Source organism: Myodes glareolus, chromosome 24 (genome assembly GCF_982192425.1).
Source record: "Myodes glareolus chromosome 24, mMyoGla1.1, whole genome shotgun sequence".
NCBI lineage: Eukaryota > Metazoa > Chordata > Mammalia > Rodentia > Cricetidae > Myodes > Myodes glareolus.
Genome location: NC_142049.1, coordinates 10,323,807 through 10,395,348, shown reverse-complemented (window position 1 = coordinate 10,395,348; position 71,542 = coordinate 10,323,807). Strand labels below are relative to the sequence as shown.

General features: G+C 36.6%; 1 protein-coding gene across 1 annotated transcript; it reads left to right on the top strand.

Annotated features, from left to right (window-relative positions):
* The first annotated feature begins 17,494 nt into the window (after positions 1 to 17,494).
* Positions 17,495 to 66,624, top strand: Folh1 (folate hydrolase 1). Its single transcript, XM_048435223.3, has 19 exons — positions 17,495 to 17,699; positions 20,076 to 20,184; positions 21,533 to 21,719; positions 25,848 to 25,949; positions 31,680 to 31,805; positions 32,867 to 33,053; positions 35,727 to 35,820; positions 40,515 to 40,613; positions 41,250 to 41,335; positions 42,906 to 43,025; positions 44,580 to 44,662; positions 46,574 to 46,637; positions 49,496 to 49,563; positions 58,660 to 58,751; positions 59,650 to 59,740; positions 60,239 to 60,503; positions 60,877 to 60,958; positions 62,544 to 62,636; positions 66,354 to 66,624. The coding sequence occupies exons 1-19, from the start codon at positions 17,579 to 17,581 to the stop codon at positions 66,541 to 66,543; spliced, it is 2,259 nt and encodes a 752-aa protein (XP_048291180.3). The 5' UTR covers positions 17,495 to 17,578; the 3' UTR covers positions 66,544 to 66,624.
* The last annotated feature ends 4,918 nt before the right edge of the window (positions 66,625 to 71,542 follow it).

Here is a 71,542-nt window from a genome sequence, read left to right as displayed (position 1 = left end):
ACCCAAACTTTCTTTGATTGACACTGCAAGGATAAGGGTCACACAGGTTCTGGATCCATCAAGGTCCACAACTAACTGTAATGGCCTCTGTTTGTTGTGTAAATATGTTTACATTTTCTTTATGCTACACTCCTTGCTATCTGTGGTCTCAATATCAGCATGAGAGAATCACAGAACACTTAGTAAATTCTCACTCTATGCTTGAGGAACAAACTCATTGTATATAAATGTTTATGAAGTTGGTCTCTATAAACTTGGTATTGAGATAGTAAGGATTTCAGGTAACTTGAGTTATTGTGAACCATATTGGCCTTGCTGCTTTATCTTGAGTAAAATGATCACAAAGGAAATGGCTAGAGTGTGAGTACCTACACTGCAAAAGGAATTATACACTATATAAACAATGAGGTATGGCATAAATATGCAGAGAAAGACAAATGCGACATTCATGCAACAGTCTAAGTCTACTACAAGTAGGCTGTGATTGCAGGCCCCTGGGAGCAGCATGAATAAAAGATTAAGTCGTGGGTATTTTAGGTAGGTGGCTGGGTGGGAAGAATAGAGAATTGATTTTTAAAAAAGAATATTCAGATTAGGTACTCCTAAGTATCTAATATAAATAATTCATTTCCCACTGAGACTGAAACCCCCAGTGACAGCTGCTAAAATTATATTTGTATGAGACCTTAGAGAAGTTTTGCTCAATCTTCAAAACCCTTCAAACAGTATATAGAAACAGAGATAGTGAATAATTTTTAATTGACATAGTCTATAAACTGAAAACATTTTTTTAAACAATGTGTCTACCAATTTATGAAATCTATAGAGAAATGAAAAAGGGCATAAAGGTTTTCCAGTTTCAGGGTCAATGAGAACAAGGTGGGGGTGGGGGTCAGTGTTCACAATAAAACAGAGCCTGCAATAGGCCCTGAAAATTCTCTGAGCTAACACTATGGTCATCACTACTGACGGGCAGCAACTGCAATGCACAAAGCTGACTCCTAATGCATAGCATCTGTTAATGTGCAAAGCAACTATCGTGAGAAAGGGCCAGAGCCACCAGATGTGAAAGAAGGTGTTTGGGTTCTATGTGAAGATTGTCTCTTTTTGCCACCCCTATGATGTCACTTTCAGGAAACAGAGAGGTTGAGTGTCTTGCAGGAGACGCTAAGATAAATCCCCAGTACTGAAAAGACATAGTTCAGAAAGGTGAAGAAATAGAACAGAACTAGAAAATGGCAGAATTGGAGCTAAACCCCACAAGTCTCAACTCTCAGAGCAATGTTCTTTTTCCTATACTAGACTGCATCAGAATCCCCCCTAACAGAAGTACTACACCAATCAGTCTTAGCTTAAATTTACAAGGAAGCAGATTTTGCTCCTTGCTCTAATGTCAGTTCTGTTTCCTTGTTTAGAGAGAATACCACTGCCCACAGTCTCATAATGACATCTAGTGTCTAAATTAGGTAATACAAGATATAAGATGTAATAAATAAATATGCACTTTTATATATGAACATTTCTGCACCACAGTTAAAGAAAAACAGGAAGGGAATATGTGGAGGCCTGAAAATGTGAACCTGTTTCCACCCGGACTAAAGGTCAGAGGGTTGGAACTTACCCATTCCTTCAAGGTTATTGTGTTTCTTCCTCAAACAAAGGTCCCATCTAGAGATTTATTGCAGAGAGTTCTGCTCTCTCAAGGTTATTGTCAACAGGTGTGGTTAATAGCCAGACCTTGTACTTCAGGTTTATAGAATGTTTTTATTTCAAACAAAAGTCTAAGGATCCAACTAAGGGATTCCGCTCAGGGAGTGGTTTGCCTACAGAATGTTTTGCTCTAGAGTGTGAGCGTGACTTGCTTTGTTGTAGCATTAAAGTGTTTAACTGTGAATTAGCCTGTAACCTTCAACTGGTCTGTTCACCTCCTTGTGTCTTGTTAAGGCTGTCTCCTGTCTTACTCCTACCTTTTGGGGACAGAGGTATTTTAAGCAATTGGAAATTAAATGCTGGCGAATTTCAGTACTCACTGGAACTCCCTACCGATACTATCCTATATATTTCTCCATTTTATTATTTTCATTCACGTCTTCATGTTATTTACTATATTTCTAAATCCCCACGTCTCTACCCTGGTGAGAGGTATTTTTGTCGAGGCTGGTCCCTGACAGGAATTTAATGGAATTCTCATATACTAGCAAACAAGACAAGGCTTCACAATGATTTCCTTTGGTTTTCACAATGATTTCCTTTGGTTTAAAGGTCTTGGATTATTGCCACTCTGAGCTTTCATCACATTAGCACATTAAGAGTGATTTATGAGAATCTACCAAGAAACGGAAGATATAGTCATAGGAGTGACTTTATTCAGTTTTCACATTATACCTGGGGAAATACACATGTGATTAGGATCAAAATTAAAGTCTGCGCAAAATATACTGAAGAAAAGATGCTAAAGAAGGGGCTAGCTGCCTAAGAATATAACTTATTGCTGGGCAATGGTGGCACATGCTTTTAATCCCAGTACTTGGGAGGCAGAGGTAGTCAGATCTCTGTGAGTTCAAGGCCAGTCTGGTCTAGAAGAGCTAGTTCTAGAACAGTTAGGGCTGTCACACAGAGAAACCCTAAGTATAAATTCTTATATATACACTCCTAGGAAGCCATTGGGAATCCACCTGAATTAACAAAATCAAAACAAAAGATAATGATTCATTTTTTAAATGTAAAGAACATCTTCTAGTTAATTTTAATATCAAAATCTGGTCCATGGATGTGATTGCTATTGTCGTTTCTTTATTATTGAATTGCATCATCCTTGTAGAAAAAGATGCAGGATATGTAATGGCTTCTCCTCAGTGGTATAGTCTGTCCCTAATGTTCTATTCCTCCTGTTCCCTCTTGTAATTTGATCTGTGGGAATGAGCTTAGGCCTATGTTACGTTTGATATTTGAATGTTATCTACTTGCTGCATTTTGCATGTTTGATATTTTTAATAGTACTAGAATAAAACTGGACAAAATCAATGTCTTCATGTCGAGGGGAGGACAATCAATAAGTCAATCACATAAAACATAAAGAAAGCTTGAGAGGTAGAAAGGATGTGCTACATTGTCCTGGAGTGGACAATGTAATTTTAGACCTGGTAATGAGGAGAAACTACCCAGAGGAATGAGTATTTAAAAAAAGACCCAAAAAAGGCAATAGAGAGAGGTAAGTGCATATTTGAGAAGAATTCTCCCAAGAAAAAAAGCAATCAAGGGAAGGCTAGTGGTGAGATGTACTTGGTGTGTGAAGTTGGCCACCAAGCAGAACATCAAGAATTCTAGTCAGGGTGTATGAAATTTGAAATATTTGTTGCAGAATAGGGATACATATCTTCTACAATGAGAATAAAAACTGAAAGAAACACCCAGAAGACGAGTGAAGAAAGTGTTAGGAGTAGCAAGCGGTTGAATCAGTTATGGAAGAGTTTGTTAAGAAGGCTGTGCTGTGTAAATTAGGGGTAACCCCGAGGAAGGCTGAATGTGTGGTAACTCTTTGGTACTAGATTCAATAACACTGGGTAGAAAGAAATCATAGAAATTTCTTGTGGAATATTTTAAGGTGTGTTACATTAGTTTAACAATGTAAAGATGTGTGGTTTTCATTTACAGTACATTTGCATAACTCCATGAAGCTGTGATTCTTTGCCTGTCTAAAACACCTGATGGTCTATTTAATAAAAAGCTCAAAGGCCAATAGAGAGGCAGGAGAAAGAACAGGTGGGGTTGCTTTTGTTTATGCTGCATTTATCTAACTCTGTGGAGCACACCCTTCCTAGATAATTCTTCCATAAATGTGATTCAAACACTTGCTACTCCTCACAACACAATATTTGTAGGGGTGTTCAGAGAGTAATAGATAATGGAAGAGTCAATTAGGAGAAAGGACTACTTTCTTTCCCAAAGTCTGAGTCTACAAATTATTTTCCTCAAATCTGAGTCTAGTGACACAAATAGATTAGAAATAAATCCACAATTCCTTTCCTTCTGTTTCCTTTCTGCCATTTATATAAAAAAGCTACTCTAAAAATTCCATTGTATGGCATATACCAGTAAAAAACATACTTAAATTTTCTCAGGATGGAGAAATACAGCCAAATGATGTTTTATGCTGCCCCAAGCATGTTCCACTGTCTTCAAAATGTTTTATTCTTTGGAAGAAAAATACTCAACAGATGTGAAGTGGACTAACAATTCAACCACACACTTTACGTATCATTATTTAAGTTTAATTGACTAGAGATATTTTAATTTTACTATTGTGGTTATTTCATGATTCTTACACTTTTTTGATCTCTCTATGAGTAACAAATGTGTTTTGTTGAGTTTGAGCTCTTTCTTCTTTCAGCTCCTTGAGACAGGGTCTCTCTGTGTAACTTAGGCTGTCTTGGAGCCCTCTATGTAGACAAGGTTGGCCTTGAACTCAGAGAGATCATCTTGCCTCATCTTCCATATATGCTGAGATTAAAATTATTCACAACCATGCCCAGCCAAAGTTATTTATCTAAAGTTATATAAAATGTGTATATTGATGAGTATCCAGTTATGAACTGGCTAATGGAGATAGGTTTAGGACCTTTTTTTGATCAGTTATATATTTAAAAATACTTAGGTTGATTTTATTGCTGAGTAGTTTTCTGATACGTAAATATGCCACATTTTCTTTATCCATTCTTCAGTTGAGGGGCATCTAGGTTGTTTCCTGATTCTGGCTATTACAAATAATGCTACTATGAACGTAGTTGAACTAATAATGTCCTTGTAGTATGGTTGAGCATCTTTTAGGCAAATACTTAAGAGTGGTATTATTGGATCCTGAGGTAGGTTGATTCTCAATTTTCTGAGAAGCCACCATACTAATTTCCAAAGTGACTGTACAAGTTTTCATTCCCACCAGCAATGGAGGAATGTTCCCTTTACTCCACTTGCTCTCCAACATAAGCTATCATTGGTGTTTTGATCTTAGCCATTCTGACAGGTGTAAGGTGACATCTGAGAGTTGTTTTGATGCGCATTTTCCTTTCCCAGATGATTAAGGATGTTAAACATTTCCTTAAGTGTCTTTTGGCCATTTGAGATTCTTCTGTTGAGAATTCTGTTTAGTTATGTACCCCATTTTTTAAATTGGGTTATTTGGAATTTTGATGTCTGATTTCTTGAGTTCTTTATGAATTTTGGAGATAGGTCTTCTATGTGATGTGGGGTTGGTGAAGAGCTTTTCCCATTTAGTAGGCTGTCTTTTTGTCTTATTGACTGTGTCCTTTGCTTTCCAGAAGCTTCTCAGTTTCAGGAGGTCCCATTTATTTATTGTTGCTCTCAGTGTTTGTGCTACTGGGGTTATATTTAGGAAGTAGTCTCCTGTGCTCATGCATTGAGGGCTAATTCACACTTTCTCATCTGTTAAGTTTAGTGTAGTTCAATTTATACTGAGGTCTTCAATCCATTAGAGTTGAGTTTTGTACATGGGGATAGATACGGATCTATTTTCATTCTTCTACATGTTGACATTCAGTCATGCCAGCACCAAATGTTGAAGATGCTTTCTTTTTTCCATTGTATAATTTTAGCTTTTTTAAAAAAATTCAGGTGTTCATAGGTGTGTGGATTTATATCTGAATCTTTGATTCTATTCCATTTGTCAACCTCTCTGTTTTTATGCCAATACAGATCAATTTTCATTACTGTAGCTCTGTAATAGAGCTTGATGTCAGAAATGGTGATGCCTCCAGAAATTCCTTTATTGTACAGGATTGTTTTGACTATTCTGGGTTTTTTGTTTTTCCATGTGAAGCTGATTATCATTCTTTCAAGGTCTGTGAAGATTTGTGTTGATCCTCCCTGTCCAAGAACACGGGAGAACTTTCCATTTTCTTGTATCTTCTTTAATTTTATTCTTCAAAGACTTAAAGTTCTTGTCGAATGGTCTTTAACTTCTTTGGTTAGTGTTACTCCAAGATATTTTATGCTATTTGTGGCTGTTGTGAAATGTGATATTTCTCTAATTTCTTTCTCAACCCCTTTATCATTTGTATATAGGAGGACTACTGACTATTTTGAGTTGATCTTCTATCCTGCCACATTGCTGAAGGAATTAATCAACTGTTGGAGTTCTCTGGTAGAGTTTTTGGGGTCACTTATATACTATCATATCATCTGCTAATAACAAAAGTTTGACTTCTTCCTTTCCAACTTTAATCCTCTCAATAAATAAGTCAGGTGTAATTCTGATAGTTCTCCTTTAATATGTTACTTGGCCTTTTTCCTTTGGATTTCTTAGTATTTTTCTTATTCTGTATGTTTTGTGTTTTGATTATTATATGGCGAGGGGACTTTTTTGTTCTTTGATTCAGTCTATTTGGTGTTCTATAAGCTTCTTGTATCTTCCTAAGGATATCCTTTTTTAGGTTGGGAAAGTTTTCTTCTATGATTTTGTTTATTTATATATTTTCTGTGGCTTTGAGCTGGAGTTCTCCTTCTCTATCCCTATTATTCTTAGTTTTGGCCTTTTCATGGTGTCCCAGTTTCCTGTATGTTATATATTAAGAATTTGTTGGATTTAATGTTTTCTTTGACCAATGAATCGATTTCCTCTATAGTATCTTCAACATCTGAGATTCTCTCTTCCATCTTTTGTATTCAGTTGGTTATATTTGCTTCTGTAGTTTCTGTTTGTTTACCCAGAATTTCCATATCCAGAATTCCCTTGGTTTGTGTTTTCTTTATTGCCTCTATTTCAGTCTTCATGTCTTGAACTGTTTGCTTCACCTGTTTGTTTTTTCTTAGTTTTCTTTGGTCTCTTTGATGGATTTATTAATTTCTTCCAAATTTTGTTTGTCTTTTCCTCCATTTCTTTAAGGGAGTCTTTCATTTCCTCTTTAAAGGTCTCTATCATCTTCATAAAGTTACATTTAAAATCGTCTTCTGCTTCTTCTGGATTAAGATGATCCAGTCATCCTGTTGTGTAACTACTGGGTTCTGGTGTTACCATGTTGCTTTTTAGGTTGTTGGATAAATTCTTGCATTGGCACCTACCCATCTCATCCTTCAACTGATGCTGGCAGTGTCTTTATGTCTTGGTCCAATCTTTGCAGTCACTGTCTGAGTCTTTTGGAATTGTTCTTGATTTGCTCTGTACTATCAATGTCTGTGTCTCAGGGAGCCACTGAGGTCTCCCTTTGCCTGCTCTCTAGGTCTTCTCTCTGGTTTGTTCTTTTAGTCCATTCCGTGCAATCAGAGCTTGAGCTGTAGAATTGCTCTCTTGGTCCTCTTTCTTGTTCTCTCAGCAGGAAACTCTCCAGCTAGCTAGCTTGATAAACTGAGACAGGTGGGGGAAGGTCTTGGAGTTTTGCCCCTCTATGGAGCACCTAGAGGGTGGGGTGTCCTGCTAGGTGGCTGCTCACTCGCCTCCTGGCCTTCTCTGTAATGTAGCAACCTGTGTTTCAGAGTTTCACCAAGGTTGCAGGAGGATAGGCAAGTTTGGGAGCAGGATGGGGCAAACATTGGGGCAGTCTACCTGTAGGAAACTCTCATGCCTGCCGGCTTAATAAGCTGAGGCAGTTGGGGGAAGGGTCTGTGACTTTTACTTCACTATGGCTGTCCTAAAGGGTAGGGTGTCCTGCTGGGTGGCTGCTCACTCACCTCTTGGTCCTCTCTGTATTGTAACAAGCTGTGTTTCAGAGTTCCACCAAGGTTGTAAGAGTTTAGGCAAGTTTGGGGGCAGGATGGGGCCAGTAGCTGGCAGGGTCTGGTGGATGGGGGTGGGTTTAGCTCCAAATTATTTTTTGAGATGGTGTCTTTCTGAACCTGAAATCTATGAATTCACCTAGACTGGGTGGCGACCAATCTCCAGGGAGTCTCCTGTTTCTTCCACCCCTACTGGTAGGATTACAAGTAATTAATTGCCGGTAAATTATTAACATTTTAAAAATACTATGGTAGGACTGTGCTCAGGGCTTTGCAGTTTCTCAGAACATGCTTTCACAATTATATTATAACCTTAAACCCTCATGTTTTAAATCTAGATGTTTTTATTTGGGCTATGTATTGGTAACAGCTGTGGAGTGATACTTTAAGTTCATCTGACTTAATAAAAAGTAATGTTACAGATATAAATAAACAACAAATAAAAGAAAGAAAATAATATTGAGTGTAACAACTTTTAGAAAGTAATGATGCTTAGATATATCAGAAATTTCGAAAGTTTTTTTTAATGAATAATTATTTTTATTCAGTCGAAGTTTTAGAATCATGTGATGTGGATGCTTGAGAAATGACTAAGGGGTAAAGATTGCTTCAATATCTTCAGGGGACCTAAGTTCATTTCCCAGGAATATATGAGGAGGGTCCAAGAAGAACTGAATGCTCTGCTCTCTGCCTTTACCCACACAATTATGTGCATACCCATACACATAAAAATATAATTTTAAAATATAGATGTACTTTTAGTCAATGACAGGATTTGTTTGAATATAAGTTGTTGCCAATAGTGAAAGCAGTACATACATAGATTTACATTCTGATGAAATTTCAAGTCTCTTCATGAACTGGTAGCTGAGAATTTATGGATTTGACCAGTCTGTAAAACACTGTACTGTATCAGATGAAGTGTCATGCCATCATTCTATTTTGTCAGATAAAATGTATCCTAAAAAATATGGCCTTTGTTTTTTTTCAAGGTGTGCTGAATGTCATAGAAGATTAGGTTCAACAATGTAAAAATAAAACCAATTAAATAATTAATATTAATAAAACCCTTTAGAAATCATTTATTATCCATATGTATCTGTAAAGCATTGTATTAGTCTCTATTTCAATGACTATACTTGCAAGGTAAAGATCTTGTTTATGGAGCTTTATGGAACAGGGTGTAAGCATAATACAATATGGTTTCTTGGGTAATCTAACAATGACCACATTCTTAGATAACACATTCTGCCTTTGTAATTTTTGGTGGTAATTTTGTTTTTTTATTTGTTTGTTTGTTTTGTTTTTATTTCTTTGTTTGTCTTCTGAAATGTACTTGCATGAGTGTACATGTATAGTACGATGTGGTTTCTAAAGTGATTTCCTCAGTAATTCTTCTACAAATTCAACAAAATAGTCACATTTTTCAAAAGTGTTTTGATTTTCTTTACTATTTATTCCAAACTTTACACTGATGAATAGGCCAAAGGTCATCTCCCAGGAATTCAGAATAGAGACTGTCCAATACATGTAATTTCTTGAACTTTAGTGATTTCACCCACACACATTACCTTAATTTTCTGGTATCGGCATTCCTGTGGTGCTTTTCCAGAGCTGTTAATCAGAAACAGCATTTATACCTCTACAATCATCAAGGAAATATTGAGGTCTATGGGAATTTTCTACTTATGGCAAGCTTCGAGATGAACAAGGAGCAAAATTTCTTAATATAGAAGTACTATATATAGTATTTTTAAAGAGCAAAGAAATGGGGCCAAAGGTACTCAGGTTTATTACTTTCAAGTCACATGATATTGTCAGTAAAGCCATAGGACTGGAGGAAATTATAGACCAGAAATTTTTGACACATGGCAAAACAGTCTGGCAGAAAATGCTTTTTAAAATAACATCTATCCGTTTCAAAGTCTCATATGTGCATACAAATAACATAGTTGGCCATATTAATTCCCTATTACCCATTCTTGTCTCCTATGGGACTTTTTCTCTATGTTACAGCAGTGCACATGGTATAGATGGGGTCAAATAGTGTTTCTACATTTAGTAGACTTCCACAGGGAAGGACTAATTTATATTCCAACAGTGAGTGAGAGTCCTTTCCCCCACATTCTCGCCAGCATTTGTCAATTGTTTTTCTTGAGGTTAGCCATTCTGACTGGACTGAGATTAAATCTCACTGTGGTTTTGATTTCATTTCTCTAGTGTCTAAAGATGTTGAATGGTGATGTTTTTCCTAATAATTCCCATCTGCTTCAGACTGATAGTACTTTTATATCCTAAACAAATTGGGACAGTTTCCCAGTCCTCTGTGCTTATTTCAGGTTATTTTCTAATGCCTGAGCATCTTTAACATTCTGTGATTATTTCACTGTTTACGAACTCAATAGAGTCCAACAAATTCAATATAGCAAAGGCTTCTGCGAATCATGCATTTATCACATTTCTTTAAACTTTATTTTATTTAATTAACAGTTTTTTTTCATTTACTTTACACACTGACCACAGTTTCCCCTCCCTCCTCTCCTCCTGATCCCTCCCACAGCCTCCCATCTACCCCACTAATCCACTCATCCTTTATCTCTATTCAGAAAGGTCAGGCCTCCCATGGGCTTTATGCAAAACATGACACAGCAAGTTGAGGTAGAAAGGAGCTTCTGCCCCTGCATAAAGGCTGGGAAAGGTAATTCAGCATGGAGAGAAGGTTCCCAAAAGCCAGCTAAACCCCAGGGATAGGTCCTTATCCACTGCTAGGAGCCTGCTAACAGATCAAGCCATCACATAAATGCAGAGGGCTAGGTCGATCCTGTGCAGTTCTCTCACTGTTGGACTAGAGTTCATGCACTTTCACAAGCTCAGGTAAACCGTCTCTGTGAGTTCTTCCATTATGATGCCCCCCACCCCCCGCCTTAACTCCCATGGCTTGTACAATCCCTCCTTCATGTCTTCAGCAGGACTCCCAGAGCTAGGCCTAGTGCTTGGTTGTGGATCACTTCATCTGCTTCCATCAGTAACTGGATGTAGGTTCTATGGTGACAATTAGAGTAGCTATCAATCTGATTAAGGTAGATAGCCAGTTCAGGTACCCTCTCCACTATTGCTAGGAGTCTTAGCTGGGGTCATCCTTGTAGATTTCTGGGAGTTTCCCAGGCACCAGATTTTCCCCTAACCCTGAAATGCTCTCCACATTAAGAGGTTTCTTTGGTTACTCCCCACAAATCTAAGTTCTGCCCCCAACCTACCTCCCATGTCTAGCCCACCCAACAGGCTCTTTTGCAGTTTTTAATGAGTAAAGCTAACTATTTTTATTCTCACATAGAGTTTTAAATCTTGAAAAGTATCAGAAAAGTGAGGTAGATTCATGTACAAGTGTGCAAAAGATTGCACTCCTGAATAAAATAAATTACAAAATTATAGTAAAAAGAAATATAAAACCTCCTACAAATCAAAAAGAAAATGAAAAATACTCAATAGAAAATGCAAAAAATGAAAACAAAAACAAAACAATTAATATAGAAAAGAGGATTTCAAACGAACAATAGACTTTGGAAATCTCCTCAAGTATAAGTGAAAGGAGAATTCATTGACAAGGAGGGTATGGAGAGGTAAGACTTTCATAAACCTGGATTGTGAACATTGTACATAACACTTCATGCAGTCGACTGAAATTTTTCAAGAGAGAATTATACATAGCTATGACTTCAAGACATATTTCCTGAAATGTAAAAATACATGTAAACTCCAGATGATAGGGATAGAAAACTTCGAGGCAGCCCAATATCTAAGGATTAAGAACTAGAGATATTAGACAACACTTACTAGATGTGGATAGAGGGAAGGGGAGATGAGAGAAAGAGAAAGAGATAGAGAACGAGAGAGAGAGAGAGAGAGAGAAAGAGAGAGAGAGAGAGAAAGAGAGAGAGAGAGAGAATATATTTGTTGGTTTTGAGTAGTGTGGAACTCTTAAAGTTTAAGAACCATTGCTCCATGGACAATAATGGTACAGAAACTATTTTGTGGTGTGCAGAAACCTGCTCCTATCAGCTCACAAGAAGCAATTATTATTGACAACTTTTTAAAAAGATAGCCACAGTAGGAGTACATACATCATGAAATTCATTTAGCAAATGTTATAAATTAGAACTCTTTCTTCCTTGAAGACCCAGTGTTTAGCACATTGTATGGTATCTCCCAAACAAAATTCTGGAGAAAAAGCCATATGGGAGAATAAATATTGAATGATTCAATTACATAGTCTTCGAAACCCTACAATATTAAATAAACTTTGGCAACAGAATCAGAAGAGGAAAACAGTTGATGTTTTTAATTATGAAAGTAGTGAGAGTAAGATAGAGGTGTTCTGGAGGTCTTTGAATATCCTCTTTTAACCTTGATTTTTGAATGAGCAATTTGTTTATTTATCACTCTTATAATCATGCTATATATGTGTACAATAAATTTTTTTTAAAATACTAATTAATATTAGTATAGGATAATATTTTGTATTTACAAATTGTTGTATAGGAATAGAAATAATCTCAATAAATGTGAAACCTATCTCTGGAGGGAGTTACAATACGTCAAAGAGAGCAGTGATTTTTTACTTCTTATGTTTCTTAAAGCATTTTTTAAAGAATATATAGCAATAAAAATGAATTAGAAATATATATTTTATTCATATATTCTAAACTTACTAAAATACATTTGTGCTGTGGGAAAGTAGTCTTGTACCCTCTAAAGATTTGTCACTTGTACTGGTTTAATAAAATGCTGATTGGCCAGTAGCCAGGCAGGAAGTATAGGCAGGCGACCAGAATAGGAGAATTCTGGGAAGAGACAAGGCTCAATCTGCAATCGTCAACCAGGCTTGAGAAAGCAAGATGAGAATGCCTCACTGATAAAGGTATCAAGTCACATGACTAACACAGACAAGAATTATGGGTTAATGTAAGATGTAAGAGTTAATTAACAAGAAGCCTGAGCTAATTGGCCAACCAGTTTATAATTAATGTAGGCTTCTGTGTGTTTCTTTGGGATTGAACAGCTGTGGGACAGAAACCTTTGTTAACAATTTTTCATTATTTTCTTCCTTAACTAGAAAGAATGTTGCCATTTTCTATTTCTCAAAATTCCAAAGCAAGGAAGCTTGCCTGGAACATATTCTTTGTAAAGACACCCTTGTTTTAGGCCACCTTCCACAAAGAAAATGAGAAATAATTATTGAAGAAGTGAAATTTAGGTAATTTTATAAAAGATATTATGACATATCTATGTCCCTATATTTTGTTTAAATGGTTTCCTTGGATTATTAAGATTTGTACTTTCTAGAACTATTTTACTTAGTGAACAGTATAAGAATATTGTGTTTACAAATTAAAACAAAGCCAGTATAGTAATTTCCCTGTATGTGTCAAAGATTAGTTCCTGCAGGTATACAGCTGGGAATGTGGAAGCTGATTCCCTGATGTGCTTAGGACCATGATGGGGATGGGGCTGTTGTACCTTGGAGTCTGGCACCTAAGAGTAGGAGCTCAAAACTGATCTGTACCTGTGCTTGACAGGCTGAATTCAGATACACCAAAAGAACAATGTGAACCAGAATACAAGAAAAGCATGGCTGAGGACTTGCTGCATGGCATGCTGTCTCAAGGTTGAAGTGCAGCAGGTTCATGTCTTCTCCGGGTTTGTGTCCCTCATGGTGTTCATCTTTGTCTCTGATGGTGCTGCAGATCTGAGTGGGTGTGTTCCTCATCTTTCTCCTAAAGTTTGACCTCAACAACCTGGTTAAGAGTGACAGGTTAGACTTAAAACCTTGGCTACATTCAAGTTCATCACCTTGGTAGTCAGCAACCTCATCACCACCTTTGGGGTTCAAAAACCTGTGGTAGACATAGTGTCCTGGCAGCCAGCCACTCGGAGTCTGGTTCCTGCTCCACAGTCCGGTCACCCAGATCCCAGTAGATCCTGTGTCCTTGAGCAGCTCCCCTCACTACAAGTAGCATTCCATGAAACAATTAAAGCCCAATATGGTCTCTGTGGAATTGTAGACTGGAACAAACTTCCATTCATCTTTTCCTGCCACGTGGGAGGCTACTCCTTGCTTGTGGGGACTGGATCCAAGACCTTGAAGATCAGAACTAGACAATCCAAGAACTAATGCAAACAGAAGGATCACTGCCACCCAAGGACACTTAGAAGGTTAATGGCTGGGCTATGTGTGGGGCCAGCACTATTCTCTGTATCAGAATATTCTAAAAGGACAAGGACATGCCTTATCTCTTTGCAAATGAACCAGAGTCCTCATTTCCCATGTTCTCCCACAGGTTTTTCTAGTGATCACTGCCTCTTCCTTCCTAACACAAGGATACTCAATGCCAAAAAACACCAGGTGGCACCACTGATAGTCTCTGACTCCGGGCTTAGTGCCTGGACTTGGCAGCTGTCTACGCTGTGTCTATAGCAGCTGAAGACCCTGCTGGCACCTTCTACCAGGAACAACTGGGCAACACCATAACCCAGTACTCAGGACTCCATGCCCCAGTTTTTTCATCAGAAATGATGATATAAAGTCCACGCCTTTCTGGAATAAAAGTATTTTTCTTTGTTATGTAAAACTGTTTTCAGGAGCAAATTTCTTTCTGAAAGACTAGAGATAAGACACAGTGAATTAGTTTGTCCTTTTCTCCAAGAACAGAACCACACAGAGGATAATGCATTGCCTTAACTAATTATAGCCTAATTTTTATTTCAACTGATGTCATCTCTTTGAATTTGGTTTATCTATCTCATTTTGTTGTTTGGAATGTTTTTCTTCATTGTTCTCAAGACAATTGGTTTCATTCAAGGTTGGTGAACATAATGTAGTTTGTTGGTTTTAAACAAAGGCCACTACTAGATACATATGTGAAGTTGAATTTGAAAAGACTTGAACAAATAGATGATAAATAGTAATTTTTTTTTGAAAGAGGAGGATGCAGCATGCTCCATCCAGATTCATTTCTAGGGGGTCAGAATCCTGTGCTAAGCCTCTGATACCAGTATTAGACAGAAGCTATTATTATTCCTATTGTATGAGTGAATTGAATGAGTAACAGTAAAGAAACAGCACCCAAGTACATGGCAGTTAATGGGAGAATTCCTGCGAAAAGCCTAAAATATACACAATTTTCGTGTGTTGTCCAAGAAGATATACTCATCCAATCGTTAACTGGGAACCATTGTAGTTTCCGAATTGGGAGATTAAGAACCCAAAGCAGAATTTTTGAGGATTATTCTGACAATAGTATGCTTTTATGTCTTTAAGTCTTCCGAGTCCTGTTACAAGCCTAATTCCAAGATTTATTGAAGAAAAATCATTTTAAGACCAGATGCAGCAGCATATGACTTTAATCAGTATTAGGAGACAGAGATTCTCCGGAGCTTCTCCGTAAGGTTCATACCAGTCAGAGCTACACAGTGAGAGTGAGACTCCATTTCAAAAAGACTTTTAAATCATTTCATCTGAAGAGCATATTTACCAGCTCCCATATCCTGGTTAGCTAATATAATTGCCCCCCTTTTATTTCCGGTTAGTCAGTGCAAAGCAGGACCAGAAGGGGATTGCATTTTCTACTAAGTAATGTTGTGTATATAACATTATAGTCTCAACAGTCAGAAAACCCAACTCATGAAGGCTTGAGCAAATAAAGTCTTGGACATGTGTGAGTTACTTGCCAGTGTTTGGTGATGAGACTAGATCCCACACTAGATAAAATAAGTAGGCAGATACTTTCTGTTAAAGGAGGGTGTGATTTATCTCCTCATGGGGCAGGATACTCAGCACACAGTATAGGAAGAAGAGAAGGGAAAAGAACACCTCATGCTACAGTACGGTTATGTCTCTTACCAGTTGAGAACTTAGAGTTACTACCCAATTAACAAGCTGTGGGCTACTGCATGGAACTGTCTCTTGTTTCTGTTGAAGGTGAAAATCACCAAATTAAATTTCTGTATTTTTGTTATCAGTGGTCAGTGTCTGGGCCACTTATTTCCAGATCTTTGTCTCCTATCCAACATACTGAAAATAAGATCTCACGTGTGTTTGTGAAGTAATCAAGATAACTTTATTCAGATTACTGACTCTATACTGTCAAGAATGACAGTAGGCCATCTGAGTGAGGATACCCAAAGGTCAGAATGTATACCCTGACATTGTTTCATGGAATCTCAAAGAAGGTAGGAAGGCGTGTAGTTTGAGTGTTTCCTATTTTGATTGATTGATAATGTCATATATTTTTCTACTATATATTTTAGTTGAGTTATATGCATACACAATTACACATAGACACAAATGGTATCCTTTATAAAAGCTATTATAGGAACTAATTCTGCTTTACAGAAAATTCTTCCAAAACCATCTTAAACGGGCTCCACTTTTCTAACCTTCATGTTACATTAGGTACATTAGGAATATACTTGAATAGAAAGTGTCTAAATATGATTGTTACTAGGAGCAAAAAATTCTAGACTTACTGTTCAAACACATGAGTACATGTGTTTTGCTACAGGTAGGGGCTGAGTGAGTTCTGAGGTTTCAGTGTGCATTGGTTGAATGGACTGTGCGTACATTTTTTTTACGTGAATGTGAAGGAACTAGCACACCAATTGCATTATTACAAAAGGTGTGTGCTGTATGTAACCAAGGCCAAACTGATTCCCAGGGCAAACCATCTCATGTGCTTGCCTACCTGGCCTTTACCCTGCACAATTTTATTTTATTACCTTTTAATTTTATTTATTTATTTATTTATTCATCCATTTATTTATTTATTTATTTATTAGACAAAGTTTCTCTGTAGCTTTGGGTCCTATTCTGGAACTGGCTCTTGTAGACGAGGCTGGTCTCCAACTCCCAAAGATCCGCCTGCTCTGCCTCCCTAGTATTGGGATTAGAGGAGTGCATCATCACTCCCTGCTTTTATTACTTTTTAAAGATATCTATACTTCTTAATGCTTGGTCAGCAAAAGTAGCTCTGTATGATTCTTTCACCTCTATTTCAAATGCATAATGTTTGCCAATATTTGCCAGGAACAATCCTTATCTATGGGAACTTTCGTAGAGTACTCTGCGTACTGATGACCAGGGGCTGATAAAACCATCTTTTCTTTATTCATTGTTTCTATTTAAATTTATTATTCCTTCACTACGAAAAGAATGATGATATTCAGGTCAGAGTTTAATTTACCTACCTAACCAAAAATAGTGTGTGTGTGTGTGTGTGTGTGTGTGTGTGTGTGTGTGTATGTATGTGTATTTAGGAGGTCAAAAATATTAAGGAGAGTTGGGGTTTATCAAGACGATAATTTAAATTAGACATAAGCACAGAGTTAAAAGAAAGAGAAGTTCTTAGGGAAAGGCCAGTACACACTCATGTGTATAAAAGTTGACTTTTCAGGATGAAATCTCTCCCATTCCTCAAACAAGGTTTGTTGTGGTTAATACGGATCGTTAAGCAAGAATAAGGAGACCTTAATACTTTTCTGAATACAGGCTGGGCTATTTGGCACATTATCTTTCCTTACTGGTGTTGTTTATCTCTCTAAATAGCCTGTCTGTAAAGTTTTAAAGAGAACCGCAAAGTGTCACTCAAAAGAGGTCAGGCTTTCCTTCTAGGAGGTAAACACTCCCTTAGCTTAACTACAATTGGTTCAGAGTAGGACAGAAATATATGGGGGAGGAGAAAGTCTTGGGAACAACTTCTGTTCCCCAGGGCAGTAGTGGGAGGAAAATTCGGCCAGCAGAGGCGCTGCTGTGGGGCCACAGGAACCCGAAGGGCGAGGAAGCACACAGTTTCCCAAGATGTGGAACCCGCTGCAGGACAGCGACTCTGTGGTGGATCCGGGACGCCGCCAGCGCTGGCTCTGCGCCGGGACACTGGTGCTGGCTTTCTCCGGAATCTTCATCATTGGCTTTGTCTTTGGTAGGATGCATCTGCGGGGAAAACCATAGAATCCCGAGTCGTCGACCCCCCTTTCCTCCCCTTCTCTATTCTGCAGCTCTGTCTGCACCCAGAGGTGATCCTGTTGTGGGTCTACCCCAATGTCCTGATTGGGGGCGGTGGGAGGAGGAGGGAGCAAACCCTATGAATTAAGCGGTGATTTGCTAGCGTCTGTGCCAGACTGAGTTTTGAATAAACTGCTTGTACGATTGCGCTGCATAGATTAAAGTCAGATTTAAACAACAAAAACAAAAAAGTGGAACCGAGCTAGGTTTGAGGCACTGGAACCCTGCAAGGCGCTACACTTCTTAGAAGAGTTCCCCGGTGGCTACTAATCCAGATCAATCAGCAGGATTGGCATGGGGTTGCTTTTGCCTGCTTGGGATTTCATCTATCTCGTTCCTGGGCCAGTTTCTGGGGGTACCACCGCATTCAGGGCGTCGCTCTGAAAGGAGTTCCTTTCAGTTCGCATTCTTCTTTAGGCCTAACAGTGGTAAATTCTGAAATGTTAATTACTGTCAGCACTTTCTCAACATATTCTTACCAGGTCTTTGAGCTTAGTTCAGATTGAGCCCAACTCTGTAAGGAAGCTTGAGCAACACAGGCTAACACACTTATGCATTCAGAAATGCATCGCTCATTCTCGCTGTGAAAAAGTCACTGCGCCTCTTTTAGCCTTAGCTTCTCTATCTTTACGATGCGGCTAATATGAGCAACTTCCAGATCATAGAACACGAAACAGCATGTGAAGCTGTCCCAGAGCAACGCTCAGGTCTTCTTTGTAACTGATTTAGCACACAGGCCGGTCTAAGATGTCATTCAAGTCGGCCTTCTTTGCTCTGAATTCGAAGTAACCTCCACGGGATTTGTAAAACAGACTATGAACCAATTGGGTAGCATTAATCCATAGCCTCTAATTTTAACTAATACAAAGATATCAGTAACCACCTATGATTGTCGTGGGACTTCAATGAGGTATTTGCTCAGAAAGATGACTTAAATTGATTTTCCATTATTTCAGTTTAAAAGTGAAAAACGAGCCTTGGGAAGGCTAGCTGGGGATTCAAAAAGTCTGTGTGTCCTAAAGGAAATTTATTGTTTCTACTTTGTTACCCTCACTGTAATCTTTGGTTTCACTGCTCAATGAGTGAGTTTGTTAGTGTGTTCTGTCTCCCCCACAGAACTCTATCTTCCTCCTATGTAGTTCTCTTCAGACCTTGGTTCTAATCTATCATCCTCAGGGTGTTCTTCCCCAATCTCAGACTCATCTCCAGTCCTTTAGTTTTATACACAGTAAGGATAATATATTCCTTTCGGTCCATCCATGTGTCTTCACGTGCTTGCTTATGTGCTTCTGTATTTGTGCATATGTAATCAAAAACATGAACAGTTCCATGAAGGCTGTCTGGGTAACCTTCTGTATTTTCCGATCAGGTAGTCAGCAAACCCTGCAACGATGGCCGATGGCCCTATTCCTTTCAGATTCAAATAGACTCATGGGGGGGGGGGCTAAGGAGCTGGTTATAAAGTGCCTCTGGCTTTCTGGGCATTGGATTTTTTACAGAGCTATGGAGTACATTGTAGTTCATTGTGGTTTCCCACCTTTGAGTTCTCAAGTCTGTTTCAATGAGAAACAAAAATGTCAGTACATTTTGCTTTAGTTTCAAATTCAAAGCAGATTAAATGTTTGGGTTTTACTTAATACTTTGAGATAATTTAAATACTTGAAATATAATCAAGATTCTCCTTTTGACTATCTGCAAATGTTTACATATGTGGGAATGTCCATGTATAGGATGAGAGAACAGGGTGTCCACAGAGTTAAGAAGGGGGAGTTACTTTCCTGGGTGCTTAAGTTACAGATAATTGTGAGCTGCCAGATCTTGGCGCTGGGAATCAAACTTGGGTTTCAAGCACAATATATGCCCTTAACTGCTGAGCAATCTCTCTAGTCACTGTATTCATAATTAATTCATTATAATCATTTGTTAAATGCTTATTCTATTCTAGCTCTATAGAAAAGCAAGCAATTATGGGTAAAGAAGCTAATGTAGAAAAAGATACATTTTCAAATATCTTATCTAAAATAGTTTGAACAATACTACCAAATCACATTTCCTTATTAGACTTTTCTGAGAAGTAACAGCAATACACATAAACTGAAAATTGGTTAAAATACATTGTGCTTGCTTTGAAATTAAAAAAGTATATACTGATATGCTCTTTCCCACATAGAAGCAAGCAAGGGAAAGAAAACATCAAAATTCTAGCTAATACAGAAGGTAATTCACTGTGTCTTACATAAAAATAAGACCCAACCCTAAGGTCATATCTCATTCATATCTTTCTATTTTTCAGGATGGTTTTTAAAAGCTTCCAGTGAATCTACTGATATTGTTCCCAATCCTGGCATGAAGAAGTTATTTTTGCATGAATTGAAGGCTGAGAACATCAAAAACTTTTTATAGTAAGCATATACTTAAAATTTGGACATTATATTAAAAAAACATTGTTCTGCTTAGATGGTTTGTTACAGCATTTCATATACAAAAATTTCGCTTTTTGCAATGTTTTGTTTATTGGAGATCTTGTATTCCATTTCATAGGGGAGTAGTACAGCTTCAACTTTAAGTGCAGATGATTAGAAAGCTTTCAGAGTGAGGTCAACAAACATTCCATGTAAAAAGACTAGTCATTGCAAGCCAGCAATATCTGCCACAACTGCTTAATCTTGCTCCTGCAGTACAAAAGAAGCCATAGGAAGCACGAGGCAACTAACTGCATGTGCCAGTTTCTATCAAATTGTCCTCATGAACACTGAAATTTGATTCTTATATGTTGACGCATTGCAAAGTCCTTCATGTTTACTCAACTACTTAAAATGCTAAGCTGTTCTTTGCCTATGGATTGTATGAAAACAGATCGTGACCTGATTTGGACTGAAGAACTTACTTTGCAGACTCGTCCTTTAAATAAAGATAGTGTGTTTTAATCAAAGAAAAGTTGACTTTAAAATGGCACAGTTGTTCAAACTCCATCTTGGCTCATTGATAGAGCAGTAACTCTGAGTGAATAATGAACCTTCTTAAGCTTTTATTCTCATATCTATGAAGATAAGGGTAAAGATACTGTAATAAGGATGAAATTGGAAAACAGATGTTTTGAAAATTTACAGACAAATTCTATTCTTATTGAAATAGTTTAAAGCAAAAGAGATAAATAAATAAAGTTAAAAGTATTGCACCTTGCACATTCTAGACAAGACCTCTACCACTGAACATATACAAGGCCCTGGTTTGATCCTCAACAATGCAAGAAATTAAAAGCTAAAAGTTTTCACAAAGTTAAATTTATACTTAGTTAAAAATAAAATGTGTGAATGTATATTTAGTGTACCTAACCACTTCTAATGGTTTATAGTTTTCAGCATTCAAAATAATATGACAAAAATGTTTGAAATCCCCCTAATGGTTGAAGGATTTCCTAAGGAATACAAAGAGATTTGATATAAAAATACCATTAAATATTCACATATGGGTTGAGTTTTATATTCGTAGGCATTTGCATATATGCCTATATCAATTACAATGGAGTTAAAAACCACTAAAACCATTGCTTCTACTGATCCCAGAAGGGCACTGTTGAATGAGAGGCTGGGACTTAAACTTCTTTATGAAAAAAATCTCTGCAGATTATATTTACTCCACTATATTCTGCATTATAGGCATGATAATAGTAGTTTTGTATTGTTGCTTATTGGAGATTAAAACAAAATAAACATTAATGTTTAAACATTTTCAATGTTTCTTCAACAGTAATTTCACACGCACACCACATTTGGCTGGAACAGAACACAATTTTGAGCTTGCAAAGCAAATTTATGCCCAGTGGAAAGAATTTGGCCTGGATTCGGTTGAGTTGTCCCATTATGATGTGCTGCTGTCTTACCCAAATGAGACTCATCCTAACTACATCTCAATAATTGATGGAGACAGAAATGAGGTAAGAAAAAGAGAGAATATAAGAAGCATTCCACCGTAATCTAGTATCATCTTCACATATATATCAAATTCAATATTATTGACGTTTGAGATTTGCCTTTAAAAATCTCCTTATCAATGTCAGTTTGTTAGGGTATTTGAATTTAGTGTGAATTAGGAAATTTTTTTTAATGAATGCTTTGTTATAGATGCTTTCTATTTTTTAGTATTATATACCAATTTCAAATGCAATATATAGTTAAGATTCTGAGCAGCTAAACAAACTTTTAAAGTATAAAGTATAAAGACATTGCATAGATTTAGAGTTAGTCAGGATATTTACAGAACCAGTGTGGGTTTGAGCAAGCAAGCGTGTATTGGTTTAAATGATTACATTTTTGCCCAGTTTTATTTAGAAGTTCTAGATACACTGAACAATCATTTCTCAAATGGCCCTGCACATGGGCTTTTGCTAAGACTTTGACTTAGACCTTTGGAAGGGAAGAATTTGGACACATAGTATATCTACAACAAAGAATTTACAATCTTATTTGTAATTCAGGGCGTGTATTTGCCAAACCAATTACAATACAGTTAGTTGAGGTTGGTCTCATCAATATCTATGTTCGTTATGAAAACAATAAAGCATAACTAAAACATTAATATTTACCAGTACATTTTCTATGGCAGACCTAATATAACTAGTCTGCTTAGCTTCTGATAGTCATCTTGTAACTGAAACTCCTGTTATCAATAGCATTTCTTAGGCTTTGTACAAATTAGAACCTTTCATATTTAATTAGTTTCAAAATTTCAAACTTTCCTTACTAATAATGTATTAGTCTTTTCTTGCAATGAAAAATATACTTGTATACATACACATATGTATTATGATCAGTGATATGATACAACCCTAACTTTAATCACACATAGAGTAAACCATACTTCTTGCTTGTGTTCCCATTTTCAGGGAAATTACTCTTTGACCATGAGCTGATACTTTTAATACTTCCTTATTTTCTATAAGTAGCAAGTTTGTGTTACTTTTATTTTGGATTGCACTGTCTTTTGGTGTTGTGATAGTTCAGGTTGATATTTATCACTCTGGCCTAACACCAATGTTCATGTGCTGTTAGCCATTTCTTAAAATTAAAAGCATTATGAAATAAAAGAAAAGAGATTTTCTGGGTAAACTGGGGGCAGTCAGGGGTGGGGAAGCATGGGGGGATGCTTTAGGGATCCAGTTGGGAGGGTTGGGGGCAAGATGCAGGAGGGGAGTAAAGAAAGAGATTTTGTGATGGGGGTGGGATATTTGGGGGTTAGGGAGAAACATGGCGCTAAGGAAACTCCCAGGCATCCACAAGGATAACTTTAACTAAGACTGCTAGGAATAGTGGAGAGGGTTCCTGAACTGGTCATCTATTGTACTCAGATTGGTGACTACCCTAATTGTCACCAGAGAGTGTCATCCAGTTAGCTGATGGAAGCAGATATTGAGATCACAGTCAAGCACTGATTCTGGTTATGGCAGTTCTGCTGAAAAAGGGAGGAGGGTCAAGGTCATGATGAAAGAACCCACAGAGACAGCTGACCTGAACTCCAAGAAGCTCAGGGAGTCTGGCCCAACAGCTAGGGAGCCTGCACAGGATTGACCAAGACCCCATGCGTGTGTGTGGCAGTTGTGTAGCTTCCTCTGTTTTTTGAGCTTCTAGCAGTGGGATTAGCACTTGTCCCTGGCATTTAAACTGGCTGTTGGGAACCTGTTCCCCATCTGGGTTGCCTGGCCTAGCCTTGATGCAGGGGCAGGAGTTTGTTTCTGCCTGAGCATGATGTGCCAGGCTTTGTTGACTTCCATTTGTGCTTTGCTCCTATCTGAAGGGAGATGGAGGAGTGGATGGAGGGTTAGGGTGATAGGAGGGAGACAGGAGGAGAAGAGGGAGGGGAAACTGTGATTGGGATGTACAATAAATAAAAATTTTTAATTGATTAAAAAGTTTTCTGAAAAGCTATATATTCAAAAACTGTATTATTCCTTAATATTTCAAACTCAGTGAAAACCAGTTGGTCTTGATAAATTGATTGACTAGAAGAACTAAAGCAAGTAGTGTAATTTTTAATTGCCATAAGGCAATTAATACTTTTAAAATGTTTTCTTAATATCAACTTTCACCTTTTTAATCATACTTTTATTCAGTTTCCATAGTGTCTGTCTTTAATCCCAACATAAGGGAACCTGAGTAAGAAAGATAATCAAGAGATTCAAGGTCAGTGTGGACTAGCTCATGAATTCTTGGCCAGCTTGGATTACATATTGAAACTTTTGTCTCAAAAAATAATACTATTACAGCAGTGGTGGTGGTATAATGAGAAGTTATATCTTACTGTTAACAATGGGCTGCTGCACAGATGTTTTGTTGACAAAGTACTCCTGTGAGATACAGAAATACAAACTTAAAAGAGTAAAAAAAATTGCATTTTTCTACCTTGCCTGAATTTCAAGGTTTTTTAACCTCCATTATTCTTCATATATTGCCACATTTTAAAATTTATATAATATCTAAAAATATACCTAATATTGATTTTGCTATTTTGTCCTTATTGATTTTCTCAGAGATATGTCATTTTTGCTAATGTATTCCAATACTATATTTTGTCTTTAGTAGTCTTTCTAAACATGAGTTTATTCTCTGTTCTCTGTGTCTTTTTCTTACCAAAGGACTTTGTATGCATTTGGTGATTTTTGTTTGGGTTCTTAGTTCTTCTTTAATACTTTTCAGGACTTTTAAAGGTCTGAATTAAAGGATAATGCATCTTGACAGCTTCTGCATTTCTTCAATCATCTCTACCAACTGGACACTACTATAAAATAATTCCTCACCTAGAGGCATTTCTTCTATCTAAGTAGTGAATGGACAAATGTTGTAGATTATTTGAGTTCTTTTTCCCTCCTCTATCTTGAGCCATCTCTTTCAGTGGAATCAGTTTATATCTAGCTTATCCTTAACTCTAAGATACATTCTTCTTTGGTGACTACTTTATGCAGGATTCTCCTGTAAGACTCCATTTCCTGAAGTGTAGTTAGACTATATTAATGTCTCTGTTCCTTTTGTAGGCCCTTATACTTTGATAGATCCAACAGAGACAAAAATGGCCTGAACTATTAGAGCAAGATTTCATTACTTGTGTTAATTAATTTATTAAAGTTTATTTTAGCTAAAAGGTTTTTCGTTTAAGTCCATAATGAAAGGATTTCATCACTTTCAACCTTTAACGAGGCAGTACCTGATGGAGAAGGTAGCACAAACTGCTAATGCCATAACAAAAAGGCAAAGAATTAGGAAGATGCTAGGACGCCAGAAATCCTTTAAGGTCATGCCTTTCACTGAGAGATCACCCACAAGGCCTCATTTCATAGAGTTTGCACTTCCTCCTGATCCTGCCACCCTGGCAACCAATACATTAACACACAGACATTTGCAGATGTTAGTGTTACCTCTCAGAATTCCTGTTGTATATCTGTTTTGATTTGTTTGTCATTTTTGGAGGTTTTTAATATCCTTGATATTCCAATTCAATGATGACATACTCAAATAGATACACAGATTCGTATTTTGGTTAGTGTTTTTTATTTTTTATTTTTTCAAGTATGAATGTTGGGGTCATTGTCTCTGAGTACTATTGAGGATGGTACGTAAGCTTTTTCTTAAAGTAAATTTGATATTCAAATTGTTCTAGCCTTATTTTAATAGTTTACTGCTTTTGATAGCAAGGCTATATTTCTCTTTGAGGACTTTAAAGCAATGTCTGTGGACATTATCTCCTTAAGCAGAAATTGCTGCTTATAAGCTTTTATAGGCCCCTCAAGAGGCTGAATCTCTACTAGCCTACTGTGGAGCACCTGAGTGTCTGGGCTACTGTTATCTGGGATGCTCGTGAGGCTGGATCTCTTCTAGCCTACTGTGGAGCACCTGAGTGTCTGGGCTACTGTTATCTGGGATGCTCGTGAGGCTGGATCGCTTCTAGCCTACTGTGGTGCACCTGTGTATAACCAGTGTGATTACTGGCAGGAAAGATGAATCCATTTTCTGGCTTGTTTGCTTGTGATAAACTTTAACTGATTTGCTTTTCATTTACTTGTTTGTTTCTCTAGATTTTCAACACATCGTTGTCTGAACAGTCACCTCCAGGGTATGAGAACATCTCAGATGTTGTGCCTCCTTTCAGTGCCTTCTCTCCACAAGGGACACCAGAGGTAACAATGTAGCACACTACAATACAAATGATGATCAGGAGTCCCATTTTCTCATACATTCAGGCAATAATTAAACTGCAATAAGAGGGATTTTCAGATAATTCAAATTTATCCGTTTTCCACACTTAACAAACTAGGCTATCTTAGTAAGAGAGAAGTATAGAATTCTTTTGTTGTTGTTCATGATGCTTTTAAGAATAAAATTTGCTGCAATTAGATGTGCAGACTTACATATTTTTGAATTTTGACAAATACACACTTCTGTGTAATCAACATCCTATTGACGTACATAGTGTTGCCATTAGTTCAGATAATTTCCTTGGGCAGTGAATTGCAGTGTTCATTATGGTCATCTGTGGTTGACCGCTGTATTGGTCGATTGTAGCAGCCACTATGGATGTTAGTTGTCTTGGTCACTGTGGTGGAAAGCCATGGTAAACACTATGGAGATCATTTGCAATAGTCAGCTATAGTGGTCACTGTCATGGTAAGCATAGTGGTCACTATTGTGGTCTGTCCTTAAGGTCAGCTGAATTAGTCAGCTGAAGTTGACAATATTGTATATAGTGGTCAGCTGTAGTAGTCTCTATTGATGTCAGTTGTAGTCGTCAATTTGATGGTTCAATGGAATGGCGAATCATTATGGTCTCTGTGGTGGTGAGCCACAGCGGTCATTACTCTGGTAGCCATCACAGTCACTATGGAGACAGCTTAGAGGTCATATAGAATGGTAACTCTTGTCAGTTGTCATGGTCACTGTGGTGGTCAGTTATAGTGTTCATTGTAAAGGGCAGTGGTGGTGATCAGCTGTAGTCAGTATTATGGTTGGCTGTAGTGGTCAGCTATGGTGGTCACTGTGATGATAGCCACAGTGGTCACTGAGGTGGTTAGTTGGAATTATTGGCTATAGTAGCCAGTTGAGATTTTCACTGTTGTGTACAATTGTGTTGGTCCGTTGTTATGGTTACTGTGGAGATGATGTGTAGTGGTCACTCTGATGGTCGGTCCTGGTAGTCGTGGTGGTTTAAATAAGAACGGCTTCCATAGGCTCACGTGTGTGAATTCTGAGTCATCAAGGAGTGGCACTATTTGAGAAGGATTAGAAGTTACGGCCTAGTTGGAGAAAGTGTGACAATGGGGGTGGGCTTTGTGGTTTTTAAAAGCCCAAACAAGAACCAGTGTCTCTCTCTTCCTGCTGCTAAGAGAAGGAAATGTAGAAATCTCAACTACTTCTCCAGTACCATGTCTTCCTGTCTGCTACCATGCTCCCTGCCCATGATAATGGACAAAACATCTGGGACTGTAAGCAAAGATTAAGTGCTTTCTTTCAAAAGTTGCCTTGGTAGCAGTATCTCTTCACAGCAGTAGAACATTTTAGACTAAGACAGTGGTCACTGAGATGGTCAGCAGTAGTGTTCACTGTCATGGACACCGTAGTGGTCACTATAGTGATCACTGTAGTGGTCAGTTTCACCGTTTTCTAGTCAGTCATAGTGGTTACTATGGTGGCCAGTTGTAGTGCTCACTGAGATGGTACTTCATAATTACCATTGTGATGATAATTCATACTGGTCACTCTGGTGGTCATTGGTATGTTAAGTTGTAGTGTTTGTTATGATGGTCAGTCATATCAATCACCAGGGTGGTCTCAGTGGTCAGCAGTTGTAGTGTCCAATGTGATGGAAAGCCATAGTGGTTAATATTCTGGCCATCTGTGATGGTCAGTTCTGGTGGTTACTTTGGGGGTCACTGGTGGTCAGGCATAGTGAACACTGAGATGCTCAATACTAATGGTCAGTCAGCTGTGATGATTAACAATCAGCTGTGTGACAATCTTCTACAGTGCTTACTGTGAACAGCTGTAACGGCAAACTATAGTGTTACTATTATGTTCGGTTGTAGTCGTCACTGACAGTCATAGTGTTCAACATGATGATCTGTTGTCATGGTAACTGGGGTAGTCACTTACAATGTTCATTACAATGGTTAGTTGCATTGGTTAGTCCTCATGGGTCCTCATGGGCTCTCAGCAAGTAACTACCCATTATTTTAGTGTCAAACACATAACTTGTTACTTACTCCACATTTTTTTGCAGCAATGTCGTACTGTCTTTGAGTGTTTCTTTGTGTACAGTAAACAAAGAAGAGATTGCTACATTGTAGCAAATAGGGAATCTTCCAAGATCTAGCCTACAGCAGTTTATATGCCTATTTTTAATGTGTGCATGTCCCTCTTCCCTCAAATTTTCATAAACGTTCAAAATTATATAACTATAATTTTGTTTATTTTAATTGGTTTAAATTGAAGTTTCTCTCCATTACCAGTGAGGTCATTCTTACATATTCATCACCCAATCTGGGCTTTCACTTTGCAAATGACTAACTATAGCCCCTTTTTTTTCTGGGTAATTTCTGACATTTTTCCTATTAAGTTTTATCAATTTCTTCAGTCTTTTAAGTGTAACATACAACCCCAACAATTTTAGATGTCACTAGTATCTTCTAAGTTTCCAATTATTGGGTCTTTTTGTCTGTATTTTGCTTTTTACAAAAAAATTCAAATTTTGATTTTTTTCAATTATTTCTTCATTTTTTTTACTTTGAACATTTAAATAGTTGTCTTCATTATTTATAATATTTCTCTATAAAGAGATGTATATGACATACAAGATATATAGCATACAAGACACCGACTAATAGAATTTCATTTCAAATATATGATGAATTTGCCATATCAGAGTCAAATATATGGACAAATACCATGAGATAATAGTACTTGTAGAAATGAAATGTAAGCCGGGTGGTGGTGGCGCACGCCTTTAATCCCAGCACTCGGGAGGCAGAGGCAGGCGAATCCTTGTGAGTTCGAGGCCAGCCTGGTCTACACGAGCTAGTTCCAGGACAGGCACCAAAAACAACAGAGAAACCCTGTCTCGAAAAAATCAAAAAAAAAAAAAGAAATGAAATGTAGTTTAAAATTACTTAAAAAACATAAATTACTTAAAATTACTAAAAAATCTTAGAGTATTAGTTTAGTGTGTGTCAGTTGGAGAGCACTGTGAAATGTATTGTTGTTAAAAGATTTTTGTGTCAAAACAGACTATACTTCCAAATATTATGAAGAGAAAATTGTAACCATACCCAGCTAGTTTGTAGTTTTACTAAGTAACTCATTGAAATCCACTAATGCTTTAACTATGTAATGATTCTATTCATAAGAAAGTACCCCAGAACTCTGAAGAACGAGGCAGGGATATTGCTGTGAGTTTGAGACTAGTCTGCACTACATAGTTTTTTCTCTTCTCGTAAAGGAAATCATGACATTCATTATTTTTATTTCCTTCAAACATTAAATTATTCTGTAATATAGAAGGTTTTATTCTCTGTGCTATTACTATTTGCATTAAAATAGAAGGCCATGTGCTGACTATAGTGATTTGCTGGGTGATCTGTAACCCAATCACAAGAGTATTAATTCTCTACTAATTATATAGGTTTCTTACATGTATGTAGTACATTTCTCCATCATCAATACTTGAATCTATATACTCTGAATCCTGTGGAACTTATAACACTGGCTCATACATTAGGCTATTTTAATTAACAATTACAGGTCTATAAACATACTGTAGTATTTCTCAGGTTTTAATATTTGTCATAAGTGGAGATTTTGAAAAGCCCAGATTCTGGATTTTAGCCCATGAGTTTCAGCAGGTCTAAGGATGTACCAAAGAGCTCATGGGTGTTTCTTTGAGAACCACTGCTTTTTGACCCAAATTCTCGTATTGATAAGGGCAAACAAAAAGAAGCCTGAAGGAATCGGTAAAAATTCCAAGCCAAGGACGAGATTATTTTGCAATCAGAACAAAAGCACAGTGTGAGCCACACAAGAAAGCCATTGTTTAAGGCAAAATGGTTTTTCAACTGAGAGTACAACTTGCCTAGAGAGTGTATCTATTGGTTACTTTTGTTTGCAAAGATTTTTAAACTTATTTATTTTTATACCTATCCCAGTTCCCCCTCCCTCCCCTCCTGCTGCTCCCCCATCTTCTACCCATCCCCCATCCTTTATACACAGGGGATAGGGCCTTGGTCCTGCCTCAATCTGAGGTGACAGACTTGTTTGCAAATTTTTAAGTCAATTCCTTCCCCAGTCTGTTCTCTAGAATAGTTTCTCTTATGATGATTGGCAGTTGGTCAAAAGATAGCTGTCATTTTGCAATATGGAAGGCGGGGGGATCTCCCCAAAACTGTGAGTTTCTCCCAAGTGAGAACTTACTAGTAAAATCAAGAAATGTGAGCAGATCAATTTAATCTCTCTCCCTCTCTCCCTCCTCCTCTCTCTTTCTCTGTCTCATCTCAGTCTCTGTCTGCTCTTTCTCCTCTCTTTCTTTACCTCTTTGCTCTTGGATGATAACTCTAGTTAGTCCTGCCCATGTATGTATGATTGTGAGGCCATCTACTGAAGTATAGGGAAACCTACCAGTGGTCACTCCTTTCATGAAAGGATGAATCTCCCTCTTCTAGTAGTTAACAATTGCCAATTTTCTAAGTAAGGAATGGGTCCTCACCTATCTATGCAGGAATTTTGGTTGATTTGATCTTCTGGTAATCACTGGGGCTCTGAGATCCTAAATGCAATAGCCATTGTGTCTAGGAGACAGCATTTCACAGTTCTTATCTCCATCCTTTGCTCTTACATCCTTTTGAAAAGCCTTCCTTGAACTTACAGCAGATCATTCACTGAAGAACAACCTAGGCAGTGTATCTTTCTGCCAGCCGATCACAAAGGTTTCTAAGTTAATGCTTAAGGAAAAGAGGATTGAAAACAATTGTAAAAGTACAGAAAATACAGTCATAAGTAGATTTGAGGTTTTGTACATAATTAATATTTTGTGGTATTGTTCATTGAGCCTTGTAATTCTGAGTAAATATTATTCCATGATGCTACATTCTCAGTCTTTGTTCATTTATTTTTTTTAAATGAAAGAAGTTAAGTGGTATAAATGTACAAGTATTAAATCCTTCAGATATGAATTAATAGTTGTGTCATTGCTTCTGAGATGTTGCCATTCATAATATGTTGGAATTGATATTCCTTGCAGACACTTGGTATCATAAAGGTATGATAAACCTGTTTTAGATGCCTGTGTAAAATGAATAATGTATACATTTCTTTTCAGAGTTTGTTTAGATACTAGATTAGAGAGGGAAAACATTTCAGAAAATGACTTCACGAATGACAGTGTTGAGACTTAGGAATGGCAGTATGCTTGCAAGTGATCATACAAATACTAAACCTTCTGTTGAATGACATTTTTTCTGTCTCTGATGTTTGTGAAGTCCTATTATGCTCCTACTTGATTGTGCAGTCTAAAGGATAGAAAGCCTTCTTTCACCAAGGGTTTGTCAACCTATGGAGACTGAACTTTTTAATCTTTCAGCAACTTGAATACCGATGCAGTTATGTGGGTATTTCCACATTTTATAGTTATTTAGTAATGGATTAGGTAAAAGAAAATTTGTCATTTAATCCATACTTTTCTCTTAACTTGTCTAATTATGTTTTCAATTTAAGTTAACTTCTCTGTTGTCTCATTTGAGACTCATCTGTCTCAGGGCCCTTGGAGGGTCTTGCTTTATCTGCATCTCTTTTGGTATCACACGTCCCTCATTTGTAGATGCCTCCATATGCTACATCTTCTAGCTAATTGTTCTTGATCTCAACAGGGGGATCTAGTGTATGTTAACTATGCACGTACTGAAGACTTCTTTAAGCTAGAACGGGACATGAAGATTAATTGTTCTGGAAAGATTGTCATCGCCAGATATGGGAAAGTGTTCAGAGGAAATAAGGTAAGGAAATGATGTATGTACAGGAAAGCAGAGGAACTGAAGATCCTCATATTAAAATAAATAAGACAAATACTGCATTTTTTTCTCATAAGTGGGATCTAGATTCGGAAAAGGAAGATCAAAATTACAGATGAAAATAGAAGGGAGGTTATTGATTTGTAAGTAAGAAGGAGAGAACCAGGAAGGGTGATGGGAGAAAGAAAAGGATAAGAGGAGGAGGAATGCAGCGCATGTGATGCCCACGTGTGAATTTGCTCTAATAAATCAGCTGCTCTGTATCATGCATATGTGCTGAGGACATTTTTAAAGGTCACCTGCTTCCCTCATCTAAAATGTTGTAGATATTTACACGTGTAGAACCATCTCCTTGAAATTTCTGAGATTATGATTCTCTTGCCTTTATAAATTCTTGCCTTATAAGGAAGACACTCTAACATATAGAAAGTGTTTTTGATTTGTGTTTTTGCAATTCTGAACTTATTGGCTAAAGTGAATGCACCAGGTTTTTCTGTTCCGGCAAGGTTCTGTGACTTAAAAAAGAAGCATGAAAAAGCTACTAATTTTTAGTAACTTTATTTTAATTATTATATCCAAAGACCTACTGAAATTAATTTAATGTGAATCATTATTATGGGTAATGAGAAAAGTCCAAAACTCCCATTTCTGATATGGATTTAATAATTTGGCTTTGGGATTCTACTTGGTTACTATGCTTCTAGAAAGCCAAATGGAAGAACAAATCCTTGCTTCCACTGTGATGGGTATATTTCAGGTCTGCCACTCTGCAAACCCATCACCTTTCAGATTGTGAATTAAGATCTAAGCCTAGGATTATATAGTTGTATGTAACCCTTTGAGAGGCCAAGGCAGGAGGATTACAAATTCAATACCTTTGTGGGTTATAGTGTAGATTCAAATTCAGCCTTGAAAACACAGTGAGACCTGATCTTTAAAACAGAAGATAAAGTTTAGCTATTCATTTAATGTAATCTTGTCATCTGCCATTACTAAATCTGGAGCAACTCAACATAAACTGAGAAGAGAAACACCGTGTCTTCTAGGTTAAAAATGCTCAGCTGGCAGGTGCGAAAGGAGTCATTCTCTACTCAGACCCTGCTGACTATGTTGTTCCTGGGGTGAAGTCCTATCCAGATGGCTGGAACCTCCCTGGAGGTGGTGTCCAGCGTGGGAATGTCTTAAATCTTAATGGAGCAGGTGACCCCCTCACACCGGGTTACCCAGCCAATGGTGAGTGATCAGACACAAACCATAATAAGAAACTGACCATTCCAAGTGATTTCTGCAAAAGATTTTATGACAAAATGACTAAGGGTTATTTTTTCTAATTCTTTTTGAATTATAGAAATAAGAATGTTTCAAATTCTGAAAATCAATGTTCCTTATGCCATATTTTAAAGCTTGGACCTGATAGGTTTGGAATTCAGACTTTTTAAGATACTAAAATGTAATATGGTTTATCTATAATATAATGCATGACACATGAGGATAAAGACACAATGCAACAAAAATGCATTTAAAATAACTCTGCAGCAAATTGTGTGATTATCAGCAATGAACATGTGTTAAAAGGAAAATAAGTAAACTCATGTCTGTTCTATTTTGTCTTTTTCTGATCATGTGTTTTGGCCAGGTTGGCTTTTCTTGTCATGGAAATTTACTTAAAACCTATAATTCTCATAAGTACAGGTTTTACTTTTCTAGTAGTGAGCAGAAGAGCAAAATGTCTTATAAAGTAGTTTGATAGTACACTAAGAATAAAGATACAGAGCCCAGACAGTGCACTAAGGATATAGCAACTTTCACTGCTTTGCAAAGATTAGTAATCACACTAAGTAGTGTTTCCTAAATGATAGCTTCTGCATGCCTCAGCAATCTTCTAGGAACCAGAGTATTATGATCTCTGGCTTGAAAGAAAATGTGCAAGATGCAAGCTGTCTGCCCATGACCATCACAGCACTAAATAGGCTACTGGAGTTCAAAGTCCCAGGGTGGCTTCAGAGTCCACATTCTTGTCTTTTGCTGACATGTAGCCTGGTCAAACATTAATTAAACAGATAAATTGTTTTCGATGCATTCAACTATCAGATGTTGTCCACAGCTCTGTGTTCATTTAGTTTGCATAGTTTGGATCAAAGTGAGTTCTCTTAACTACTATAAAGGAGTTTGTCAAAGTACCCATGACATTTACATATTTATTTTTGACCTCTGCTTCATTGAATCTTGTATTTCTCTAAAACTAATGTGTCCGGAGGGTATGAAAACCTTCTTTAAAATACAGGAAACTGCCATAGCTGTTTTCATTCTTTAAAACCACCTTATATTACTCTACCATAAATAGAGTCATGTTGATGGTGCATAGTCATTGTTAGGTTTATCATGCTCCAGTATATGACCCCAAACCCAAATCTAGATATGAGCAGTATTAATTAGGCTTAGTGGATTTTTATAAAAATACATAAAATAGGTAGAGCAATGTGTGTGGAGGGTTCGTGGGGAGATGGAGAGAGCAGGGATGTATATGATCAAGATACACTGTGTATATGTATGAAAATTTCAAGTAATATAAGGAAGAAAAACCCTCAAATTTTACACAGAATATTCATCATATAAATGAAAAGAAAATCCATGAATCTGCCCTGCATAACTTTTATTTACTCTTGCCTTTCCATTTCCACATTAAAAAACATAAACCTCTTCCAACTCATGTTCCTTCTGCTAATTTATTATGGTGAAAATACAATTTAAATTAGCTGGAACTTCTGTTCACGATGGGACCTCCTGAAACTGGAAAGCTTCTATAAAGCAAAGAATATGGTCAACAAGACAAAACAGCAGCCTAGAGAATGGGAAAAGATCTTCACCAAACCCACATCAGACAGTGGTCTGATCTCCAAAATATACAAGGAATTCAAGAAATTGGTCAACAAAAGAACAAAAAAATCCAATAGAAAATGGAGTATAGACCTAAACAGAGAACTCTCAACAGAGGAATCTATAAAGACTGAAAAACACCTATAAGGGAATGCTTAGCATCTTTAGCCATCAGGGAAATGCAACTCAAAACAACTCTGTAAGAATGGCCAAGATCAAAAACACTGATGACAACTTATGCTGGAGAGAATGTGGGGTAAAGTGTATACTCCTACATTGCTGGTGGGAGTGCAAATTGGTACAGCCCCTTTGGATATCAGTATGGCGATTTCTCAGAAAATTAGGAAACAACCTTCCTCAATACCACACTTCCCGCAATAGCACACTTGAGTATATTCGCAAAGAATGCTCAATCGTTCCACAAGATCATGTGCTCAACTATGTTTGTAGCAGCATTGTTTGTCATAGTCAGAACCTGGAAACAACCTTAATGTCCCTCAACTGAAGAATGAATAATGAAAATGTGGTACATTTACACAATGGAGTATTACACAGCAGAAAAAAAATTATTGACATCTTGTGATTTGAAGGCAAGTGGGTGGAGCTAGAAAATGTCATATTTAGTGAGATAACCCAGAGCCAGAAAGACAAATTTCATAAGTACTTACTCATAAGTGGCTTTTAGTTATAAAGCAAAGAAAAACCAGCTTACAATTCACAATCCCAGAGAGCCCAGAACACAATGAGGACCCTGAGAGAGACATACATGGATCTAATCTACATAGGAAGTAGAAAAATACAAGCTCTCCTGAGTAAATTGGGAGCATGGGGACTATGGAAGAGGGTAGAAGGAGAGGGGAGAGGAAGGGAGGGAAGCAGAGAAAAATGTATAGCTCAATAAAATCAATAAAAAATAAAATAAAATGATTGACTTTTAGGGAGAGGGCATGCAATCTCTACAGATAACATTTATCACTTCATGTGCCTTACCATTTGTTGTAGTGACAAATAAGCGCTTTATTTTCTCAGAATATGCTTATAGGTATGATTTGACAGAGGCTGTTGGACTTCCAAGTATTCCTGTCCATCCTATTGGATACGATGATGCACAGAAACTCTTAGAGTAAGTTTGACAGAAAAAAGATAACTGTTTTTGTATTTCTCATTCTTGAGAATTTTCAAATGTTTTATCTTAGTCTTCAAGTTTTGGTACTCTATACTCAGTGACAGGTGCAATCTCAAATGTTTCCACAATTTTAAAGAATTCTGGTTCAGATTCTGGAATTTATTTCACGTTCTCTTTGCCTTTTACCCTGTTTCAAAATAACATCGAGCCTGTGGATACTTTCCCAAACTTCTCTAACTTCCTACTCAACTCTCTCCCAGCCTTTTCTCAATGTATCTCTTACCAATCTTTTCAATGTTATTTTTAAGCCTCCACCCTTTTGAGGAACAGAATAACAACCTAAGAGCCACTAATGTCCAGTTTTTTGTCTATATTTCTGTTCCTTTTCTGCCTTCATGCTTGAGCTTCCCTCTTTCCTGTCTTCCTCTCTTAACTTCTGCTTGTACTTCATGGTACTCTTCCCTCTGGAAGAAATGGAAAGGAATTTCTATGAAAGTAAAGTTGATAGAATCAAAGCATCTTGTCAGTAATTCTGGCTCAGCCTCCCATGCACCGTAACTGCAAGGTAGCTTCATCATGCCTGACTGCAAAGCATTTTTAATGATTTCATTGTCATATCAATGAGAAAGAATTTCATGAGTTAGTTTAAGGCCACCAATTTCATAAGTGAAGATTCTTTTATCTAGTATGTGTACAATCTAAGGACAGATTACTTTTAGGTTTGGGCTATTAGCTGTGCCACTTGGGTTAAGACTAAGTATGTGATAGACCATTTACAAGCACCATGGAATATGCATTTAGATAAATAAAGTGTAATTATTTATATTAAAGATAAGTATTATTATAAGATTACTTGTGATAGTGAAACAATTCAAATAATAAAACAGTTCTGCCTCTTCAAGCATGTCATTGGTTCTGATACTACACAAAGCAATAAAATACAGAATGATATTGGTCAAGAATATTTAATAACACAGAATATATTTGTAATACATTAAGCTAAAAAGCAGCTTTTCAAAACAATATATTGTATGATTCCAGTTATAGAACCCATTGAAATGACCTCATATTTTCCTTGCAGTAAGAAACAGAATACATAGAATTAGATATGATTTATTTAGTCATGTCTGCCTATTCTTTAGACTGGATAAAAAGATAAATATTAACTGTGTCCTAACTGAGGTAAGGTAATTATTTGATGGAAAAATTGCAACTTTGATTTATCTCAAGTTGCATCTAACTTCTTAAGTAGGCTGTGTTGTGCATGAGGTTCCTTTTTTTTTGTACGACTTAAGTTTTACATCACATGATGATACTGCAGTTTGTCTAACCATTCACTAGTTAAAGGGCAACTGGGCTTGTTCCTTGTTCTTGTTGTTACGAAAGAAGAAATTGTGGGTAATTGTGTATGAATTTCTTACCAACATAATCTTCATTTCTCTAGTGTACAGTTTTGAGTCACATAAATACAACAGATTTACTTTGATAACAAACTCCTAACAGTGGGTGCATGCACTGTCTCTGACTCTTTTGTCTGCTTTTGAGACCCTTACCCTTCTCCTGTGTTGCCTTGTCCAGCCCTGATACGATGGCATGTGCCTAGTGTTACTGTAACTTGACATACCACGTTTGGATGAAAGTCCTGGGAAGTCTTCTCTTTTCTGAAGGAAAATGGAGGAGTAGATCTGGGTGACAGGGGAGATAGGGAGTTAGGGACTGCAGCCCCCACATCTATCATCCCTTATTCTTGCTCTATACTCCTTACCAGGATTCCTCTTCACACTTTACCATTTACTTTCATCTTTTCACATTGTTTATTTAAAAGTCATTTAAATAAACAATGTGAAAACCTCATTCAGAAATGTGTTCCTCATCCCCCTGGCTATGTTAACACCTCGTTTGCCCAAGGTCGATAGCAGTAAACGTTTGTCTAGTATAATGTTGACAGGGTTTAATTTTCTGTTAACAATGACTGTATGTGTTTCTTCTGAATGACTTAACCTCTTGAAGGAAAGATACTATTTTATATGTATTTGCCTTGTTAAGTAGAACAGAGCACATTTATCACAGTAAACAATAAAAGTTTGGCAAATGATGAGACCAAAATGAATGAACTATATCATAGAGATTTTTAAAAATTAAGACAATTTTTATGTATTCCTAAAGCATCTAACATATGTCAAATCCTAAAATATTTTCAAAATAAATTAATATTGTTTTTAATATTTAAGTTTTTATTCTACTTGAGGGTTTTGTTGCCTGAAAGAGGGAGTAGTAAAGACATTTGTCAGTAACATTTGTGAATTAAAACATCTATTCTCCATTCCTGTGTTTCTTTGATCCTTGTTAGACTCTTATACAACTGTTCTGTTCTGTCTATTGTTGTTCTGTTCTAATTACTAGTGTATGCGTTCTTGAGGGTATGGGCTGAGACACTGAGTAGTACAGTTAATGTTCTTCTTGTCTGTATTTATGTATATAGACTTATATGTGCATGTTATTTATAATGCACATATGTTCTTCTTGTCTGTATTTATGTATATAGACTTATATGTGCATGTTATTTATAATGAGGTTTCTCTTTACACATTTCTATCCAAAATCTCTATTAATTAATATATACTTTTCAAAATAGTCTATTCAAAATAAAATACGGGTATAATTTAACTTACATCCAATAGCATTTTGTATCTTGAATATTCTGTCGTTTTAACTGTAGATTATACTTTCTAGCAATGTATATGTATCTTTTTATACCGCATGCTTTCTGTTTAATTATTTAATTATTTATTTAATCTGTGTGTGTGTGTGTGTGTGTGTGTGTGTGTGTGTGTGTGTGTGTGTGTATGCTTTCTTGCACAGAACTTATGGAGCCCAGACATTAGTGTCATGTGTCTACTTCTATGGAACCCCAGTCTTTTTGTTTTGAGGTAAACTCTGTCACTGAACCTCAAACTCAAATATGTGACAAGACAGGCTGGCCACCATGCCCTAGGATTCCCTTGTCTTCCTATCCCACATTTCTTGGGATACTAACATGTCACTCAGCTTTTATAGCATATTAGCAAGTCCAAAATGCACATTCTTATGCTTATCCAGAAAATAGTTACCAAGGCATCTCCCAAGTGCATTTAATGCTTTTTAATGAAAATACATTAAATACATTTTATAGTACATTTCCTGAAATTCTATTAATTGGCCAAACGAATTAATGAGAAAGGAAAAAAAAACCAGATAGCAGATTTACTCTTTCATTGAACTTATAAACAGTTTACACTTTTTAATATTTTCTAGGAAGAGATGATCTTAATGATATTTTTATTGACTGAAAATTCCATGCACCCATATACTGTTTTTTGGTGAAATCAACCCTCCCATTCCTTTCCCTTCATATCCTCTATTTCACCACCACTTCCCCTGGAAACTTCAGGTCTTTTTTTCTTATTTTATTTTCTTTGAATCCCCAGAGCCCTTATTAGGGCTCTCTGTATGTGCATAGATTGTATGAGCACACATAGACTTTCTGGGGTCACATTCCTAAAGAATACAGACTCAACATTTCTTACCAATTGACTACAGTAATTCCTGAGCTAATAGGGCACTCTTCTCCCAACTTTACACTGCAATTTCCTTTCACTAGATCTTGTGTAGGTCTACTGCATGTAGTCACAACTGCTGTTAGTTCCTTGATATAGCTATCAAATTATGTCCAGAGATAATTTTATTTTATTTGTAATGTTTTTAAATTTTATGTGTACAATGTTTTTTCTTGCATTATGTATGTGCACCATCTGCTTGCCTGGTGTTCACAGAGGTCAGATGAGGGAATTCAATCCCTTAGAACTACAATTACAGATGTTTGTAAGTCGTTATGTGGCTCTCTGCAAGAAGAACAAGTTCTCTTAACCAATGAACTATCTCTCTGAGTTATATTTCTTTCCTATTGAAATTTTTTCTTGCAGTATATTGTTATCATGGTTTCCCTCCATAATTCTTCTCCCAGATCATCTCCAACTCCAAGCCCATCCATCAAATTCTATGCCTTTTTCTCATTTTCTAGGAAAAAGACCGGGCAATTAAAAAAAGAAAGCAAGAGATGGCTCAGAGATTAAGAGCACTGACTGATCTTCCAGAGGTTCTGAGTTCAATTCCCAGCAACAGCATGGTGGCTCAGAAACATCTATAATTAGATCTGATGCCCTCTTCTGGCCTACAGGCAGGCATACAGGCAGAACACTACACATAATAGATTGATAAATAGATAGATAGATAGATAGATAGATAGATAGATAGATAAAAAGAAAAGAAAACCTATAAAAAAGAAATCAAACAAGAATCAAACAAAAAAATCAAAGAAATACATGGTTTATCTTTGCACAGTTAGTTATACTTATGGGGGGTTCTTGAAATAATTAGAATAATATCAACTATATATCTTACCACCATAACTTTGGCCATTGCTGTGAATTCACTTTGTCTTCAAGTTTCTCATATGCAAAGTAGAATGGATAGTGAACATGGCCTTACAGGAGTGGCAGAAAGGGTCAGTGGGTATTACATGCAAAACACTTTGCTCTGTCGTTCATTCATGGAAACTCTTATGAGAAGATACTCTAGACAATAGATTACTAGGTGTTTTAACTTGCTATATTAACGTTTACCCAACTAACATTTTTTTTCATGTTTAACAGACATATGGGTGGCCCAGCACCCCCTGATAGCAGTTGGAAGGGAGGCCTCAAAGTGCCTTACAATGTGGGACCTGGTTTTGCTGGAAACTTTTCAACACAGTTAAGTTATTATAATCCTTTTATACAGACAACTTTAAAAGAAGACATTTCTAGAAGATGAAAAACATGTAAAGCCTAGTTAGTACCATCAAGAAATCAAACTAAAAGTTGTTGGACGAGAGAGCCTCTTGGTTGATCCTGGCCGCTTAGCCCCAAATAATCACACAGAAACCATCTTATTTAAAGCACTGCTTGACCCCTTAGCTCTAGCTTCTTATTGGCTAACTCTTACTTCTTAATTTAACCCATCACCATTAATCTTTGCATCACTATGAGGTCGTGGCCTACCAGCAAAGTTTCAACGCTTCTGTCTCTGGTGGCGGTGGCTCCATGGCTTCTCTGACTCTACCTCTTTTCTCCCAGCATTCTGTCTAACTTTCCCTGATTACCTAAGTTCTGCCTTGCTATAGGTCCAAAGCAGTTTCTTTATTCATTAATGGTAGTCACAGCTCACAGAGAGGACTCCCAGTTCAAAAAGTTGAATAGGAAAATGATGTCATATTATTTAAATTAGTAAATGTTACTTTTCTCCTGTGTACAATTAGAAATATTTGTACATAATGATGAAAGAGTTAAGAAGTGTGTTAAATCTGTAACCACTGTTCTCAAACAATGTGTTCTTTGTCTTTGTATTAGAAAAGTCAAGCTCCACATACACTCCTACAGTAAAGTGACAAGGATCTATAATGTCATTGGCACCCTCAAAGGAGCTATTGAACCAGGTAATAGGAGCATTTATTTGGCATATATTGGTCAATCAAATCTCATATACGACTACTACTCTGGGTGCAGAATGAACTAAGAATTCAAGTTGCTGCCCTAATAAAAGTTACCTAAACACAGAGTAAGACATTACGGGTATAGTATATCATCATATGTGTTGCAAGAAAAGAAACGGGAAAGTCTGAGGATGACTGTGAGTAATAAACTGCACTATTTATTTGTTGAAAAAATAATTTACACAATGTATTCTAATCACATTTTCCCTTCCTAATTTCCTACTAGATTCTCCCCACCTTTCTCTCCATACAACTTCATGCCTTCTTTCTTTCTTCCTTTATAAAACAAGCACTCAAAATAAAATAAGGGAATAAAGAAAAATAAACAGAGTAAAAAATAAGTCGAAGAAGAAGCATGAGCAGTACATTCACAAACGCAGATAGACACTCAAAGGTACACACACACCAAAAACACCACAGAATCAGAAAGTGTAATATATAAGGAAACAATCAGAAAAGTTTAAAAAATGCACAGACAAAACAGTATGAGACAAAACAGTATGAGACAAAAAAGTCACAAAACTACCAACAAGTTTGGTTTTTGTTAGCCATTTACTGCCAGGAATGGGGCCTTCCTTAAGTGTGATTTGTATACATTGTGATTGAGACTAGGTTGGAGAATTCAACCTATTTTATGTCTTTTGATTCTTTAAATTTAGGCTTTCATTACTTAGGATTTAATTGATTATTGTTATTATTAACATAAATAGTATAATTAAGTCAAGTATATTTTTCACAAACATGTTGCTTACTTGTTTTTCTGTAACAAGATCTCAGAGTAGAGAGATTAGGCTGGATTTAGGCTCAGTTTTATGTTATCTCCTTCCAAATGCTGAAATCGACATTATGTTCTGTTCTATGCTATGAGTAAACACAGGCTATTTTTTAAGAATCAAGAGTTTTATAAAATTAAGTCTTGTAAGTACTAAAACACATATTCATGTGGATATACACATCCAAGATTTACTGAATCTTACTGGATGATCATTTTGTGCAAGGACCATGGTAAACTTTAGATTTGGGGGAGGTGGTCAAAATACACAGAAACTAGCAACAAGGAGATTATTATTTAAAAGAAAAGCACAACATTTAAGGATGATGAATATCTAATCAAGTATGAAATGATTGCTACCAAACTTTCAGCACAAGCAGTTTCCACTTCCTATAGTAGACAGAAAGAAGATCACTTACTGATTGGAACGTAGCCTAGAACTAGGAAGGGGAGGGCTGTGTTCTCTGGAGTGGACACAGAGAGGCAAGAGATATTAGAACATTGTGAGGAGGTAAACAGAGATAATTTCATATCTTCCTGTTATCCATATGCTTATTACTTTAATAATATAATGAATTATTTTTAAGTCACATTTATAATTTCATCAGACAGATGACCAATACTGAAATCTGAGCAAAGACTCTAAGCCTTAGAAATTTGGTATTTTTATTTTGAATTGTGAATGCCTTTGAATAAATTTCAATTTGCTCTGTTTGTTACCCTTGTGCTGCTGTTGTATAGACAGATATGTCATTCTTGGAGGTCACCGAGATGCCTGGGTCTTTGGTGGCATTGACCCTCAGAGTGGAGCAGCTGTTGTTCATGAAATTGTGAGGAGCTTTGGAGCACTGAAGAAGGAAGGTAAGAGAAACAGTGAGTAAAAAACCAAATTCAGGAAATTTCAGTGTAATCTTTTGAAATGTGAGTGTGAAGATATTATTTTAGGGGTGTGAAGTTGCTCCATGTTAGAGCATGTGTCTTGTGTACAAGAAGCTCTCTTCTCAATCTGCAATATGCAATAGAAAACCAAATAAATTAATATAGACTCAATAATGTCAATAAATTAATAACAATAGCAGTGCAAATATTAATGATGGTTTATTATATTTTTATCATTTTTAATTAGTTTAATATGTATATATATTCTGACAATCTGAAGTAAATTACAGGATTACTAATTGCTCTGTCAAGGGTTGCCTTGCTAAGTGTCTGCTGAACAAAGAAACAGAAAGAACATTGCTAAATTCTTTTTATGTGGCTACAGTCATGCTGATACCCAAACCACACTAAGACTCATTAAAGAAAAAAAATTACAGACCAGTTTCCCTCATGAACATTGAAGTAAAAACACTCAATAAAATATTCACAAACCAAATTCAAGACATCAAAAAGATCGTCCACCATCATCTAGTGGGCCTCATTATCTACCATGTCATCAAACTGAAAGAAAAAAAAAGCCACATGATCATCTCATTAGAATCTGAAAAGTTTTTGACAAAAGCCAGCATCCCTTCATGATAAAAGTCTTGGAGAAATCAGGGAACCAAAGGCTATATATAAATATAATAAAAGCAATATACACAAGCCAACAGTCAGTATCAAACTAGAGAGAATCTTAAAGCAATTGCACTAAAATCAGGAAAGAGACAGGCTATGCATTCTCTCTGTGTCTATTTAATACAGTACTTGAAGTTCTAGTTCCAGCAATAGACAACTAAAGGAGACCAAGGGGATACAAATTGAATAAGAAGAAGGTAGAGTCTCATTATTCACAGATAACATGATAGTATACATCGCAGGAGCCAGACGGGTCAACAACAATATAAGAAAATCCACAGAGTTAAATAACCTGGGTTCAGAGTACCTCAAATTGTCTGAAATAACAACCAGAGAGCACACATAGGACTTATTTAGACACTCTGCATATATGTGACAGTTGTATAGCTTGGCCTTCTTCCAGGACTTCTAGCAGTGGGAGCTGGGGCAATCTCTAACTCTTTGACTAACTTTTGAGAATGTAGTCCCTATGCTGAGCTGCCTTGCCCAGCCTTAATACAAAATAAAGTGCTTAGTCTTACGTCAAGTTGATTTGCATTTTTAAAATATCAATAAGAGGCCTGAACTTTACTGAATAGAAATAGAGAAGTGGATTGGGACTATCTCATGACTTCATTTGGCTTTTATTTGCTACATCCTTCCTTTTGCAACACATGTGTACTATTTGATTTTTAACAAAACTCTTTTTAAAAATATACCAAAAGACATTGTGGAAGAAAGGATGTAAGCCACATCACTACTTTGTAAGTGGGAAAAACGACAACAGCATCTTGGGTTTTCCTATCTTGTAGACTTTTCCATGTCTTGGGTGTGTGATACACGTTATCAGAGTTTATGTGTGATCCACCTGTATTTTAGGGTGGAGGCCTAGAAGAACGATTCTGTTTGCAAGCTGGGATGCGGAAGAATTTGGCCTTCTTGGTTCTACCGAGTGGGCAGAGGTAGGTTGACAATTTGCTTCCATATGAATTTTTCCAAATGGCAAAGCAGTTGAGATTTTTTTTCCTGCAGTTTGGAGAAATAACAAGTGATCTCAGTCAGGCAATGCTTCGAGTGTTTCTAAATGTCTCTCATGTGTGTCCAACCTTTTGATATTGGGACATAAAGTCCTGTAGGCAAAATTCATTCCAAGGAATGACACAATCAAGTTTTTCTTAAATATAACTGAATAAAAACCATCTCATAAGGTTTTAAGCATGTAGACAACATTGTGTTGGGCTTCATACATACCTATACTTGGCCGCACGTGACTCATAGGCACACGTTGGACATGCCTAATTATTCTAAAGGATTGTAGCATTGTTCAAATGTCTACAAGAGGGCAACAGGATCACTCAGTTGGGAAAGACACATGCTGCCAAGCTGATAATTTGAGTCCAGTTCTTGGGACCAGATGGTGGGAGGTGAGAACTGACAGCTGCAATCTGTGCTCAGATCACTACATATGTGTCAGGGCATGCAGGCTTACAAACCATATAAACTAAATCAATCAATAAATATGATTTTTAAAAAATTCAACAAATTATCTTAAATATTTGGATTCATTTGATTTTTTTTTGAGAAACGTCTAATGTCAACTCTTGAAAATAATTTACTTTTTTGACAATGCAATACAGTTAGCAAGTCAATGTACTGGATACCAAATACAAAATAAAACTACATGTAAGTTTCTAATGTGTTTCTTCTACATCACCCAAAACAGCTGCAAGTGGTACTTACACTGAACTCTCAGTTTCTACAGTAAGCCCCGGTTTACACTTACCTTTTTACCCCTGTGGTCTCTTCTATATTAAATAAGGCAGACAGTGAGGCAGACAGAGTACTTACCAGGAATCCTGAATAGTTAAATAAGGCAGACAGTGAGGCAGACAGAGTACTTACCAGGAATCCTGAATAGTAACTCCATTGGAATTACTGACTTGGTGTGACAGAGAAGTAAATCCACGCAGCACTGGTATCTGCTCTGCCAGCTTCCCCTTGCTGCCCGTGCTCACGTGACTCCTGTTAAACACAGGTGTTACAGGTTTCTCTGGAAAGCTGCTGTATTCCTGTTGGCCAAGGTGAAGTTTTTCTCCACAAGAAAGTTTTATCCCAGTGTCAGGCAAACCTATGAATATTCAGGAAGCAGTTTGTCTCTATACAACCATTGTTGTTGTTACTATTGTTTTCTTGGTTTGCAGACTCTTTATTTAGTGCAGGCTGCCTTGGAACGCCCACATTTTTCTGTGTCAACCCCTTGTACTGGCATATACTTTTCTGATTTTTTTCTTATAACCAAAATTCTCAAGAAATGTGCTGTTTTAGAGACCCAAAATGTCTCAGCAGCGCTTTGTTACACTTTAGTTAAAAATGTGCAATTAGTGAAAATTACCAGTAGGTGGCAATATACTACAAGAGAAATTGGCTCTATGGACAGCGTTCCTTTGTTAATTTCCCAGCCAGTAAACTGGAAACAGCTGGTTTTCTAGAGTCTTTGTGAATCTAGGAAAACACCTTTGCTTAAATAATGATAGTATTTCTAAAAATATGTTTATACTGAAAAGACTCCTAAATCGATGTTTACATGGTTAAAAATTCCAACTCACTTTTCATCTTCTTTTATGTCGGCAGTTCATCCTCTCAGAAGAGTTTTACAGACATTGCTCTTCTTTCTCAATGGGAACAAATTCAATATTTTCTCAGTCCAAGTTTTTTTTTTTTTTGAGACTTTTATATGCCAGACTGGCAGAACACATGGTCTAACTTCATTTAAACATCTATGTCAAAGAAAGGCAGATGTGCCTTGGGTGGGAAGGAGTTAAGTTATATTACTCTTACAGTCTTAATGATTCTTTTAAAATATCTTGTTATAGGAACATTCCAGACTCCTCCAAGAACGTGGTGTGGCTTACATAAATGCCGATTCTTCCATAGAAGGTGAATATTGTTGGCCTTGATAGAAAACACCTGGTTACTCCGGAGTTCACAGTTTAGTTGAAGAATTGCATCTCGGCACAGAAGGCAGCCCATTAACGTGGAGTTAGGATACCTCTGGGTGTTTCCACACCTCTTTCCTTGATTCAGACATGACTGCTTAAATAACTCAGAGATATTTTCCCCACTCTGTAGTGCGGTGCTGGTCCAGGAAAACAGTATTTCTTACTTTGCCTCCCCTACCAGATTCCCTTACACGTGGTGACTATTACCTATTGAATGCCTAAGTCATGAAACTGAGAATCTTTTGTTTTTGAAAGCCGTATTTAAGTATAGAGACTATAGGATGGCTAAGCCAGCAAGGCACTTTTAGGCAAGACTGACAAACTAGGTTGTATTCTAGAAACCCATTTAGAGATGGACAGTGAGAACTGACTGCATAAAGTTGTATTTTGATTTTCACATGTACATTAGCACACATACACAAACACACATGCACTCATGCTTGCATGCACACTTGCACACACTCAATGTAAATTCTCCATGCCAAAAATGGTAATTCTTCATGCCAACATAGTACCTTGATGGCATCACATTGACGTTTGCATTTTCTTCTTCATCTGAGTTTCTGAGCACTATTGTTTCAAAGTTTAGCCTTTCTGGTGCAAGTCAATTCTCCTTCCTCCTCTCATTTAATGGACAAAGGCAGTGCAGTTCACAATAGAATGCCGTCTCCTTCCTTTGTGATTCTTTACCTCTAGAAAGATACCTGTCTCAAAGGTTCTTCTCATGCTTTTAAAATGATTTAGTGTTTGCAAACTCCACAATATCTGACTTGCATTCAGTGACTATTCATAAATCACTAATGTGATTATCACTCTTCCCTTGATTAAATCATAGAATCAGAAGAGTTGGAGATGTAGCTCAGGGACAGAGAGGTTACCTAGCATGCCCCATTTATTCCCTAACATTGCAAAAATACAACAGTAAATGCGATCATATGGCTCATGTATGCCTTACATAATAAATACTCCAAATAACAAATTTCAAATAGTGCAAAATAATACTGTTATTCTTATTGATAATTTCAAACATTAGACCTCTTTGGTATTTTAGTATATCACTGAGTTTAGATAACTATGTTAAATTTGGAACTGGATCATAATTTTTAGGGTCAAGAACAAATACATATAGGTACAATGTGATTGAGATACCATATTCCTCACTTTATTGCATTTTTTTGGTTAGATGTTCATTACTAAAAAGATGAAATAAACCACGTGTTCATGAATTTATGGTAAAATGTAATCATATACATAGAACAAACAACAAAGTGATGTTTTTATCTTTTAATGCTTTTGTAAAAATAAAATTTATTAAATTAAAAGAATGTTGAAAGCAATACACAAACAACTCTTATTGTTCTCTCCAAAAGAACTGCCATCTTCTGTTTAGAGTGTTTTTATTATGTGAACTCTCAGAATAATTAGCTGATACATGTTCCAGAAGTGATTTAGATGCTGTCTTAATCGCTTTCCTTCTAATCTGTATGCAGTGTAACCATCATATGCTGTAAGTACTTAAATTATCTCTTGTACAAAGAGGAAGCTGTGATTTAGAGAAGTCAAATAACTTCCCATAAGTTACCTTCTAGAGAAGGGTTGAGATCAGAGCCATTCTAACAATTACACTTTTTTACCTCCTGTTAGATCCAACAGGACTTTGGTTTAATATCACACATATATGGTTCTAGATCCTACTTTTCACTCAGAAAACATTATATAAAACTTCCATATGTGGAATATACATTGTCTTACTAGACTTATAAAGCAAGAACCACAGTAAATCCCAAAGGAAAAAAAAGACAAAAATAAAATTATACATCCACCTTTGTAGTGTATTCAGTAGAACAGTTACATTTTAGTTCTGTAACTGATACTACAGCAAGGGTTCTTTAATGTATACACACTTTTCTAAAAGAAGTTTGAAGTGAATATAGAGCTACAAGTGTAATTCTTTGGTACAAGGAATAGTGCATTTAAATTGCAATAAATGCCTTCAAACCATCTCCTTTCAAGTCACCTTTATATAAATGTATGTGAGTATCCAAAATTACACTTCCTATTTGTATATGTAGTCTATGTTTTTTGAGTTAAAGTTCTTACTTTGTAGTCTTTTTTGTCTGGCATAGAGCTCATGAACATCCTGCTTCAGCTTCCTGATAGTTGGGATTGCATGTCTGTACCATTCAGCCTTCAGTTACATGAATCCTTTAGTTTGAGAGTAAAAGGTACATAACATTCTTAGAAGGAATCTCATGATGCGGACACATATGTGAAGGCTGGTTTTTTTTTTTTAAACAATGCATTTGGAGGAAAGAAGTAATAAGACAGTTAGGCAATATGTGAGGGAGGTGAAGATGTGAAAAACAGACCAAGGGCAAGTGATGCCGACAGCAACTAGTATGGGATGGAGGCAGCATGCAGTGTCACATAGAGGAGTGAGGGAGGTCACGCAGAATGTAACATTAATCCAAAGGATAAAGAAGTCATGCAGATATGATGTAGAACACTGATCCATTCTGAAGTAACAGGGTTTGTCAGATCCTTAAGGCTTTATGTCTTGGGTAGAGTCTGAGGTGAAGATTTGGAGAGCTGATTGTCAATTTAGTTCTCTCCCCAACCTCAGGCCTAGTTTCAACCGTGTCAAAGCCAAAGATGTTGGATTTTATAGTTTAAGGTGAAGAGCATTAGAGTTTTCATTAAGCACATGTTTGAAGAGATCATTCTATGTAAAGTTTAGCAGTGGTCTTTGAAAAAAAATAACAAACAAAACAAATTATTCTATCTTTTCTGTTGCAGGAAACTACACCTTAAGAGTCGACTGCACACCGCTGCTGCATAGCTTAGTGTACAACTTAACAAAAGAGGTAAGGAGAAAGACAACCTATCTCAGGAACTCTGCAAATGATACTTGCTTGGGGTGCAATTATTATACGATATATTGTATTGTTTATAGCCAACTTGATTTTCATCTGATAAATTTTCCCTTCCCTGAACCTTCACAGTTCACCAACTCCTTCTCTGTAAACTACTTTTCATCTCCCTGACCTCTGTGAGGCATCCTTTAGGCTGCTCTGCCTACAATTCTCATTTTCAAAAAATAAAAAAAATATATAAACTTTACAAAGCAGCCATTGTAGTAACACTGTTACTTAAATTACACTTTATATCCTGTACTCTATAACTGCTTCATACTTCCTTTATGGTTAAATCAATTAATTCAGGTTGTAGGAGAAACAACGTCTTGAAGAAAATGCAGGGTCATTTTGGGACAAAGACGAGGTAACAATGCCTTGTAGATCCTGTCTTATCTTTTGCCTTGCACTCCAATCTGTGGGCCCATCAAAGGGACCAATATGCGTTCTAGCTCTCTTAACAGAAACGGGGACTGAAGCTGGGTGAGAGGCTGCACCAGCACTTCTAGCTGAAAGGCTTTTAAGAAAGGGTCTTAATAGGTAGATTTCTCTGGACTTGAGCTCCAGATCTTCCTGTCTCAGCCTCCAAAGTGCTGGAATTACAGGAGTGTACAAGCATTCCAGTCGCAAGGCAGACTTTTGAAACTGTCCTGGAATGTATTGTAAAACCCAAACATCATCCAGAAAACCTTATCATTGGATATATTTACGAATTCCAATGTATTTCTAAGAAAATCAAAGTTACTTCACATTGGAATTATAATAAAACCACTAAGCTTTGTATACAAAGCACGGAATTCAATCCTGAAAAATGGTTCCCTCTAGAGAAATAGGAAGTATGTTAATTAGAAATCTTTCGTGTAGATATTTAAGATCTCCATCATTTCAGTGCAATTTTACTACTTGCATTGCAGCATATGAAATTTAAAGGCTCCCAAAGTAGTATTTTAGAGAAATATCACTGTTCAGTAATATAAGGCAAATGACGATGAAGGTTGGCAGTTTGTTTCGTTCATCTTTGAACCACTGACTTCCTGCTACATCTGTAATTATCTGTAGAACACTGCTGGACCAGGGTTAGCACAGGTGATGCTTGAAAGGCTTATTTTTCTTTGTTTCAGGAGAGTATGTGCAGAGATTTAAAAAATTTGTTTGATAAACTGATAACAATACAGTATTACATTTTATTTATTTATTTATTTTATTAAATTATAAAAGTTTCCATTTCAGCCCCTCCTCCCAACACCCTCCCACTCCCCCCACTCCCTCTCCTCCTCCCTCTCCATCCCCTAGAGCAGTCAGGGTTTCCTGCCCTGTGGGAAGTTCAAGTTCCTCCCCCCTCCCTCCAGGTCCAGGAAAGGTGAGAGTCCAAACAGACTGGAGCGCCAAAATCCAGTATATGCAGAGGAAGCAAGTCCCAGTGTCATTGTCAATGGCTTTTCAAAAAGGCTCCGGGCCAGCCACATTCAGAGAATCTGGTTGGATCACGACCTCGTTCAGTCCCAGTCCAACAGGCCTTGGTGAACTCTCATTATATCAGTTCCCTTGTATCAGTGGGTGATCGCATCCCTCGCAGTCCTGATTACTTTTTTTATTTTCTTCATCTTTCTGTTCCTCATTTGGACCGTGGAGTGCTCAGTTCGGTGTTCCAATATGGGTCTCCATCTGTATCGCCATCCAACGTCAGATGAAGGTTTCCTCTGCCCTTGCCTTCTTTGCTCACGTTCTCTTTCCTTCTGCCTCTTATTTGGACCTAGGGAGCTAGGTCCAGTGTTCCAACGTGGTTCTCCGCCTCCATCTCCATCCATCTCCAGATGAGGGTTCTATGGTGACATGCAAAATATTCATCAGTATGGTTGTGGGCCAAGGCCAGTTCAGGCACCCTCTCCTCTGTCCAGAGAACCATCTGGGGATCTCTCCTTGGACCGGGGATCCCCTTTATAATCAAGTCTCTTGTAAACCCTAAAATGATTCCCTTAGTTGAGGTATATACTTGCCTGATCCCATTTCCATCCTTCCTCCCTCCCCCCCCATCCCAGTCCCACGATCTTTCCCCAATCCTCCCCTACTCCCTTCTCTCTAACCCTCTCCCTTTCTGACAACCCTCCCACCCCCCCATGCACCCGAGGTTACCTGGGACTCTTGTCTATTTCCTACCTCCTGGCGGATAGCTAAATAATCTTCATCAGGTTCATCTTCTTATTTAGCTTCTCTAGGATCACGAATAATAGGCTCAAAGACCTTTAATTATGGTTAGAATCCACTTATGAGTGAATACATACCATGTTCCTCTTTTTGGGTCTGGCTTACCTCACTCAGTAAAGCGTTTTCTATTTCCATCCATTTGCATGCAAAATTCAAGATGTCATTGTTTTTTACCGCTGAGTAAAACTCTAATGTGTATATGTTCCACACCTTTTTTAACCATTCTTCTATTGAGGGGCACCTAGGCTGTTTCCAGGTTCTGGCTATTACAAATAGTGCTGCTATGAACATAGTAGAACAAATGCGTTTGTAGTATGTTAGGGAATCTCTAGGGTATATTCCCAAGAGTGGAATTGCTGGGTCCTGAGGGAGGTTGACTCCCAGTTTCCTGAGAAAGCGCCACACGGATTTCCACAGTGGCTGCACAAGTTTGCATTCCCACCAACAATGGATGAGTGTTCCCCTCATTCCACATCCTCTCCAGCATAGGCTATCATTGGTGTTTTTGAGTTTGGCTATTCTGACAGGTGTAAGATGATATCTCAAAGTTGTTTTGATTTGCATTTCCCTGATCGCTAAGGAGGTTGAGCATGACCTTAAGTGCTTTTTAGCCCTTCGAAGTTCATCTGTTGTGAATTCTCTGTTCAGTTCAGTACCCCATTTTTTTTAATTGGGTTAATTAGAGTTTTAGTGTCTAGTTTCTTGAGTTCTTTGTATATTTTGGAAATCAGACCTTTATCTGTTGCAGGGTTTGTGAAGATCTTTTCCCAGTCAGAAGGTAGCCTTTTCGTCTTACTGACAGTGTCCTTTGCTTTACAGAAGCTTCTCAGTTTCAGTAGGTCCCATTTACTTATTGTTTCTCTTATTGTCTGCGCTCCTGGGGTTCTGCTTAGGAAGTGGTCTCCTGTGCCTATATCTTGTAGACTACTTCCCACTTTCTCTTCTATCAGGTTCAAAGTGGTCAGATTAATGTTGATGTCTTTTATCCATTTGGACCTGAGTTTTGTGCATGGTGATAGATATGGATCTACTTTCATTCTTCTACAGGTTGACATCCAGTTATGCCAGCACCATTTGTTAAAGATGCTATCTTTCTTCCATTGTATAGCTTTAGCTCCCTTGTCAAAAATCAGGTGTTCATAAGTTTGTGGGTTAATACCCGGGTCTTCTATTCGATTCCATAGGTCGACTTCTCTGTTGTTATGCCAATACCAAGCTGTTTTCAATACTGTTGCTCTGTAATACAGTTTGAAGTCAGGGATGGTAATGCCTCCAGAGGTTCCTTTATTGTATAAGATTGTTTTGGCTATCCTGGGTTTTTTGTTTTGCCATATAAACTTGATTATTGTTCTCTCAAGGTCTGTAAAAAAGTTTAATGGGATTTTGATGGGAATTGCATTGAATCTATAGATTGCTTTTGGTAGAATTGCCATTTTTACTATGTTGATTCTCCCTATCCAAGAGCAGGGAAGGTCTTTCCATTTTCTGGTATCCTCCTCAATGTCTTTCTTCAAAGACTTAAAGTTCTTGTCAAATAGGTCTTTCACTTCCTTGGTTAGAGTTACCCCAAGATATTTTATGCTATTTGTGGCTATCATGAAAGGTGATGTTTCTCTGATTTCCCTCTCTGCTTCTTTATCCTTTGTGTATAGGAGGGCTACAGATTTTTTGGAGTTGATCTTGTATCCTGCCACATTACTAAAGGTGTTTATCAACTGTAGGAGTTCTTTGGTAGACTTTTTGGGGTCGCTGATGTAAACTATCATATCGTCTGCAAATAACGAAAGTTTAACTTCATCTTTTCCAATTCGAATCCCCTTGATCCCCTTATGTTGTCTTATTGCTATTGCTAGAACTTCAAGCACTATATTGAAGAGGAATGGTGAGAGTGGACAGCCTTGTCGTGTTCCTGATTTTAGTGGAAAGGCTTTGAGTTTCTCTCCATTCAATTTGATGTTAGCTGACGGTTTGCTGTATATTGCTTTTATTATATTTAGGTATGATCCTTGCATCCCCAGTCTCTCCAACACCTTTATCATAAATGGGTGTTGAATTTTGTCAAATGCTTTTTCAGCATCCAATGAAATGATCATATGGTTTTTTTTCTTTCAGTTTATTTATATGATGGATTACATTGATAGATTTGCGTATGTTGAACCAGCCCTGCATCTCTGGGATGAAGCCCACTTGATCATAATGGATAATTTTTCTAATGTATTCTTGGATTCGGTTTGCCAGTATTTTATTGATTATTTTTGCGTCAATGTTCATGAGTGATATTGGTCTGTAATTCTCTTTCTTGGTTGTGTCTTTGTGTGGTTTTGGTATCAGGGTAACTGTAGATTCATAAAAAGAGTTTGGCAGTGATTCTTCTGTTTCTATATTGTGAAATACATTAAGGAGTATAGGTATTAGCTCTTCCTGGAAGTTCCGGTAGAATTCTGCATTGAAACCATCTGGTCCTGGGCTTTTTTTGGTAGGGAGATTTTTGATAACAGCTTCTAATTCTTCGCGACTAACAGGTCTATTTAGATTGTTCACCTGTTCTTGGTTCAACTTTGGTATATGGTACTTATCTAAAAAAATGTCCATTTCTTTTACATTTTCCAGCTTTGTGGCATATAAATTTTCGTAGTAAGATCTAATGATTCTCTGAATTTCCTCTGTGTCTGTGGTTATGTCCCCCTTTTCATTTCTGATCTTATTAATTTGCATGATCTCTCTCTGCCATTTGATTAATTTGGATAGGTGTTTGTCGATCTTGTTGATTTTCTCCAAGAACCAGCTTTTTGATTCATTGATTCTTTGGATTGTTTTCTGTGTTTCTATTTTGTTGATTTCAGCCCTCAGTTTGATTATTTCCAGTCTTCTTCTCCTCCTGGGTAAATCAGCTTCTTTTTTTTCTAGATCTTTCAAGTGTGCTGTTAAGTCTCCAATGTGTGCTTTCTCCGTTTTCTTTAGGTGGGCACTTAGTGCTATGAACTTTCCTCTTAGCACTGCTTTCATAGTGTTCCATAGGTTTGAGTATGTTGTGTCTTTATTTTCATTAAATTCAAGGAAGACTTTAATTTCTTTCTTTATTTCTTCCTTGACCCAGGGGTGATTCAGTAGTTGACTGTTCAACTCCCATGAATTTGTTGGCTTCCTGGGGGTAGCACTGTTGTTGAATTCTAACTTTAATCCATGTTGGTCTGACACGACACAGGTGGTTACTAATATTTTTTTGTATCTGTGGAAGTTTGCTTTGTTACCCAGTATGTGGTCAATTTTCGAGAAGGTTCCATGAGCTGCAGAGAAGAAGGTATATTCTTTCCTATTTGGGTGGAATGTTCTATAGATGTCTGTTAAGTCCATTTGATTCAATACCTCCAATAATTCTCTTAATTCTCTGTTAGGTTTATGTCTGATTGACCTGTCCATTGGTGAGAGAGGAGTGTTGAAGTCTCCTACTATTAGTGTGTGTGGTTTGATGACTGCCTTGAGTTCTAGTAGTGTTTCTTTTACATAAGTAGGAGGCTTTATATTAGGGGCGTAGATATTCAGGATTGAGACTTCCTCCTGATGAATTGTTCCTGTTATGAGTATAAAATGTCCATCTCCATCTCTTCTGATTGATTTTAGTTTGATGTCAATTTTGTTGGAGATTAGAATGGCCACGCCTGCTTGTTTCTTAGGTCCGTTTGCTTGAAAAACCTTTTCCCAACCCTTTACTCTGAGTAAATGTCTGTCTTTGTGGTTGAGGTGTGTTTCTTGTAAACAGCAGAATGTTGGATCCTGTTTTCGTATCCAGTCTCTTAGTCTGTGCCTTTTTATAGGTGAATTGAGTCCATTAATATTAAGTGATATTAATGACCAGTGGTTGTTGACTCCGGCTATTATTATTTTTTTGTTTGTTTGATTAATAGAGTTTGTATGTGTCCCTTCTTTGAGTTAAGCTCGTGAAGGGTCGCTAGATGTCTGAGTTATTGTAAGCATTGCTGGCAATGTTGGACTCCTTTGGTTGCAATTTTCCTTCTATTACTCTCTGTAAGGCTGGGTTTGTGGCTGCGAATTGTTTAAATTTGTTCTTATCCTGGAATATTTTGTTTTCTCCATTGATAGTGAATGATAGCTTGGCTGGGTATATTAGTCTGGGCTTGCATCCATGGTCTCTTAGTTTCTGCAGTACCTCTATCCAGGACCTTCTGGCTTTCATGGTTTCCATAGAGAAGTCCGGTGTGAGTCTGATAGGTTTACCTTTATAAGTTACTTGCCCTTTTTCCTTTGCAGCTCTTAATATTCTTTCTTTAATCTGTGTGTTTTGTGTTTTGATTATTATATGGCGAGGGGATTTTTTTTTGATCAAGCCTATTCGGTGTTCTGTATGCTTCTTGAACCTTCATAGGAATATCATTCTTTAGATTGGGAAAGTTTTCTTCTATAATTTTGTTGAATATATTTTCTGGTCCTTTGATCTGCAGTTCTTCTCCTTCTTCAATCCCTAGTATTCTTAGATTTGGATTTTTTATTGTGTCCCAGATTTCTTGAATGTTTTGTGATGAGAATTTATTGGATTTGCTGTTTTCTTTGATCAGAGCATTTATTTTCTCTATGGTATCTTCAGACTCTGAGATTCGTTCTTCCATCTCTTGTATCCTATTGGTTTTGCTTGATTCTGTAGTCTCTGTTCGTTTACCTAGATTTTCCATATCCAGCCGGCCCTCGTTTTGTGTTTTCTTCATTGCCTCCATTTCAGTTTTCAATTCTTGAACTGTTTCCATTACCTGTTTGATTGTTTTTTCTTGGTTTCCCAATATATCATTCATGGATTTACTCATTTCTTCGATTTTTTTTATATTTTTCATCCATTTCTTTACTCATTTCTTCAATCTTTTTGTTATACTTCTCATCCAGTTCTTTAAGGGAGTTATTCATATCCTGTTTAAGGGACTCTTTTGCTTTTATAATGGCATTTTTTCCCGCTTCTTCTGAATTAAGAGGTTCAAGTCCTTCTATTGTAGGGTCATTGGGTTCTGGCGTTTTCATGTTGTTTTTTAGATTGTTGGAGGAGTTCTTGCCTTGGCTCTGCCCAACTCTTCCTTCAAATGCTCTCTACTGGATCTTCTAGTACCAGGTCAGGTTCCCTTGTAGGGCAGGGAATTCACTGACAGAAGGCCTACCTTTCCTCAGGCAGTCTATTGAAACACAGGCACTCCCTACTACCGGGTTGTACTCACAACCCAGGCCCAGGGAGCAAGGGAGTTGCTCTGGGGAGATCTTGTGGCCCCAGAGGGAAGGGGGGAAGAGAGGAAGGTGTACCTGGATAAAGGCTGGGACTGGAATCAGGAGAGCTCCGCAGGGAGTAGTCGCCTCTTTCTGGTGACCAGATTGTCGAGGGGGGCGGGGAAAGGCTGAATTCCTCCTAGAGGAAGCCCTCTGGCCAGGAGAAAAACTCACCCCTCCTCCAATGGAAGTCTGCTAGAAGTTCACTCTCTCTTGCTGGCCAGGAATGTGATTGAGCTGAGACAGGGCTTGCCTGTCCTCAGACAGGCTCCCAAAGCACCGGAGCTGCCCCTGCCGGACTGAGCCCACAGTCCAGGCCCAGCGTGCAAGGGAGCAGCTCTGGGGAGATCTTGCCAGCGTGCAAGGGAGCAACCAGTATTCCATTTTAAAATGTATGTTTCTTAAGAAAAGTGAGAGTTAATTGATGTGTAAGGAAAATAATTTGTTTCTTTGAATTTTATGGGTGAAGATGCTGATATATCTTCTTATTCTTTTCCATGCTATAAAAATTTAATATATGCTCACATCATTATTTATAGATAGATTTGCTGCAGTGTGTAGTCCATTCCCCTCTACATTTTTGTATAAAAACTTAAAATAGTTTAGGTGTTTAATAATGTTTTTGAACTGACCTTGTTGAGAACCAATATACTTGACAGTTATTAAGCATGAAATAAAATAAAATATTGTATAAATTCTTACACTGAACCTAAATAAGTGTGGAACCTGAGTTATGGTTAGCTTATTAAATATTTCTGGTACAACTTAATATATTCTTATTCTAAAATTTAATAATAGGTCATGTTTAACTTGTTTAATTTTTACACCTATGGAAACAGATAATGAGTTTCAAACTCAGTATTTAGCGCAATTTTAACAAATAATCAGTTCAGAAGAATACCATTAATTACATTGTGTTTTGTTATGTTACTTAATGACTTCATTATATATCATGTAAGACTTCAACAATCCTCCTGGCAAGACATAATATTAACAGGACTATTTCCATCAGTAAGGTTACTCTACTTGTTTATTGATAAGAGTCGAAGAAGTATGTGACTTTTTTCATTTTTATTTTTTTATTGTTTTTATTGTTATATTTTTCTCTGCTCTCCTCCCTTCCTCACCGTCTACCCTCTCTCATAATCGCCATGCTCACAATTTACTCAGAAGATCTTGTCTTTTTCTAAGGCAGTATATGATTTTGAGAGCAGTTTCCTTCCATCTTGGCAAATAGGTCAACGATTGTTCCTTCACAGAAAATGACTGGCTAATAATTTTTTTGAATTCTTTTATATGAACCCCACATCATTACACTTGCACCTACACATGCAGAGACATTTTCCCTTCAGAAATTTCTTAATGTAACTGTCAACTCCCTATGCTGGGCATCAAACCCAAAACCTCCAGCATACCAGGAAGGCATTCTCACAGAAGTCCCGGAATTCACAGCAACTTCTAATGTAGAACTCTCATCTCTTGTTTAGCTGTAGTGTAGCCTAATTCTTTACTTTCTCATTGAGGGACATTTCAGTTTATGCATCGGATTTGTGAGTATTCTCTTCTTTCTAACTTGTGTAGCTCCAAAGCCCGGATGAAGGCTTTGAAGGCAAATCTCTTTACGACAGCTGGAGAGAAAAGAATCCTTCACCAGAATCCAATGAAGTACCCAGGTACATAAACACCCCAGCTCTTCTTCCCAATTTGGTTGTTTCGTGGCTTGTGTTGGAAATAAAAGGGTACTTTTTAAAAATTGTTTGTAAAAAAGAACTTTCAAAATTCTCTGACATCTGGCAAATGAATGTAGTACTTAGATTTACAATAAAATATTACCCTGTGGCTTGAAATTAAATCTGTGAGTTTTAAATACTGATTTTTGGACAATCTATATGCAAGAGGCAGCTGCCAAGCTTTTAATGACATGGTCCCTACAAAGTATATTGTGAAAATTAATTTTAATATTTTTAGAGGAAAGGGAGAATAATGGTGCTTATTAGGATACATGATGCTCATATGTGGTTCATGTAAAAGGTCACAATGGAGAAAATGGAACACAATTCCTGACAAATATCTATCGCATCTCAGTCTATAGATAATCATTTTCCTGAGCATCATGCAGGTAACATATATTTTGTTTACTCTGATAAATTAAAACTATGACTACATGATTGAATCTTTACATGCAAGAGAAGGGAAATAATTATCTCAATAGTTTGTAAATTAAAATCTCTACAATATGAATAAATTAAAATTTTCAGGCACAATTTATATTCTAATTATTTGAATATGTCTGATTCCTTTCATTAGCATATATGACAGACACAGATAAAACAGATAGTTTGAAGGAAAGTATTTTCCAACCTTCAAAATCCTTAAATAAAGCAGTGACTTATAAAAGTACCACTCCATAGAATTGTGTTACAAAAAAAGCAGAATAAATATCTTACTTTAACTGTATATCTAAGGCTATCACATTTGTAATAGTATAACTATAATTTAGTAACTGACCTTTGATCTTTATAGAATGAACTTAGTACTTTGAACTAATCGTGCTAATTTTAAATCTGAAAGGATTAGCAAACTGGGATCTGGCAATGATTTTGAAGTGTTTTTCCAAAGACTTGGAATTGCTTCAGGCAGAGCACGGTACACTAAAAATTGGGTAAGTCTAAATTAATGAGTTCTTAAGTACTAAGTATGGGTATATTTAACTAAATTAATAAGTTTTGCTTCAATAAATACCTCTGGCACTAGAGGACGAATTGGAAAGCCAAGCAGCAATGTCCTATTGGTTGTCTGTCACTGTTTTTCATGGGTATATATTCACATTCCAGTTGGCACTCATATTGCTTTCTGCAGTCTAGAACTTCCAAGATTACCATTAAATGTATTCTGTTTTATTGATTTGACTACTTATTATCCACTTCATCATTTCCATTAGTGAGACTTATCTTGGACTCAACTTTCTTTAGTTTTACTCAAAATTCATCCAAATCAGCAAGACCTGACAATATTTGGATTTTTGCCTGTTACATTGTAGTTCAGATCATTAAATACACATCAGATCACTGAAAAATTGGCTTGATACAAAAAAATCATAAATAACTTTCCATTGTTATGAACTGTCTTACAAGAGATGTATTTTGTTTCTTTTTCATAGAAAACAAACAAAGTCAGAAGCTATCCACTCTACCACAGTGTCTATGAAACATATGAGTTAGTGGAAAAATTTTATGATCCAACCTTTAAATATCACCTCACTGTGGCCCAGGTTCGAGGAGGGATGGTGTTTGAACTGGCCAATTCTCTAGTGCTTCCTTTTGACTGTCAAGATTATGCAGTTGCTCTGAAAAAATATACTGAAAATATCTACAACATTTCAATGAACCATCCACAAGAGATGAAGGAATATTCGGTATCATTTGGTAGGTTGAAATTTATCTTTCACATTCAATCTTGTGCTTTTAATGATTTCTCATCATTGTTTCTATTACACTTGATAAGTCTTTTTTCTTAAAATACCTTTTTAAAGCATAGATATGTTAAAATATAAAAAGACCTCATAAAAGACAAAATGGCTTCTTATGTTATTTGCACATTTTGAACTGTACAGAAGCCAGGCATTTTTCTTTTATTGAAATGGGACTTGCCTATCTTGTACTGGCTGATATTAGACTCTCAAATTGAGGTGATGCACCTGCGTTAGTTTTCTGAGTGCTAAAACTGTAGGCATTGCCAACTTACGTGCTTTAAAAATCATGTTCTTAAAGCTTTTGCTAATTTGAATTTCCATTTCAGATTCACTGTTTTCTGCAGTAAATAATTTTACAGAGACTGCATCTGAGTTCAACAAAAAACTTCAAGTATTGGATAAAAGCAAGTATGTCATTTATTAAATTATATCCATATGAGATAATTATGTCTAATATATGTGCATATGTATACAATGAAAATAACACTATTTTACATTTTTGTTGCAGAAATAGCTTTCCTGTTTTCTGTCTTCATTCTAATGTATCTTGTTGAGGGTTCTGTAGCATTCAGAGATTTTAGTTCTTACATGAGTTGGAACTGGAACACAGTGCCTCTTTCCTGCCAGTTCATTACATACCACTTTCCTACTTTAGTATTGACTCCAACATGTTTTAGTTTCTCTTGTTCTTTATCTCATCTCCTGTGCATCATAATCCAACTAAATTCTTTTGTTCTTGGAGCAATCTTCTCTCTACTTATGTTCAAAGTCATTATATGCATACTCATATGATCCTTTCCAACTCCAATAAAAAATAGTTTCAGGAATAATAAATACTGATAAATCATTGTTTTCAGAAGTGCTGAACAAATAGGAATAATTCTGTGTAAAGCCAATACCATAAGCCAAATTTGATAAAAGCTGCAATGTTTACTGTTTAATTGTAAAATTATAAACTTCGTCAAACAAATCCTTAATTTATGAAATGGAGTTATAACCTTGTATAATGTTCAGAATTTCTCTGAAGTTAAACTTGCTATAAAAGCATTTATAAGAGTGAGGAACTATAATTATTATTAAAACTAATATAAAATGAAAATCTTGATAAATTAATGGATAAAACTATTTATTAAAACTATAACATTCACTAATTATATCATAACATAGTTATACTGTATTTCATAATTAATGATTGAGCTATTTGGGAGGTTGATGGTAGATTTTTAATTGCATTAATTCACTTTTATTAACAATGATAACTTTCTAAATCAATCCGATAATCTCCATTGAGAATATGAACTCCATAATAGTGTGTTTTCTACACGATGTTTGAATACTGATAAAAATACAAATTAAGGATTATATATTTGACAAATTTATTTTTATCAATAAGGACATTATATATTGTCACTTATTTAATATTTTTAATTTTCATAAAGTTAATTATACTAGTAGATTTTCACATTTAAATGTTTTTGTTAATTCCTTGACTATAATGTTAGGTTTTCTAAGGTGAAAAAAAAAGCATGACAATAACTATATACACATGGTTAATTCTCATCTTCCTGTGCATCAAAGTTATTGTCGTGTGTTACCACCAGCGTGTTAATGTTTCATAACTCATGTTTTATTTGGATAGTATTTTATGGGATTTCTGAAACATGAGGACTATGCATGCTGATATTCTTCTTTATTTATTACTTTTGTTTTTTAATTCTGTAAGATAATTAAATCATTTCTACCCTCTCATTCCTCTCTCTAATCTCTTTACAACCCTCTTTTTTTCAGAGTTCATATTTTGTTATTGTTAATACAATATTCCTAAATAAATAAGTACAACATGCTCAGTCTGTGTAATGTTCCTGATATTTTTAATTTGCATATTACAGTGATTTAAAATATATCAGTGAGCTTGATTTTATTAAAGACTTATAGTTTGTCAGGTAGTATTTATAGCTTCCTGAACGTATAACTTTATTAATTTATGTTTTAGCCCCATGTCACTGAGAATTATAAATGACCAGCTGATGTATCTGGAACGTGCATTCATTGATCCTTTAGGGTTACCAGGCAGGCCTTTCTACAGGTAAGGAAAAAATATTTTATAGTATAGAATCACTTTGTGTCAAAAAAATCATAGCTCATTATTTTTAATGATCAAAATATTTTTAGTGAGTTAATTTCACTGTACACAGATTTAGGTTCTGTAAAATCTGTTTGTTTCAAGTATGAACACCTTGTTCTTCATCCCAATCTCATTCACTGCTCTATGATTCCTTTCCCCTTGTCCCCTCTCACTGGCTTTCTTTATTCCTCCAGTGTCCTTTCTGCACTTTACTTGTCTTTAAGGAATACTAGGCCCCACAATTAAAGCGAGTGTAGCTCATCCTTTTGTGTATGCTTGATTTTGATTAATGTGATGATCTCTAGTTGCATCCATTTTCTAGCAAACAGCATAATTACATTCTTCTTGGTTGCTGGACAAAATGCCATTGTTTTCATACATACATGCACTATATGGAGTCATAACCCTGTATAGTGGTAATATACATATGTATATGTATATATGGGTAAATGAACAATAGCTACACATACAAGTATAACCAACAGAATAAAGGTATGAAAGAGAGATTCTCAGGAATTGGAGATGCAATAGAGAAAATAGATTCATCAGTCAAGAAAAATGTTAAATGCAACAAATTATTAACAGAAAACATTCAGGAAATCAGGGACACCTTGAAAAGGCCAAGCTAAGAATAGGGATAGAAGAAGAAGAATTACCGCTAAAAGGCAAATAAAATATATTCAACAAAAATCAAGGAAGAAAACTTTTCCAAGCTAAAAACTGGCATACCTATGAAGACACAAGAATCTTACAGACCACCAACTAGACTGAACCAAAAAAATAAGTCCCCATGGCACATAATAATCAAAGCACTAAACATACAGAATAAAGAATACTAAGAGCTGCAAAGGAAAGGGGCCAAGTAACATATACAAGCAGACCTATGAGAATGACACTTTATGCATATATATATATTCATGAATTATACATATATATATATATTCATGAATATACGTACCACTTTTATATTAATTCACTGACAGCTAAGTAGGCTGGTACTATGAGCTGTAATATAAATAGTGCTACAGTAAGCACTGGAATGCATTTATCTCAGCCATAGGTAGAGAGTCCTTCAGGCTTACACCCAGAAGTGGAATAGATGAGTCATATGGTAACTCTATTTGTAGTTTATTGGGGCACCTTCATATTTATCCCTATTGTAATTGTTCTAAGTACACTGCAACCGTTACTGTATAAATGTTCCCTTCCCCATACTTTCTCATCAGCATTTGTTTGTGTTTGTTGGTTACTGGGGAGAGATGGAATACCAAGGTGTTTTAATTGAAATTTCCCTGATAAATATCATTTATATGTTTATATAAATTTATAAAAATTTCATTTTTATATATTTATTGGATATTTATGTCTTATCTTGTGTACCAGTGTGTTTATTTCATTTGCTCATTTGTTGTCTGTGTTGTTTGGGTTTGGGTGTTAAATGAGTGTATTCTTTATATATTCTAGATAAAAATCCTCTGTTGGATGTTTAACTAAGAAAGATATTCTCCAATTTCATCAATATTTCTTTCATTTGGATTTTCTCTACTGCACAGAACATTGAAATTTTCCTTAAGAAATATTTGGCAGTTCTTGGCATTATTTATTAGCAATAATAATATCCTTATTTCAAATATCCTTGTCTATACCTATACCTTGAAATGTTTTCCCTATATTTATCATTATCAAGGTTTCAGGTCTTACATTATGGTTGTTGACTCATAAAATGCTTGTTGTGTAGGGTGAGAGACAGTGATATAGTTTTATTCTTTTTATCTAGTTTACTTAACCATTTGCTTTTTCTCAATGAATATTTTTGTCATATTTTTTAATGTGAGGTTTTATTTCTGGTTCATCTCTTATGTCCCATTTATCCATGGATTGTTTTGTGGGCTCTGTAGTGTGACTTGAAATTAAGTACTATGATACCTCGAGAATTATTCTTTTTACTCAGAATCATTCTGAATTGTTGGAAACTGTGGTAGTTAGAGTTAAGTTGATGAGATTTGGAATCACCTGAGAGACAAACCTCTGGATGTGAGGTTGTTAACAGAGATGTTTAACCCATTCAAGAGCACACATACTGAGCCTAGGTGTCATCATGACACAGGGTCTGGATGGAATAAAGGGGACTGTAATCGGATCATCAGCATTCATCTCTCTGTTTCCTCACTGTGAATGCAATATACTCATCTGCCCCACACTTCTGTTGTCATGAGTCTCGTACCATAACAGACTTTGTTAGCATTTGGGCATTATGCTTGTCTACCCCCGTCACCTGGTAAAATGCACTTGCTAGTACTCAGGTAGTACTCTGACGTGCTCAGGGTCCTGACAACATCAGCTACATCACTACAACTATGCTCACTTTTAAAAGGTGGGCGACCTGCCTCCTCTCTCTCTGCCCCTCTCTGTCTTTCTACCTTGCTGATTCTCTCTGTCTCTCAGCTACTCTGTCTCCATCTACTTTGTCTCTCTGTCTCTGTCTCTCTCTCCCTCTCTCTGCTTCCCTATCTCTCTTTGTCGCTTTTTCCTCTCTTCTGCTGCCTCTGTCTGCAGAAGTGAGTCTCCCCTTTCCCCTCCCTCCTTTCCCAGTCTTTTCCCCTAATAAAAAACTCTCCAAGTGAGCTCTGTTACATGATGACTTCCTTCCCTCTCCCTCTCTCTCTCTTTGTTTATTAAATTATAACACACTGTAATTTTAAATTGTGAGACAAAATATTCCATTCTTTCCTTATGCTGATTTTGGGAGGTATTTTGTCACAGCAAGGAAAATGTGAGTAATAGAGGAAAGCTGCTGTTGTGATAATCTCACTGAGGCTCATGGCCCTTTGGAATTAGTTTGAAGGTTGAATGTGGGAGAGTTTGGGAATCAAACCTTAAAGTAAGCACACTTTTGAGTCTATTTGATGAGAGCTAGGCATGCTGGGGGAAATATGGAGACTTGCTGTTCAGCTCACCAGTTTTAGGGGAGCAAGAAGACTCTACTAGAACCTGGGCCAAGGGTATTTGCGTTTATTCTAATAAAGAATGAGAAGACTCTGACATTTTTCTGATAGGCCAGTAGTTCTCAACCTGTGAATCCTGACTACTTTGGAGTTTGAAGGATCCTTTCATTGGGACCACTTATCAGATATCCTGCATATGAGATATTTACATTTTGATTCAAAACAGAACATTATGTTAACCCTTATAAAGTATGAATCCATCTATCCAAAAGAATAAAAAGTTGAAGCTAGTGCACAGTAGGCTGGTTACAAGCATGATGTCATGATGTGTCTGAACAAGGAGGATAATGTAAAGATCATCACTTACTGGCACTGTGCTTGGAGACTACTTCATTTATCACTTCTCATCTCAGATGACTTTCCTCCTCTGAGAACACTGTTATCAACATTATACAGTTTATTTTCAGTGATTATAAAAGGTGTAAGTCACCATTTTAAAACCTTAAAACAGTTCACAGTGACTATCCTTACTGTTATTTGTTTAGCTCTGAAGCACTTTGAGTTGTCCATTAAAAGTAAAAATTAATGTGCCTGAGGATTATAACATTTTAAGTTTAGGTAACAAGTGAATAAGTCAAGTAAGAAAATAAGGAGTATGCAGTTTGAATACAATGCCCTCATTCTCTTGTATTGTTTGTGCAACGAATGGACAGAAATCTGTTTTTTTCAACAGGCATATCATCTATGCTCCAAGCAGCCACAACAAGTATGCAGGAGAGTCATTCCCAGGCATTTATGATGCCCTTTTTGATATTGAAAGCAAAGTGGACCCTTCTAAGGCCTGGAGAGAAGTGAAGAGACAGATTTCTATCGCAGCCTTCACAGTGCAAGCTGCAGCAGAGACTTTGAGAGAAGTAGCCTAAGGATACTTCAAAGAATCCATATTTGGTCGGTATGATATTATTGGAAGAACCTATATAGAAAAATAAATATATGAGATTTTATGACTATGTGTAAAATCTGTATGGGTATATACACATATATTTCTTTTGTTTTTCCTTATGGATCAAAAAAGAAAAAATGAAAAACTTTATTTTATAATTGTAGAATTTATTTGTGAAATTTGAAGTTCAGTGGTTAAGTGATCAAAACTAAGGTGAACAACTAAATATAACAACTCATTTATCTGACATCATCAGATAATTATCAGAAATCTAATACAGAATCTAACTCAGTCATTTCACTGTAAACCAGCACTATTTAATGTCACACCTGTGACAGTGGACAGGGTGCTCTGCCCATAGTCTTAGGTGATGCCTGGCCATCAAGGCTCAAAGGTTCATTTAAGACACGGTAGCTGAAATCATACCACAAGGACATGTGCTCAACTATGTTTATAGTAGCATTATTGGTCATAACTGGAACCTGGAAACAACCTAAATGTCCCCTACCAAAGAATGGATAAGGAAAATGTGGTACATTTACTCAATGGAGTACTGCACAGCAGAAAAAATAATGACATCTTGAAATTTGCAGGCAAATGGATGGATCTATGAAACATCATATTAAGTGAAGTAACCCAGAGCCCAAAAAATAAATATAATATGTACTCACTCATAAGTGACTTTTAGATATCCTACAATTCATAATCACAGAGAACCTGGACAACAAAGAGGACCCTAAGAAAGACATACGTGGACTTAATCTATGTGGGAAATAGAAAAATACAAAATCTCTTGAGTAAACTGCAGGCATGGGAACCATGAGAGAGGGTTGAACAGTAGGGGAGAGGAATGGACGGAAGCAGTGAAAAATATATAGCTCAATAAAATCAACTTAAAAAAGACACAGTAACTGATGATTTCTTGTCTGTTCACAGTTCTAGTAAACCTCATTACTCTGTATTATAAAGCATAACTATTTAGACTTAATAAACATTTTATTTTTGCTAAAAATATGTACAGCATACATGTACAATTATTAATCAAACATTTGTATTTTGCAGTGCTCGTCTTTTCTATTTGAGTTATTCCTGTAGTTCATCAGATTTCCTTATGGCACGACACTACCTTGAGTAATGTCGTATTTATCAGTAAGAGTTGAACAAAGAAAAAAAAATCACATAGTTATCTGAACAAGCAGAGACATCAGAAAGAATCACAAGTTACGTCAGGATTGATTCTTTGTATCATTGGCATCCGAAAAGTAAAGGGACGTTTAGATATGTATAGAGCTATAAGAAACAGTCACTATAATGACTATCTCCGTCTTCCCAGATACTCATCACCTTTCTACCCATCCAACTTCATGGATGCTCTCCCTCTCTCTCTCTCAAAAAAAAAAAAAGAAAGAAATTTCCAAACCAAAATTCAAAGCAAACAAACAAGCAAAAATACTAATAAGGCAAAATTGTGGAATTGTGTTAGCATGCAAAAGCCCTGCACATTTTCAAGGCAAACAAATGGCAGAGGGGAACAGGGAATGTGAATACAAAGACTCATCTGTAACCAAGGAGACATTTATTTGCAATTGATACCTGCTAGGAAGGGAAAATCAGTTTGCTCCAATACCATTTCACTGAGTATATCAGTCATACTCCAGGGCAGGCCACAGGTCCAGGAGTAGTTGGCCAAAGCAATCAGAGTCCATGTTCTCCTTTGTCCGTTTTTTGCTTTGATTTTAATTATTTTTCCTATTGAAGGCAATTCTAAGAGACAAGGTACCCATACTAGAGAGAAAAAGAGAAAGCGAGTGAGCAAGAATGAGAAAAAGAGAGAGACGGGAGGGTGGGAGGGAGGGAGAGATCTCACTAGTAACTTAACAGCACACCTGAAAAGTTTGAAAAGTTCTAAGACAAAAGGGAGTCACACCCCAAAATAAATAGATGGCAAGAAATAATCAAAATTGGGGTTTAAATCAACAAAATAAAGCAATACAAAGAATCAATGAAACGAACAATTTTTTGAGAAAATCAATAGGATTGACCAACCCTCACTCAAATTACCTAAAGTCCAGAATATACAAATTAGCAAAATCAGAAATGAAAATTAGAAAAGACACTGAGAGAATCATAGGACATTCTTTAAAAACCTGTATTCCACCAAACCAGAAAAATCTAAAAGAAATGGATAATTTTCTTTATAGGTACCACTTACCATAGATACACAGAGAAGCCATGTAGCCTCCACTGGAAACAGACACACTGAAACTTTGCTGGTCAACCATGACCTCGTGGTAATGCATAGATTAATAGAAATGGGTCAAATTAAGATGTAAGAGCTAGCTAAAATATGTTTAAGCTATTGGCCAAGCAGTGATTTAAATGATTTAATATCTGAGTGATAATTTGAATATGGGCAGCTGGGAACAAACAAGCAGCCTCATACAAACAAAATGGTACCAATGTGGACAACTAAATCCACTTAAAGCCTGAGAGAGTTGGGAAGGAATTCTAGACACAAAAAGAACAGAGTTAAGCATGGCTTCTTGATAAAAGCATTTTCTCAGGTGAGCACTGTTTGCTAGAGGCAAGCATGTTTCCTTTAAGTGGTATTTCCTGACTCAGCCTTAGCAGCAAAAACCTTGCAACTCTTTTAACATTCCCCACCATGAAACCCTTAAGCAGTATTTATGAATAGCTGACAGCATGTTTCTTAGTGGCATCACAGGTCTGGAAACTTCATAGAGTTCTGGGAATAAACATGGCTCCCTCCAGGACCTCTGCCACGAAGCTAGACTCTCGAAGAGCTAAGGAATGGGGTAGAACTAATATCAAAGCCACAGCTTTAACCCTAGCCATATTGTTTAGCAAATTAAAGACTCATGTGGCCAGAAAAAGAGAGATAAACAGTAAAGAGAGATTCAGATGAAGAAAACCTCGAAACATTTACAGTGTGTTTAAAAATATATGTAGGCTTGGGAGAGAAAAGAAAAAGGATAAAATCCTTAAAATAAAAAAGAAAGAGAGTAGTCAGGTGTGGTGGCACACACCTTTAATCCCTACACTTGGGAGACAGAGACAGGTGGATCTCTGTGAATTCAAGGACAACCTGGTCTACAGAGTGAGTGCCAGAACAGTCAAAGTTATACAGAGAAACCTAGTCTCAAATAAGTAAAAATAAAGCAAAAAAAGTAGAATTTTAAATAAAGCTACATAAAGATGGAAAATATACAGAGTCTGTATACTGCACGATATTCTGTTGTCTTTGAATTTTTTGACTGTAAAGGAGCTAAGTACAGAGAGACATTTCATTGTATGGACTGCTAAGCTAAACCAACATATATGTTTTAAAGTATTCTTGACTTCAAAATTTTAGACTAAGGATATGTTGTTTTGGAAAGGAGGGTCTTCTTTTGTTTTCACAGAAGACGAGAACCTATGGATTTCTTCCAGACTAATGTGGTTTAATGGATAAACACACCCCACCTCCCGCAAAAGGTCACCATTAACACCCTCAAAATATTTTGTGCAACAAAAACCAGGAAGTAGTTTGGAGAGAACTACACCCAAATTCCCAAATATTATTTATTAATGTTTCTTCACATTTAAAGGGAGATATGCTATAGAGATTTGCATTGGTATGGTTCTTGCTTTATTGACACAAATTTAAGAACAATTTTGTTATATATGTGTGTGTGTATATATATATATATGTTATATATAGAGAGAACACATATATATGTATATATGTATTTCTGCTCCTCATTAAGTTATTGTGTTTGTGCAACTAATTTAAAAATGTAATGTATTATTGAGAGATATAGGTTAATAGATAATCACCTACAATAGTCAAGCTTTTATTCATGTTAGTTAGATTTTCTAGATATACAGAGATGTACTTCAGATAGGCAGGCATTCTTCAAACCTTTCAAAGTCTATAGAATATGGCAAATGCTTTAATTACTTTGAGACACATTTGCTCCTGTCAGTACAAATTGCTTCAAGAGGTAAATAAGCATTGAAGAGGCTCCTTATGAAGTTTGTTAGCCATATGGGCAAGAAGTTTCTCTTGCCTGGACTGCTTGATGCTATTCTGTATGAATTGGACATACAGGAACCACAGAGAAATGACTGCTGAACTTGCCTAAAGGTGAGATTGTCCTTCAGAATTTCTGCTTCATGAAAGAGTCTGCCAGACATTCTGCAGGACACAGAAGAAAGTGACCGACAAACTGCCAGTATAGGTGAAACTGTTTTTGAAATTTCCTGCTTCATGGAAAAGTCTTCTGGATACTATGGACCTGTGGGCTGAAGACTGGATGCCCCAATGATACAGAAGAACGTTGGGTGACTGTCCAGGTAGCGAGATGTCTCTGTCAATTCTAGAGTTTTGGAAGTTGTTTACAATGTACTTCTTGTTTACTTAGGTAATATTATATCTTTCTGGAGCCTTTGTTGAAGTTGAAGAATATATAGTTATAGTTTTTCTTAGTTATGATAAAAGACAAAGTAGATACAAATGTTGTAACTGTCATTCTTGCTTGACACCTGCTTTGTTATGTGCAATTTTACTATGTTAAAGTTAAAACCTTCCTTTTTATTTAAACAGAAAAGGAGGAATGGTGTTCCTTCTCTACATGTGTTGCTTTTATTGGTCAATTAATAAAAACACTTCTGCCTATTGACAGGGCAGAGTAGAACTAGGTAGGGAAAACTATACTGAGTGCAGGGAGAAAGAAGGCGGAGTGAAGAGAGGCCACGGAGCCTCCACTGGAGACAGACACACTGAAATTTTTCTGATAGCCTATGACTTCATGGTGATGCACAGATTAATGGAAATGGATTAAATTAAGATGTAAGAGCTAGCTAAAAATATGTTTAACCCATTGGCCAAGCAGTGATTTAAATGAAAAAAAAATATACATACACATGAAGGCAATATAAAGGAAACCACAAAATAATGGGGGAAATAAAATCCAAAC

Coding starts and splice junctions, on each gene's coding strand:
- Folh1 (XM_048435223.3), top strand. CDS start 17,579: ATGTGGAACCCGCTGCAGGACAGCGACTCTGTGGTGGATCCGGGACGC. Junction 20,185..21,532: donor AACATCAAAAACTTTTTATA/GTAAGCATATAC, acceptor TTTCTTCAACAG/TAATTTCACACGCACACCAC. Junction 44,663..46,573: donor GTTCTACCGAGTGGGCAGAG/GTAGGTTGACAA, acceptor ATCTTGTTATAG/GAACATTCCAGACTCCTCCA.